Raw genomic sequence first — 67,746 nt, 5'->3', positions numbered from 1 at the left:
TGATTTTGTGGCAATAGAGATCGAGTGTCAGCAGGACTCGTAAATGCTGCTTTTCTTGGTCACCATCTTCCCGGAAGTCTGGTAGAATGCCTTTAGATTCAATCCCTAGTGAAATAAATAAATAAACAAATAAATAAATAAATATTGTGAATGCAACTCAGTGGTAGAGTGCCCCTGGGTTCAGTCACCAGTGCCCCCACCCCCAAATATGGCTCCTGTTTATCCAGCATCCTCACTTCTACCTCTCTGCTTACCCTCTTTCCTCCTATATAGAAAGACCCAAATTTTAGTCGTGTGTGTGTGTGTGTGTGTGTGTGTGTGTGTGTGTGTTTGTACATGTATGTGTGTGTGAGAGAGATTGAGAGAGAGAGAGACAGACAGACAGAGACAAAGAGAGACTGGGGATTGAACCCAGGAATGCTCTATCTTTGAACCACACCCCAGCCCTTTTTTATTATTTATTTTGAAACCAGGTCTTACTAAATTGCTGAGGCTGAGCTTGAACCAAGAATCCTCCTGTCTTAACCTCCCAAGTTTTGGGATTACAAGTGTGTGCCTCCACACTAGGCTAATTTTAGTCTTGCTTTTTTTTTTTTTTTTAATGCTGTCTTTTAGCAGTATCTCACCTAAAATAGTCACTTAATAAGTGCTGGTTGAGAATGAATAAGCTCATGTTTCAGAGTCCTTCTTCTCCACCATGACCTCCTCCTTTATCCTAGGGCAGATTAAGCAAGGGGCTCTCGTGAGGATGTCCTTGCACTGTGGATGCCCCTTGGCCATATTTTTGTTCAATCTCCCACCCACCAGCTTCTACCACCAACTGGCCCAGTGTCCAAGGAGCACCACCAGGGGGCAGGTGTGATCAGCTGTGACCTGGCTTGAGGTTTCTTATTCCTAGAGACCTCTGGATTCATCCTTTTGATGTCTCATAGAACACTTGTCTTTGATTGCCTCTTTAAGATGTGGTGCTCATTGCCCCAGTGCCTGAGTATTGGCTGTGTGCTGGGGTCTAGCCCTAGCAAGAGTCGGGGGTCCGCGAGCGGTGGAGTGAGGAGTCGGCGAAGTATGGCGGAGAAACAGCATACAGACGCAATGGAGAGTGAAGCTGTTTTATTTACTTTTTATATTTTTTACTTTTGGTTTTGGCAAGCATTTTATATATTTTTGGCTATATTTTATTTTATAGTTTTTTAAGAATTAATCCATCAGCAAGTATATAAAGAACTAATACATCAAGGCAAGGTGACAGACGGCCAGTTTTTTTTTTTTTAAGGGAACATTTTTAAAATAAGCAATTATGGAAAAGATCAGAAGTTTATTATTAACTACTAATATAATATTAAAATAATATTTTATGCTAAGCATTATACTCTCTGATTAATATATATCATTGTTTTTAATCAATAGGCACTACTAAAGAGAGGAACATTTCATACTTTCCCATGTCCCAAGGCTGTGCTTGGGTACCCATCTATTCTGCGGCCGTCCACGCACCCATTGTATAACAAAAAAAGGGGGTAGGGTTACTGGGGGGTCAATAGCCGCTCTACCCTAGCCTCCTCTGATTAAACATGCTGGCCTTTTAGAATTCATGACGGTGGGAACAACTTGTCCTGGCTCTGTTTTAGGCGTATTGTTAATATTTGTTTGGAAAAGCCTGGGGAGGATCGGTTGCCGTTAAGGCTTGTTCTGCTTGTTATTGTCTGAGTCTTTATAGAATTCTTGTTAGATTGGTCATTTGGAAATTTAAGTGCAACCCATATATAAATATCAAAAATTAATAACATAAGTCTCAAATATTTTTTTGGTAACAAGGCCAATTTCAAAAAATCCCTAAATCCCCATGCCTAATATTATTCCCCAGAAGGAGATGCCGTGCGCCTGTTCCAGGGCATGTCTGCCTGCAGCGTTCCTGCTAAAACGAGCCTTGCTCGGTTTTAGACCGGGAAAAGGCGCGGCAGCTGTGGCTAGAGCCCTACTAAGTGCTGTTCTCACTCACTTGAGTAGGATACATTCCAGGACTGTTACTGGATACCTGAAACCATATCCTATATATACCATGTTTTTCCTGTACATGCATAGCTATGATGATATTTAATTTATAAATTAGTCAAAAAAGGAGATGATAACAATAACAACAGAATTATAGTATACTGTAATAAAAATTATGTGGGTGTGAGCTCTCTCAAAATATCTCATTGTACTATACTTATTCATTTTCTTGTGTGTTTGGAAACTTGGGGATCGAACCAGGGTCACTCTACTTTTGAGCCACATCTCTAGACTTTTTTTAAAAAATTTTGAAACAGGGTCTCACTAAGTTACCCTGTGTTGGCTTCAAAACTATAATCTTTCTTTCTTTCTTTCTTTCTTTCTTTCTTTCTTTCTTTCTTTCTTTCTTTCTTTCTTTCTTTCGTGGTACTGGGGTTCCTGGAAGCCCTTCTTCTTCCGGGCTACACTCCCAGACCTATTTTATATTTTTATTTGGAAACAGGGTCTCTTAAGCCAGCGCGGCTGGCTTCAGACCTGCGCGATCCTCCTGTCTCCGCCTCCCAATCGCGGGGATTACAAGACTATGCCACCACGCCCGGCAAAACTGTAATCTTTCTGGTTCAGTTTCCCAAGCACTGGGATACAGATGTGTGCCGCCCTGTCCAGCTAATTAATGAGATGATACAATGTCTACAAAAAAGATGAAGTGATGTACTACTAGGCTACTCCTTTCCTCCCTCCCTTCCTTCCTTCCTCCTTTTTTTCCTTCCTTCCATTTTCTTTCTGTACTGGAGATTGAACCCAGGGCCATTCTACCTCTGAGCTAGATGCGTAGCCTGCTTTCTTTCTTTCTTTCTTTCTTTCTTTCTTTCTTTCTAGTCCTGGGGATGGAACCCAGGGGCATTCTACCTCTGAGCTACACCCCCAGACCTATTTTTTTATTCTTTATTTTAAAAAAGGGTCTCACTGAGTTGCAAAGGGCCTCACTAAGTAGCTGAGGCTGGCCGCGAACTGTGATCCCCCTGTCTCAGCCTCCCAAATGCTGGGATTACAAATGTGCACCACCACCCCAGGCTAGCCCTATATATATATATATATTTTTTCATTTTGGAACAAGATCTTACTAAATCACCAAGGGCCTCATTAAGTTGCTGAGTCTGAGCTGGGTGTGCCGGCACACACTGTAATGCCAGTGTTTGGGAAGCTGAGACAGGAGGATCACAGATTCTCAGTCAGCCTCAGCAACACAAGGCCCTCTGCAACTTAGTGGGACCATGTTTCACTAAGTGTTTGGGAGGCTGAGACAGGAGGATCACAGTTCACGGACAGCTGCAGCTACTTAGTGAGGCCCTTTGCAACTCAGTGATCCTGTTTCAAAACCTAGGAGTAGGGGCATAGCTCAGAGATAGAACACTCTTGGGCTCAATCCCTAGTATCACAAATAAAACAAGTTGCTGAGGCTGGGCTTGACCCTGCGATCTGCCTGTTTCATCCTTCGTAGTACTGTGATGGCAGGCATGCACCACCACGCCCAGCTCACTGTTGATCTTCTTTTTCTTTTTTCTTTTTTTTGGTGGTACTGGGGTTCCTGGAAGCCCTTCTACCTCCAGGCTACACTCCCAGGCCTATTTTTACATTTTTATTTGGAAATAGGGTCTCCTAAGCCAGCGCACGCGGCTGGCTTTGAACCTGCGCGATCCTCCTGTCTCTGCCTCCCAAGCGCGGGGATTACAAGCGTGCGCTACCACGCCCGGCACTGTTGATCTTCTAATGATATGCCAGAAGGAGGATCATCGAGCCAGGCATGGTAACGCAGGCTTGTAATCCCAGCATTTGGGAGGCTGAGACCGGAGGATCGCGGTTCTCGGACAGCCTCAGCTACTTAGTGAGGCCCTCCGTAACTTAGTGAGACCCTGTTTCAAAAAATAAAGAATAAAAATAGGGCAGGGGCTGTAGCTTGGAGGTTGAATGCCCCTGGGTTTCATCCCCAGACCCCCCCCCCCAAAAAAAAAGGAGTTGCACTCTTCTGTTGAGAATTCTGTTGCACTCTTGTATTGTGATACCACAATAGTCACTCTGATAACTGAGGTGCTACTAAGTGACCGACTAATGGGCAGGTACATAGATGCACGGATACACTGGAGCAGGGTGTGGAATACACTGGAACAGGGCAGGGAGTTGTGATAATTCATTATGACACTCAGAATGGTACACAGTTTAAAACATATGAGCCAGGCGGGGCGTGGTGGTGCACGCTTGTAATCCCCGCACTTGGGAGGCTGAGACAGGAGGATCACACAGGTTTGAAGCCAGCCTCAGATACTTAGTGAGGCTCTCAGCAACTTAGTGAGATGCTGTTTCCAAATAAAATAGAAAATAGGTCTGGGAGTATAGCCCAAAGGTATAAAGCTTCTGGGTTCTATTCTCAGCACCACCAAAAACTAAAAAACAAAAACAAAACAAAACAAACTAACAAAACAAGACAACAACAACAAAAACTATGAGCCAAGCATGGTGGCTTATGCCTGTAATCCCAGTACTTGGGAAGCCGAGATAGGAAAATTGTAGGGTAGAGGTCAGTGCCTGGTAATTTAGCAAGACTCTGTTTCAAAAAAAAAAAATAAATAAATAGAAGGGCTGGAGGCCTGGCATGGTGGTACACCACGTAATTCCAGATCACAGGTCTGAGGCCAGCCTCAGTAATTTAGCAAGACTCTCAGCAATCTAGCAAGACTGTGTTTCAAAAAATGTATGTATATATATATATATATATATATATATATATATATATATATATATATATATATATATATATATGGCTGGGCATGGTGGCACACCTCTGTAATCCTAGTACTTTGGAGAAAGTAATAGAATGTCCCCCTATCCCTCATGGAAACAAGACAGTAGTGTTGGGAGTGGGGCTTGGTTGCTAAGGAGCATGGCCTTGGGATTATATAGGGTCCTTTCCTCCCCCTGATCTCTCCCCTGGCTTCAGTGATATGAACTCTTGTTTCTTCTCCTCTCCCCTCTCTCCTCTCTCTTTGCTTGCTTCCTTGAGCTCCTCAGATCTCGCCTAACATGGATTGAGCCTCTCAATCTCCCAAAATGGTGAGCTAATAAGTCTTCTTTCCTCTAAGCTGTGTGATCAGTCATTTTGGATTATGGCAGCGTGAATATTGACTGAGACGGAGGCTGAGACAGAAGGATTGCAGGGTTAAGGCCAGCCTCAATAACTTAGTAAAGCCCTTAGCAATTTAGCAAGACCCTGTTTCAAAATAAAAAAATAAAATAGCTGGGGTGTAGCTCAGAGGTAGAGTGCCCCTGAGTTCAATCCCAGTACCCAAACAAACAAACAAATAATTTTTTAAAAGGACTGAGGGCATAGTTTTGAGGTAGAATGCTTCTGTGTTCAATCCCCAGCAAACACACACACGCACACACGCACACACGTACCATATATGTGCTATCTATCTATCTATCTATCTATCTATCTATCTATAGATAAGTATACCCAACTCAACCTGGATATAGCAGCAGCTCACAAATCTGATTCTAATTCCATATTGCTCTCCTCTGAACACACAAACTGCCAAAGAGATCTTTTCAAATATAAACCCAATCACGTCCTGTCTCTATTGACAGCCCTCCAGTACCTTCTCACTGCTTTCAGGATCAGGCTCACGGTGAGGCCCATCTAGTCTCTGCTGACGGCTCCAGCCTCGCCTGTCACCATCCTTCGCACCTTCCATTCTGAGCTCTGGCCACACCGGCCGGTTTTCAAGCTTCATGAACACGTTTCTACCTGATTTTGCCCCCGAGCCTTTGTGTATGTCATTCTGGGGCTCTGGCTTTGGAAGCCCCACTCTTTCCACATTTCCAGACATGGTCGTTTTTATTCACTTGACCAGTCTTGGTTTAATGTAACTGTCCTTAGACAACCTGTCCCTGCAACAGTACTCTTGCTGCTCCCCACAGCTCTGTGTATTGAAAAATTAAGTCTTCATGAAATAAAATCTCATTGTCTTGTCCTTCTCTTTCATAGCACCCATCTTTGCACCTATGGTCCCAGCTCCTTGGAGGGTGCTGAGGTGTGAGGATGGCTTCAGCCCAAGAACTAATCCTACTTCTTTCTTTCTTTTTTGTTGTTACTAGGGATTGGACCCAGGAACATTCTACCCCTCAGGTCCAACCCCTATTTAAAAACAGGTTCTTGCAGGAGGCCTCACTAATTTGCTGAGGCTGGCTTCAAACCTGCAATCTTCCTGTCTCAGCCTCCCAAGTACTAGGGTGATGCCTGGCTTGAGCTCCTATTTTTTCTTCTTTCCTTCCTTCCTTCCTTCCTTCCTTCCTTCCTTCCTTCCTTTTCTTCCTTTTCTTCCTTCTCTTTCTTTCTTTCTCTTTCTTTCTTTTTTTTGTGGTACTGGGGATTGAGCCCAGGGGCATTCTATCTCCAAGCTATACCTCTAACCCTGTTTTTTATTTTTATGTTGAAACAGAGTCTCTCTAGGTTGATGAGAGTTTCACTATTTATTGAGGCTGTCCTTGAACCTGCAATCCTCATGTCTCAGCCTTCCAAGTCCTGGGATTATGCTACCATACTGGGCTAGAAATTCTCCTTCCTTCCTTCCTTCCTTCCTTCCTTCCTTCCTTCCTTCCTTCCTTCCTTTCCTTCTTTCTTTTGTGGTACTGGGGATTGAACCCAGGGGCATTCTACCTCCGAGCTATAACCAAGCCCTATTTTTTTTATTCTTTATTTTGAAACAGGGTCTCACTAAGTTGCAGAGGGCCTCACCAAGTAGCTGAGCCTGGCCGCAAACCTGTGATCCTCTTGTCTCAGGTTCCCAAGCACTGGGATTACAAGCATGCACTACCACACCTGGTGAGATTCTCTTCCTAAAAAATAAAAAGAGGGCTTAATTTTAGGTTAGCCCATCTCTAACACATGTAGGGCCTGGGGCAAGAGTACAGATAGAGGCCCAAAACTTGTGTTTAAATATTTATAAGGTGTAACTCAAGATAATAAACTGGTGCCAGGCGTGGTGTGGCTCACGCTTATAATCCCCGCGCTTGGGAGGCTGAGACAGGAGGATCACACAGGTTTGAAGCCAGCCTCAGCTACTTAGTGAGGTTCTCAGCAATTTAGTGAGACTCTGTTTCCAAATAAAATATAAAATGGTCTGGGAGTATAGCCCGGAGGCAGAAAGCCCCTGGGTTCCACCCTCAGTGCCCTCCCACAAAGATAATAAACTGGTAAATAGACTGCTTTATTTTATTTTTATTTTTGTGGTGCTGGGGAGTAAATTCAGGAGTGCTCTACCACTGAGCTAAATCCCCAGCACTTTTATTTTGTATTTTGAGACAGGGTATTTTAAGTTTCCTAGGTAGGCCTCGAACTTGTGATCCTCCTGCCTCAGTCTCCCAAGTGCCTGGGATTTCAGGCATGTACCACCTGCCCAGTTAATATGTTTTTTTTTTAAGTGATGCTAGGTATTGAACCCAGAGGCATTCTACCTCTGAGTTACATCCCCAGCCCTATGTTTTATTTTATTTTTTATTTGGAAACAGGGTCTTACTATGTTGCAGAGGGGCTCAAGAGGTTGCTGAGGCTGGCCGTGAGCCTGTGATCCTTCCGTCTCAGCCTCCCAAGTACTGGAATTACAGATGTGCGCCACCGTGCCTCGCCCAGGATAGGTGTTTGATAAATATTTGTCGAGTAAATGTGGGAGGTAGGAAAAAAGGACCTTGAGGGTTTGGATCCATTACTGAAGGTCTAGACAACAGAGGCCTGAAGTAGGTGAGATCCCTGGTCTTCCAGGTTGAGCGTATGCGCAGAGCGGAGGAGGTGGGACAGCATCCCGGGAGCCTGACTGTGTTATGGCCTCTTCTTCCTCCTCCTTTCCTACAACCCCTTCAGCTCCTTTGCCTGCCTGGTCCTCGTGCCCTGTGGCCCAGCATCCCTCTGTCCACATCCCTCCATCGTGTACCCTTTGGCCGCTGCTCTTCTCTGCAACCTGTCTTTCTGTTCCTCTTTCTCCTATCACTTTTGCCCTGATCTACCTCTCCTGTTGTCTCTAACACCCTCCTAGAGCCTCTCCCAGGGGCTTCCTCCTTTTCTTTTAGTTCCCTGTGGCCATTTGCTCCTGTCTTCCATCTGCCCCCATGCTCTGTCTCCTTTAATCCAAATCCCTGACTCGTTCTCCCTCTCTCCCAGGACTTCTTTAACTGGTCCCCTGACCTCCTTCCTGCCTTCTGTTGCTCCTGGTATCTACCCTGCCTTCGTCTTTGTACCCCTGTTTCCCTGTCCTCAGATGTCCTTGAGCCTCTCATCCTCAGTATCTATTTCCCAGCTTTCTCCACCTCCTTGGGATGGGCCGTACCTCCCGGGTCCCCTGGCTGGCACAGCCTCTCCTTTCTGTGTCCTTGGTCCTTTCCTTGGGCCCGGCCTCAGCCTAGCCCTCACTGCCCTGTCTCCTCTCCCTGGTTAACAGTGCCTGGTCTGAGCCCCGAGCGGCTCAACTCGCCTGAGCTTGTTTAGTCTAACTCCTTCAGCCCCTTAGCAGCTTAGCCTCCACCTCGCCTCTGAGTGCTCCAGTAAACAAGAGGATCAGGGCAGACCTGACAGCTGCCCGGTGGGGGCGAGTGTCTGGCCAGGCCAGGGCATGCATGAGACTTTCTATTTTTTTATTATATAGAAAGGGTTGCATTCAACTCTTTCTATTTTTTTCTTCTGTCTGGGAAATTTCAGGGTCTCTTTCCTGGATGTCCACCTAAGAGCTACAATCCATGGACATGTGTGTGGGGGGTGGTGGGGGTGGAAAGAGTTCCCTGTCTCCATGATCCATATTCTCATTTTTTGGCTGGTTCCCGGGCCCTGAGCTTTTTTTCTTCTTCTGATGCGTGTTCTGGCCTGGCCAGACATTTGCAGAGAGTCTCACAAGTTGCTGAGATTGTCTGCAAATCTGCGATCCTCCTGTGTTGCATTCCAAGCGCTGGGATTATAAGCGTGTACCATGTTCGGCTCATTTTTCTTTTTTGCAGTGTTGGGGATGTAAACCAGGGCATTCTACCTGTGATCTACACGCTCAGTCCTAATTTTTATTCTTTATTTTGAAACAGGTCTCACTAAGTTTGGGAAGGCCTCACTAAGTACCCGAAGCTGGCCTTGAACCTGCGATCCTCCTATCTCAGCCTTCCAAGTACTGGGATTACAAGTGTGTGCCACCATACTGGGTTCCACTAATTTTTTAATTTTATTTTTATTTGGAAATGGTATCAGAGTTGCTAATTTGTTGAGGCTGGCTTTGAACCTGTTACTCTCCTGTCCCAGCCTCCCGAGTACTAGGATTACCATACTTGGCCTAACATGGATCTTAAATGTCTCCCAAAGGCCCATGTGATTGATGAAGGCTTAGTCCCCACCGTGGTGCTCTTGGGAGGTGGTGGGAACTTTAAGAGGTGGGGCCCAGTGGGAAGACTTCACTTTTTGTGGTACTGGGTGTGGAACCCAGGGGCTTTTCTACCTACGAGCTATACTCCCAGACCTATTTTATATGTATTTGGAAACAGGGTTTGCTGAGAGCCTCACTAAGTAGCTGAGGCTGGCTTTGAACCTGTGCGATCTTCCCGTCTCAGCCTCCCAAGAGCTGGGATTACAAGTGTGCACCACCACGCCCGGCTAAGTGGGAAGACTTCTGATCACCGGGATGTGCTCCTGGAGGGGTCAGGGCGACCCCAGCCCCTTTGGCTTCCTCTCTTTTTCTGATCCCAGCTCTAAGGTAAGCAGCTTGCTTTACCACATGCTTCCCACCATGATGTGCGGCTTTGCTACGGATTCAAAACAACAAGGCCAACGATTGTAGCCTAGACCCGCCAAAACTGTGAGTTGAAACAACTTTTTCTCTTGCTAAGTTGATGACAACCTCAGGTATCTGTTATAGAAAAAGAAATCTGAGCCGGACATGGTGGCGCACACCTGTAATCCCAGTACTTGGGAGGCTGAGACAGGAGGATCGCAGATTCGAGGACAGCCTCAGCAAGTAGTGAGACATCAACCTAGTGGGACCCTGTCTCCAAATAAAAATAAAATAGGGCTGGGGTGTGGTTCAGAGATAGAATGCCCTTGGGTTCAATCCCTAGTACTACAAAAAATAATAATAAAAATAAAATCTGACTAACACAGCATGGTAGAAGAACCCCCTAAGCCGGGTGTGGTGGTGTACACTCGTAGTTCCAATACCTGGGAGACAGAGACAGGAAGATCACAGGCTTATGGCCAGCCTCAGCTACTTAGTGAGGCCCTCTGCTAAGTAGTGAAACTTTATTTAAAAAATAAGGAAAAAGCCAGGTGTGGTGGCACATGCTTGTAATCCCAATACTTGGGAGGCTGAGACAGGAGGATCGTGCCTTCTGTAACTTAGCAAGACCCTGTTTCAAAATAAAGTATAAAAAATAGGGCTGGGGGTTTAGCTTGGAGATAGAATGCCCTTGGTTTCCATCCCCAGTACCACAATAAATAAATAAATAAATAAAAATAAATAAGTAAATAAAATAAAAAATAGGGTTAAGGTGTAGCTTGGAGGTAGAATGCTCCTGGCTTCAGTCCCCAGTACCACAAACAACAAAAGAAGATCCCCTCACCATGCTCTCACACACACACGGAGTGAAGCAGGGTTGTAGGTATCGCTGGAGCTATGGTTCTCAGACTTCATTGTGTCAGAACTTCTGGGAGGGTCTGTTAAAACAGATCTGGGTCCCACCCTCACAATTTTCTGATTTGATCGGTTTAAAATAAAGTTAGAGAATCTCTCTCTCTCTCTCTCTCTCTCTCTCTCTCTCTCTCTCTCTCTCTCTCTGACTGGGTCTTGCTTGCTATATTCCCCAGGCCAGTCTTGAACTCCTGGATTCAAGTGATCTTCCTGCCTCAGCCTCCCAGGTGTCAGGACTACAGGCGTGCACCACTGGCCCAACTTGATTTTGTATCCCTAACAAGTTCCCAGGCGATGCTGGTGCTCCTGGCCTGGGGACAACTTTAAGAACCATTGTCTTAATAATCTCCATCTCCCCAGCTTTTCCCTAACAACTAAGGCTGGGCCAGTTAAATTTTTTTTTTTTTTGGTGGTATTGGGGTTCCTGGAAGCCCATCTACCTCCGGGCTACACTCCCAGACCTATTTTTACATTTTTATTTTGGAAACAGGGTCTCCTAAGCCAGCGCGCGCGGCTGGCTTCGAACCTGCACGATCCTCCTGTCTCTGCCTCCCAAGCGCGGGGATTACAAGCGTGCGCCACCACGCCCGGCCAAGGGCCAGTTAATTTTTATGACTGAGGACCCTTGGGGCTGACGGAAACCCAGGTTTCTGTCTGTGTTGGGAAAGAGAATGCATCAACCCAATGAAAGTGTATGGGTGTCCTTAGAAGGTAGGGAATAGCCTCTAACTCCTGGAGTTCTATTCTAATACAGACCCTGTTTAAACAGCTTCGGACAGGTTTAAACACCTCCTTGGCTAATTCCTAGTATCTCTGTTCCAACTCCTACTGGGGGATGATAGCTCTAAGAGGTGTTAGGGGATTAGGCTGAAAATATAGGTCACCCCCAAGCCATCTGGGAACCACATGAATGGGAGAGAAGCAGAGAGAGGGCAGAGACACACAGGAGAGTGGTGAGAGGAAGCCGAGGGCGTTTGAGGGCAGTTACAAAAGTATATCTGACAGGCTGGTGGTGATTAGATTTCAGTGTCCTTTGGTGGCCCGGAAGGAAGGAGCAGAATTCTCTGTTCTTTCTTCTGCGTCTTCTCCCAGCTGGGCTGCCTGTCTGGGGCTGAGTTATGAAGAATGGGAGAGGCCAAGTCCTGGAGATTCCTTGTGGGAAAAGTTGCTTGTCTTTCTGGTGTGATGCCTATGAGGGGCCATCAGGGTGGAGGTAGGGCAGGGAGCAGAAAGGTGAAGATATTTGAAAAGAGGAAACAGACAACAGGCCAGATGGGAGTGGGTCTGGGAGAGCCTGTACTTCCCACCCACATTGATGAGGGGCTGGGGAAGGAGCCGTGCTGGGAGCTGTGTGACCTCGTTCCCCAGGCTTTGAGTGGCTGTGGGCGGTGTTCATGTGGAGGCGTGGTGGTTGGGGTCAATGCGGCTTTCTGTACTGGGGGACCAAGTGCACACGAGTGGGACCATGAGTGAGCGGTTTTGCTAGGAAAGATGCACTTGTCCTCTCTGTCTATTCCTCCCACCCCCCCCCCAGGCCAATGAGATATGCAAATGATCTCCTCACCTGATTGGCTGAGGCTTGGGGACCACAGATGAGCTCAGGGAGCTGACCTTTTAAGAGTGCCCTTTGGGCTCTGTGCCCACAGCCCCCTAGTCCTGAGCACGGAGGCACCTGGCCCTACTCCATGGGGCTTCCAGTCTCTGGGGAAGCTGTGCCTGTCTGGCTCTGACACTGACCACATCTTCTCTGCCATCCCTAAAGTGAGTATGTCCGGGGCCTACCTGGGTCTAGGCCTCTCACCCATAGCTCCCTCCTCCAACACCTGCTGTCTGCTCTCTAGAATCCTCCTCACACTTCTGGACCTTTTCTCCCTCCCTCCCTGGCTGACATCACATCAGAAAGATAATCACATTCCCTCATGCAGGTCTTTGCACATCCAGTTCTCTCTGGACAGCTGTGTGGGTGTCTCACCAACTCCTTCCTGCCGGGATCACTTCCTCCAATTGTGTCTTTGTTTCCAACCCCTCTGTGCTCTCAAGGGTGAGGAAGGGCTTCACAGAGAGCAGAGCAGCGCTTTCCCGGGACAGGAAGAGAGAGGCCTTCTTCTCCCACTTCTCTGGGCCTGGCCTGGGGGTCTGAGCTGCGGTTTGGGGCTTCAGAGGGAGCCAAGCTGAAGCCCTGGGGATGAGCACTCCCTGCTCTGCCCCCTCTGGGGATCAGGGTGAGGCTGTCAGGATTGGGAGCTGGGCTTCAAGTGGGACTTCCAGTCTTGGGAGGATGGCTGAGGTCAGATTCCTCAGGTGGACGTGTATGTTCTGTGTCGTTCACAGACAGATAGGAGAGAGAGTTCCTTGGTGTCGGAAGTTTGGGACACTCTGTGTTGAAGTTGAGCAGATGGTTTGCCGAAGGACTGCTCAGATTAATATGCTCTTATGCTTTGTGACTCTGCAAGAGGCAGGGATAGGAGGCAGCCTTTCTAAAATTATCTGAGCACAGACCTCTTGGTTATTTCTCAGAATTAGTGTTCAGAACACTCTTTGGGAAATGTTACAGAGTCAAACTGCTCTCATCGAACAGAAGAGGAAGTGGGTCGGAAAGGTGAAGGCGTGCTCTGCTCAGCGAAGAAGGAAAATTAATTTTGGTGGGTTCACCCGTGGAGAGATTGTCTTTGAGGACAGATGTTGGCCATTCAGTTCTGATCCTTCTAGCACAGGTTCTAGGACCTTTCTTTTTCCCTTAGAAAGTTTTCTCCATCCTATAAAACCGATTCATTGATTAGTTTATGGAATAAATGAGTTGAGGGTCTTCGATGTGCAAGACACTGCTGTCCTGAGTGCTTTGGGAGATAGATAAAAGAGAGAGAAGGAGAGAGAGAGAGAGAGGGAGAGATAATAGCGCAGTATCCTTTTATCTTTTTTTCTCAAAATGGTGACTATCAGTATATCTTAATATTCACAGCACACATGTATGTCTTCCTATTGTCCTGAAATACACACACACTCAGTCACAGTTAATTAAGCACAACTTTTTCATTGCTTGGGGATGGAACGGTGCCCCTTGAGATGACAGAGCCTCTTGGTATGTTGCAGCACCAGGTAGGTTTGGGAGCACTGCCACAGTATCCTTGTGTTTCACAGCTGAAGACCTGGCGGAGGGAAAGGGCAACATAGCCTCTTACCCCACAGGTGCCTCTGTTTGTCCCTGTCAGGAACCCTGGCCACCTGAAAGGTTCCTCCCAACCTGGAGGTGACTACTGGGGAATGGGATTGCACGCTTACTCGAGCCCTCCAGAACTCGGGCTTCTGGGCACTTGGGCTTTGGAGGAAGAGGACTTTTGGTGAAGGGGGATGGCAGGTAGCCTCCCAGGGCTTCAGACATCTCTTCTTTCTTCCAGGTGCACCCTTCCCAGCCCAGCCCCAGAATGGCACTGCCCCCCAGCCCCCTGGCCATGGAATATGTCAATGACTTTGACTTGATGAAGTTTGAGGTGAAGCGGGAGCCCTCTGAGGGGCGATCTGCTGCCCCCACAGCCTCACTGGGCTCTACACCTTACAGCTCAGTGCCTCCTTCACCCACCTTCAGTGACCCGGGCGTGGTGGGGGCCGCTGAGGGCCCCCGGCCAGGCCTGGAGGAGCTGTACTGGCTGGCTACCCTGCAGCAGCAGCTGGGGGCTGGGGAGGCACTGGGGCTGAGTCCTGACGAGGCCGTAGAGCTGCTGCAGGGTCAGGGCTCGGTGCCTGTTGAGGGACCCCATGGCTACTACCCAGGCAGCCCAGAAGAGACAGGAGTCCAGCATGCCCAGGTGAGTGAGCGACGGCAGCCCTCCAGAAGGGGAGTTCCGGGAGAGGGTTAGAGGCTGGGGAAAGAGAGGGCAGAAAGGAGGAAGAACCCTTGAAAAACCCACCCCTCAAAAAAAAAATAAATAAAAAAACAGAGAAATGAGTAGGCTGAATCGTGAGGAACGGGAAGAAGGAAGAGGCGAAGAGACCCAGGGTGAAGGGCTGAGAATTACAGAGCGTTGGGGAGCAAGTCAATGTGTGGAAGTAAACCGTGTGGAGTGGAGCTGGGGTAGGCTGCGTCGAGGTTGGCCTTTCCAAGGCTTCCTGCTTCCCCAGCGCCCAACCTGCTCAGGAAGGATTGCCACTCATCCTATTAATTATAGACACAGACGGGGGCGTTGAGGGCATTAGGACGTAATCCAAATCCTCTGAGGGTCACTGGGTTGCGGCCTTCAGGACAGGGAAACGTGGCAGGTCTGCGGGGGTGGGGTCTGTCTGGGCGGGGTGCGGAGGAACAGACCCGGGCCCGCACCCGGATGCGGCTGACAGCCGAGGGGGCGTGGCGCGCGGTGCGCTATTGGCTCGCCTGACCGTGGGGGGCGGGGCCTGAGCGGCGGGGGCGTGCCTAAGGGCGAGAGTGCCCGGTGGTCAGGGCCAGTGGGGGGCTGGGGGCGGGGGGAGGGTGTACCGGGACCTCAGGTGGGATCTAAAGTGAGATGGTCCTGTTAGAAGAGAAGAGTGGGCAGCCAGGTAGAGGTGGGAGCCGGGGCGGAGCTTTGCCTGGCGCAGGATGGGGCCCCCTGCCCACCCCGTCCTTGGCTCTTCCTTCTCAGCTGGCCGAGCGGTTTTCAGACGCCGCGCTGGTGTCGATGTCTGTGCGGGAGCTGAACCGGCAGCTGCGGGGCTGCGGGCGCGACGAGGCGCTGCGGCTGAAGCAGAGGCGCCGCACGCTGAAGAACCGCGGCTACGCGCAGGCCTGCCGCTCCAAGCGGCTGCAGCAGCGGCGCGGGCTGGAGGCCGAGCGCGCCCGCCTGGCCGCCCAGCTGGACGCGCTGCGGGCCGAGGTGGCCCGCCTGGCTCGCGAGCGCGACCTCTACAAGGCTCGCTGTGACCGGCTGACCTCGAGCGGCCCGGGATCCGGGGACCACACCCACCTCTTCCTCTGACGCGGGGTGTGGCTGTGGATGAGGGGGGCAGCACCCGGTGGGCGGCGCACCACTCCATCGCCACCAGCGCCTTCGGGTCCCATTTGTGATCACACGAATATCCCCAAACTTTCTGGATCCTCAAGGTATGCCTGAGGTTAGATGCTGGCTATTTTCTGGGAGAAGGAACCCCTCCTCTCATGAAGGCCATGCTCAGAAACCCAGCCCATGTGACTAGCACACTGAGCGCTGCAGGGGCCTGTGCCAGGCACTGAGGGTGGCACGGTGAATGGGGAGAGGGAGTGGTGCAGCCTCCCCCCACCCCGTTTAGTTCTTAATTCAAGGTTTTCAACTTGTAGTGCATTCAGACTGTAATTAGCAATGAGGCTGTATTTTCGCTCTAAGGCTGTAACCTCCCCATTTTAGGGCAATTGCATTTTCAGGATTTCAATTCTCAACAACAGCAAGACAGAGTAGGAACTCTACCTAAGATGCTTTTCTCTGTTCAACGCAGTGGCCCTTCAGGGCTCAGAGCAACGCAGACTTGAGGAGAGAGCCCTGGGGAAGGGTTGGAGTTGGTTAGGCGAGCCCTTGGCGCTAGTCCCAGCTCCGCCACGGGATCCCTCTGCTCCCTGGGTCTCAGTTACTTCATCTAATCCTCCTTTGGATTGGATGACTTTTGACACCTTTTCAGTTCTGGGGACCGCGGCTCCCCTGAGGGATTCCAACGGTCTCTCCAAAGGCCCTCGGGGATGACCTCCTGTCCTGCCTGGGAGCCCCGGATGCAGCCCAGGCAGTGGATGAGTAGCCCAGGTGGGGAAGCAAGGCTTCTCGGGAGCCCTGGCACTGTACCTCTGCCCCCTCATGACCTGCAGAGGGTGACCCTGCTGCCTCCTGCTTCCCCGAGGAGGGTGGAGGTGAAACTTCCCAGGATGACAAAGAGGCGAGAGAATGCAGCTTTTGTGAATTAAACTTGAAGTCCAGGCGCAACTCTAATGCTATTGGCTAAATGTTCTTGCAATTTAAGAAGTGTTCATTCTCTTTCCCTGCTTCAGGCTACTGTTTTGTATGTCTGTGTGTGCCAGAAAGGTGTGGGGGTGCTCCTGGAGCTGAGTGGCACATCTCAGTTCTGGAGGGCCAATGAAAACGGGGTGGAGGTGTGGGGATTGGTCCAGATGTAGCCTCTCCCGCCCACCACTGCCACCGTGACAGACCAGTGGAGGGGCTGGGCTTGCTTGTGGCTATCCTCTAGTCTCAGTTGCCATGGTAACCCAGTTCTCAGGTTCAGTGACCTAAGGGGAAGGCAGGTGGGGCCTCTGGGCAGAGCAGAGGTGTTAAGCCTGGGAGCAGCCACCTCACCAGTCACTGTTGCCTGTCCTCTAAGGGGCATAATAAATGGGAGAAGTGGTTGGGTGTGGGGGAAGTGGCTCCCATATGTCTCCCTTCCTTTCTGCCCCCTCCATCCGCCCCCTCCCAGCTGTCTCTTTTCTTTCCATCACAGTTCTTGCTCTCTCCTCTCCCTCCTCTAGCCCAGCTCATCCCTCCTCCACTCAAGCCTGCAACAGGAGTCCTCTCTTCCATCCCCTGGATTTTCTCTCCTCTCTCCCATCTCTACAGTCCTCTCTGACTCTGGATCCCGTCTCCGAGGGCTCATGGCATCCTCAGCCTCTCCTCTTTCATCCTCTTCCGCACTTATTGAAGGGGGCTGGGGCAGAGAGGGTCCCTGAGGAGCTCAGCTCCTCCCTTACCCTGAGTTTCACCTGTGTTCTTTCCTGCTCTCTGGAGCTGCAACCCAGACCCCCTGCATCTCTTGCAAATCTTTCTTAGCTGCATGGTGCACTGGGGCAGAAATACCCACTCACAGACACCTGTGTATATAGTCGGGCCACATATGCATATACTCGAGTCTCATGATGATACACTTGGGTCACATGACCTCAAACAGAGGTTGCACACGGTGGTGATGAAGAGCATGGGTGTTTTAGTCAGATAGGCCTGGGCTCAAGTTCCAGTTCTACCAGTACTTTTCTGACCAGGAGTGAGTTAAAATCGAGCCTCACTCACTTTGTCAGAAAAATGGGGAAAATAATGCTACTCATCCAGTGAAAATAGGGAGCAAAGTTTGACACGTGCTAAATAATAATCTCTGGCATCTTTGCTGATGTTATCATCAGGCGCGCACAGCTAGACTTCCTGAACCACTGAGGCCATTCACAGAGGGTCAGGGATGTGCGGTGCATGAATGCACACACCCGGGAAAATCAGGCTGTGTAGCCCCTGTATGTTCCTAATTCACTAGCCCGCCTGCAGCCCTCCCTCAGCCCCCTCCCTCACACCTCTTCTTGACCCACCCCACAGCTGTGTGGGGGCAGGGGTTCAACCCCTTAGGGACTCAGCTGTAAGAGAACACCAGCCTTCCCCTTTGACAGCCTCTTATTACCCCCCATCTCCTGTAATTAACCCCCACAGTGTATGGACCCCCGGGGCTTGGGAGGTGAGGGTGGGGGCTCCTTAGAGCTCTCTGGCGCATGACTGGGCTAACACTGCAGAGACACCGCCTGCCTGGGGAACTCTGGCTCAGATTTTGAAAGGTGCCAGCCTTCATTTCCTGTGGCGTGTGTGGGTGCTGCAGACTGCCCAATGGGCATCTGAGGTGTGATGGGCAGAGACTGAAGTGCCAGGAGTGGTTCCCTTTATTAACAGCCAGAAAGTCAGGATCAGGGAAGGAGGTCACCGAGGGGCCACAGACTTGAGGGGTGGGGCTTGGAGAGATGGGGGCAGGGCCCACCACTCACTTCTGGGAACCAGGGGGCACAGCTGGTCCACTAGAAAGAGGCACTGGTCACTGAGTCACAAGGGTCCGAACAGGCACCTGGAAAGGGGGAGGAGGGAGTCACAAGCTTCTCTGCACTCTGTCGTGGCAGTACAGGTGTAGTGGAGAAGCCCCCGCTTGCACCCCCTTTGCATGCACCCCTTTGGCCCCCCAGGACTCACTGAGAGGCAGAGGGAGTCAGTCTGGTGGGAGGCAGTCACGGGCTAGGGCTGGGGGTCGTGGCCGGAGTGCAGGGCCTGGGAGCTCCGGGGCTGATGCCCTGGCTGGCGTAGTACTCCACCACCTGCCTGGGTACCTCAGCCAGCACGCACTTGGCCAGCGCAGAGGGGGCGGCCTGGCGGGGCGGCAGAGACCTTCAGAGGTGGGGAGGGGGCGGCCGGGCGGGGGGGCGGGGCTTCCTGGAGCAGAGGTTGGCGGGGTCAGGTGGGGAGGGGCGGGGCTGCCAGAGCTGTTAGATTCAGGGGCGGGGGACCTGAGGAGTCCTTCCGCAGGGCGGGGGTGGGGGGGCGACACTGAGCACTCACGTCCTTGAAATCCCGGAAGGGCACGAACTGCACGATGTCGCGGGCTGCGGGCACCCCTCGGGGGCAACGCAAGGGGCCGTCATCGCCGTCCAGCAGCCGCATATCAGAGAAGTCGGCATTGCCCACACCCACGATGATAATGGACATGGGCAGGCGGGAGGCGCGCACGATGGCGGTGCGGGTCTCGGCCATGTCGCTCACCACGCCGTCTGTGAGCACCAGCAGCACGGAGTACTTCTGAGGGCAGCAGAGGGGGAGGAAGGGGCGCCTCGTGGGGAGGAGCTGACGGCTGCACCAAGCCCAGGCCCCGGCACCACCCGGGGCACCCGGGGCAGCCGCTAGTCTGCTGCGCTCACCGTGGCCTGGCCGGTGCTCTGCTCGCGCTCGGCTGGCCCTGCCACGCGGTTGATGATGGGCGCCACGTTGGTGGGGCCATAGAGCTGGATCTGGGGCAAGCAACGGCGGTAGGACATGATGACTCCCGAGATCTCTGTGGCCAAAGAGAAGAGGCAAGGTAGCAGAGAGCAGCAGGGAACCCTTCCTGACACCCCTTAAGGCCCGGAGGTGCTCCTGGTTTTAGGACAGCCACAGTAGTTCCTCACTAAGAAGAGGAAGAGGTGGACATCCCGGGGCTGGGAGCCCTGCGTGGGCAGATGCTGGCCATGGGGCTGCAAGTCTCATGGAAAGCAGACGGGTCTTGGATGGGTGGAGGGGACAGGGAGCTGGGCCATGGGAGTGGAGCCTGCTGCCATGTGGGATGCACAGATGTGCGCAGGAAGCGCGGGGGCAGGGGAGGTGGGCTGCTGGGACCCACCCAGCTTACCTTCACATTCAGGATTTTCTGGGTCAAAGTTGATGGCAAAGTCATGGGACACCTGAGAGGGTAAGGTGAGCACAATGAGGGGAGGACTCTCCTGCCCATCTGACTCCCCCTGTCTCCTCCATTCCCTCACACCCTGCCTACCTCGAAGTTGGGCGGGATTCGAGCCCCAAAGCCAAAAGCTGGGAACCGCTTGTCACTGGAGAGAAGAAAAGGCAGTGGGCTCCCGGGGCAAGGCCGACCTTCCTCTTCCTCCCAGCCTTCTCTTACCTGTCGTAGTCCTGGCAGATGCCTCCCACGGCACGCAGGGCCTGCAGGTAGTGGTTGGGCTGGCGGGGGCTGAGGCAGTGGAGGGACTGGCTGCTCCTCGGGTCCCCATTGGAGGCGGTGAAGTCGATGGCCACCTGGTGGGGCGAGGGTGGGGAAGGAGAGCCAGTGGAAAGGCTGGGCCAGAGCTAGGTAGGGCAGCAGGGAGGACTTGGATAAGCCCCATGGCGGAGCAGGCTGCAGCACGAGCTGACTGTGCTGAGGCTCCAGAAAGCCCGGGGCAGGGGTTCCTCTCCTTTAGTTCACCTTGGGCTTAGCCCCCTCTTGCTGTGCTAATCCCCTGGGTCTTTACCGTGAAGCTGATCTGGCAGCCACCCATGATGTAATCCAGGAAGGTGTGCACCTTCTCCACCTGTCAGGAGGGAGAGAGGAAATGAGGGATGGGGTGATCCCTTGGGGGGGGGAAACTTGGATAGCGCTTCTGTAGGGAAAGTGGGGAGCTAGAGTTTTTGAGGCTGCAGTTGGGGGTCGAGGGGGCAAGGGTGTGCAGTTCCCGGGAGTAGAGAAACTGGTCTTTGAAACAAGGAAGGGTTGAATCTGAGATTAAGGTAGGGGTGGGGATGAGGGTGGGGGCAACTCTCGATCAAGAACTGGGATTTACCGTGCACTGAGCCAGCACTACCGTCCCCGAGCTCTTGTAATGCTTCTTCTTGTCCCGATACTTGGGGTTGATACAGTCCCACTGCATCTAGATACCCCACAGGTGCAGGGTCATAAGTCCATCAGGTGGTCCTCCCGCTGCCTTCAAGCAGAGCCTCCCGAGCAAGACCCCCACGGCCCATCCTTCCATTGAGCCTTTCCACGCTCTCCACCTCCCGTCACCTGCAGTGGTCCCTTCGGCGTCACCCTGAGGATGTTCCCAGGGACCCAGGTGGGATACTGGGGGCGGGGTCTCTGGTACCTCTTGACCAGGGTTTGCTGTCCCTTCCTGCATCTCCTGGAAAGTGCTAGTGAACTCGCCGATGAAGTCGTGCTTCCCACTGGAGTCATAGTCATACACCAGGAACTGAGAAGTGGGGCAGAAGTGGGGTCAGGCTTAGGGTTGCCAGGGGTTTCTAGGGTGGCTGGGGGACTTGAGGTGGTAGGGGCCTCACAGCCTCTAGGCCCAAACAGATGCCTTTAACCTTCCCGGAGAGGCCAGCTGCTGAACTTGGATCTGGCGGGGAACTTGGCCTCTGTAAAAGGCGACTGTTATTTATCCTAGCATGAGAGGTGCTCATCGCCCAGGGTGGGCAGCAGGAGGAGGCTGGATGCTCTGAGTAAGCTGTGCTTTGGGGTCTCACCTTGAGGGGTCGGTGGGCATCGCAGCTGCACAGAGAGTGCAGGGACAGGCGGAACGGCTCCCAGGTGGGGTTCAGGTTGTTTTTGATCACCTTGGGGAGGCACAGGGAGCAGGTCACCTCCGGTCTAGGTTTCCTCACTCTGCTCTCCCCTCTCCGTCCCCACAGCCCTGGGCACCAACCTCAGTCCTCCAGACCAGCTGGTCACTCTCGTCCCCATTGGTCTTATAGATCTCCATGAAAGGGTCAGACTTGCTAAACAGGTCCTGGGGATGCAGGGGAAAGGGTCTGGTGAGGTCTGCAAGGAGGGCTGGGGTGGGGGGAATACTGGAAAGGGAACAGACGTGGGACCCACAGATCTGGATCCAGTGGGAGGCCTAGGGCTCCCTAAGAAGGGACTTGGGGGCCTGGACTCTGGGGTTCCAACCTTGTTGTCCAGCTTGTGGGCTCTGAAGGTCAGTTGCACATAGTCATTGGTACCCGATACCTCCTCAGCCACAATCTGCAAGGGAGACACAAGTGGCAGGACTCCCCTCCCTCACCTCGAGGGCCGCCCTACACCCTTCCCTTAGGGCATGATGTCACCATGGATGTCCACGCAAGGGCTCTGAGTGCGTGGCCCAAGGATTAGCACAGGCGGCCTGCCTACCGTGATAGTGGACTTGCCCGCGGTCTTCCCATTCTTCAGCAGTAACGGCTTAGTGACCTTGGTTTGTGACACAATCTGGGGACGGAGGTGGAGGCACACTCAGCTGTAATGTCCCCACTTGCCTCGGCCAGGGTTTGAAGGGTGGAAGAATAAGTGTTCTCTGAGTGTACACAAGGTTGGCCCTTTGACTGGACTAGGGCTGGGCTCAATTTCTAGGCCCTGGGTTCAAGTCTCAGTACCAAATAACAACAACCAACAACAACAGAAAAACAAAACAACCCCCCCAAACCAACAAATCATAGCACCCCACAAAAAACCCCAAATCAAGGCCAGAACAAAGCAACAACAAAACTCAAAACAAAAAAAGAGGGAGGCACTATACCATTCCCCTTCTACCATCTTTAGATGGCGAAACTAAGACCCAGAGACGTTAGGTATCTTGCCTAAGGCTGCACAGCCAGTGAATGGCAGAAATTGGATCCAAGCCCCCTCTGAGCTAGCTCCCGAGCTCATGCAGCCTCTTATTTTAGCTTCCAGAGGTAGAAGCTGATTGGGGGCGGGGGTAGAGTGAACAGGGTTGCAGACCTGGCCCAAGGTACACTCCATAGAGCCAAGGAAGGTGTCGTTGCGGGGGCTGGTGGCTCCATCCTCAGCATCAAACACGTGGAATTGCAGGGGCTGCTTCTCTTCAAAAAAGTACTCAAGGGCCAGCACCCGGGAGAAGACGGGGCTGGAACAGGAGCGAAGCACCTCCGTACGTTCCACCTGCGTGCGGCAGGGAGGGTGAGGGCCTGCTGGGAACCGAGGTTACTTTCCCTGACCTGGACTCTCCTGGGCACGAGGCTCGCCTTTGGCTTCAGCAGCCAGCTCTTTTCTTTCTAGGGTGCTGCCGGCTCTGGGAGCCGGGCTCTCCTAAGGCCTTTGGGAGCGCTCCCCCTGCCTCTGGGGTAATCTCAGGAGCCTCTGGGACTCAGTGAGCTCTCGACTGTGAAATGGTTTGGGTTTGCAATGATGGCATACCCGTCTCCAGGGTTACCCAAGTGGCCTGGAGAAGGCCCTCTGGAGTCCTCACACTCTCCTGAGAAGCTTTCATCGCCCCAACCCCCCTCCTCCTTCCCGGGCTGGACTTGGGAGGTTAGCTGAGGAAAAACCCAGCCGCCCTCACCTCCACCCACTGCTCATCAGAGTAGAGCTTGAGCAGCACGCAGGGGTGCGGCTTGGTGAGGGTGTCTCCTCGGTCCAGGAGGCCGTGGCAGGACACCCGCAGCTCCACCCGAGAGGCTCCCAGCGTCATGGCTGGGGGCTCGGGCACCCATCCCATCTCGGGGTCCGACATGGCACCGTGGGGACGGAAGAGATGGCTTGGACACTGGAAAGAGAAGCAGAGGAGGAGGTCTGGCCTCCAGGACCTTGCCCTCCTCCCTGACCATCTTATGCATTTTCTGATACCCTGCCTACAGCTTTGCTTCCCCAGAGCTCTGCACAGGCCAGGACCAGGGTCTGGTACTCCTGCTCAGGAGGCCAGTGTTTCCATCAGCCCTGCCAGCCTAGGTGTGCGTGAATAGGCTGGAGGGCCCGGCGACTGGGATGCGAGGTGGGGTTCCTGGCAGTCTCGGCTCCCAGGCCATCGATTGATCCCCGTTGTCTGCTGGCTCAGCACCTTCTGCTATTTCCCGGCTGGTGTGTGAGCCAGCGCTGCACTCAGTCCTGGCATGAGGGAGCTGAAGTGGGGCGAGGGGCGGGGCAGGGGACGGGGAGGCCCCTGGAGGTCTGAAGAGGATGGGCCTTGGGGATGGAGTCTGCTGTGGGCAGGAGACAGTTGGAAGGTGCCCTCTCCCCTCCCTACGCCCACCCGCCTTCTGGCTGGCTGATGGGAAGCGGGTGGTGGGCTTCGGAGTGGAGTCAGGACCAGGGTGCTATGGGAAGCCCCTGGGGCTCCTGGCAGGGGCTCCCACTATGACAAGCCTCGCATCCCTCCCCACCTCCCCTGTTCTCACACTTACTAGCAACACTGGTGCTGTCTCTTAGCGACAAGGTTTTGGGGGAGCCTCAGCCCCCTCCATGCCAGCCGTGGGATGCGTGCGCGCCACCCTCCCCCAGCGGTGCTACCAAGCCTCAGGCAGCAGCAGGCAAGGGGACGCCGGCCCGAGTCCAGGGCCGGTCAGTCTATCTATGTCTGTTCAGAACTCAGAGTGAGGCTGTCCGGTCCCGTGCCCTGCTTCCCCGAGTGAGTGTGCACTGGTGTATCTGAGTGCCCCACCCTCTGTGTCTGTCCCCTCCTGTGGTGTGTCTGTCTCCAGTCTCCAGGAGGGTGGTGTGATAGTCCTTGTACCTCCCCAGAACTGGGACCCTTCCCTGGCTGAGGACCACCTCTTCACCATGCGCGTCTTCCCGGGACTGTGAGGGGGGGTCTGGGCGGTGGCTTCCCCCTCTAGTCATCAGTCTCTCAGTTCTTGTGGGTCTCCTGACATAGGCAGGGTGTTGTGATGGTGAGGGGATCAGGCAGGGCTGGGGACCTCTCTGAGGTCGAGAGGAAAGGTCAATATGGAGATCGGGTCAGGCTGGGCCTGGCTGGGGCTGGGGGGGGGAGGCAGGGTGGGCTCACCTGGGCTCTCGTAGGGGCCTCCTCTCTCCCGGCTCACCGGCTCACCGGCCCTGGCCCGGACTCCTTTGCTGCTCCAGCCGCTGGCGCCGGCTCCAGCTCCGGCTCTGCTGCTATTTATGGGGCCTGGATTGGGAGGGATGGGGGGGCCGCAGCACCAGCTCCCCCCGCACAGACCGGTTGGGAGGGAGAAGAGGGGAGAGGCAGGGCCACTGCCTGAGAGAAGCCACAGAACCGGGGGAGGAGGGCGGGCTGGGGGCGGCTCAGAGGCAGGACCCCCGCAGACACAGTGACATACATCTCCCCTTCACACACACCCACACCCGGCATCACAGAGATGCACACACTGCCGTGGTGCATGCACACACACGCATCCACACAGAGATATGATGATGACACACGCACCCACTACTCGCAGACTCACACATATCTTGACACACACAGGCGCCAGTACGTAAACTCACTGTGACACCATGACAGTTACAGCCCCACCAATACACACTGGGAAACACACCAGTCTCACAATGCTTTTGACAGCGCTACACTTGTTAAGGATATTTGCAGTCACCAGGCTGCACTCGTCACACATACATTCACTTGCACCAGCCCGGAATACACAATGTTGATCTTCACGTGCTCCTTAAAAACCATCACGTGCCACGCTGAACCTCACGGCTTTGAGAATGAGGTCCAGTTCCCCAGCCACCTTTTTATAAGGAGATACAGGAAATGGATGCGATTGCTTAGGACGCACAGACTCGTCCTTGTCACGAGGCCCCGGAGGGCAGGGCTGCACAGTAGGGACAGGTGCTGAAGGACCGAGTACCAACGTAGCTTCCTGGTGCCACCACGTGCCCAGCCCCCAGATTCAACCCATGTGGCCATATCCCCGGGGGAGTGACCGTGCCATGCACAGATCTTAAGGAAACAGACATTACTCATTCTTAGGGAGACCAGGGGAAGTGAGTAATTGCCTAGGGAGCTACAAGCCAAGCACAAAGGCTTTGGGCACATGATGATCTGGGAGGAGAGAGCAAGTGCATTCACCGGGACACCTTCGCTCTCTGTCCCTTCAGTGCTCATTTTTTCAAGTAGCAACCACCGATTAACCAGCTCCTGGATGCCAGGCATTGTACCAGGTACTAGGGCTAACCAGGTGATTAAGACATAGCCCCCGCCGGGCGTGGTGGCACACGCTTGTAATCCCCGCGCTTGGGAGGCAGAGACAGGAGGATCGTGCAGGTTTGAAGCCAGCCACGTGTGCTGGCTTAGGAGACCCTGTTTCCAAATAAAAATGTAAAAATAGGTCTGGGAGTGTAGCCCGGAGGTAGAAAGGCTTCCAGGAACCCCAGTACCACCAAAAAAAAAAAAAAAAAAAAAAAAAAAGACATAGCCCCTGGCTCCAGGGAACGTGGAAATATTTGAACCAGAGACACATGTGCAGAGATGATAAGCCTGTATGAAATGCAGTTAAGTGTGATGGATGCAAAATAAACAAGACTTGCTCAGGATGCAGTGGGGGCTTAGTGAGGGAGGGTTTGACTGGGATGAGTGGGGGAGGCTTCAGGAAGCGCATCATAGAGGAAGAGGCTGTGAAGGCCCTAGATGCCAGGGAATTGCATTTAGAATATTAAAGGAAATGATTAATTTAATTATTGATCCACATTTTGTTTATGTATAAGCTACTCTCCTTTTTTTTTTTTTTTTGGTACTGGGGATTGAACCTACTTCTACTTCCAAGCTACATCCCCAGCCCTTTTTTGTTTGTTTGTTTGGTTTTGAGACAGTGTCTCACTTGGTTGCTGAGAGACTCACTAAGTTGCTGAGGCTGGCCTTGAACCTTCCAACCTCCTGTCTCAGTCTCTCAGGTACTGGTATTATAGGCGTGAGCCACCATGTCTAGCTGCCACTTTACTTTTGAGATTTTTGAATATCGAGGGTGTCCACAGGATGACACAACAATCTGTAATACTGTCAGTTGAGTGTGTGTGTGTGTGTGTGTTCACACACACACACACACACACACACACACACACACACACACACACTGTGCTCTAATCTCTCTCGGGTACACTGGAGTCTCTCAATCCCATCCCAAAGCTGGACACAGTTGACTTCTGTCACTTCGTTTTCTACAGCCCTGCCCCTGCCCATAACACCCACCCTAGCTTGGGGATTGGTCTTCGGAGCCTGGAGCAGCTCTGTTCTTCTCCCTGCTCTCAGCTTCAGCCCCACACCTGTGGGGTGCTCCTCACTTTCTTTCACTGTGGCCAAGCCCTGGGTGCTGGTGGGAAGGGAGCAGATGGTGGGGTGGGAGTGGGGACAGTGAATGGGGAGGACAGCAGAGACTGGAGGCAGACAGTGATTTTTTTTTTAATACTATACAAGTGAGGAGAAGCCCCTGGGGATAGAGGGACAGAGATCCATCCTCCCAGAGGAGGAGACAGGCCCACCCTGAAGCTCTGCAGTGCGAGGCATGGAGGCAGGCATCCAGAGCCTCCCTCTCTCCAGGCTGCTCTGCCCTCTTCTTCCCCACCTCTGGCTCCCCTACGCTTGGTCCTGCTGTCCTGCCCCTGTAAGACAGGGGCTGGCGGGGTCTGGGGGAGCAGGGATGGGCAGGTCTGAGTCCTTGTGAGGCACATGTCGAGAGGAAGGCCGGGGAGGTTGTCACAGCGGCTGTCAGTCCGTTCCTGGCTCACTAGTTCCTGCTGGGGACAAATCCAGGGAACCCTGTTTCCTGGGTAGGGGCTTGAGGGGTACTGTGTGGGACAGACAGATGGGTGGCAAGGGGTCCCGCCCTCACACCACTGGCACCTGCAGGGTCAGGGGGCCGTCTTCTATCAGGCTCCAGTTTGTCACAGGACTGTGCCCGCCGTGTCCTCTTGGGCTTCAGGGGGGCAGGCCGACGGCCTGGGTCAGGGGGCCCTGAAATGACAGTCATAGCAAGCCTGGCACGTGAGGGGGCTCACAGGCTGGGTGCTCACCCAGGCTGTGACTCCTGCCTGTGGCTTACTCCAGGCTGTTAGGGGGATCCAGCAAGGCCCCGGAGTCCCCTGAACCCCTCCCGCAGCCAGGTGGCAGACCTGGGACCTCAGGCTCCTCTTGGTCTTGCTGTGAGCCCAGCCTCGGCCGGGGCTTGCTGACTCCTGGGGCTGTACTTCCAGCCTCGGACTCCTCCTTGCCCCCTGGCACCTGGGGGGGCCGGCGGCCCCTGGGCACAGCCACCGGCTTCGGGGGCCGTGGAGCTAAAGGGGGATCCTGCGGCTGGCAGAGGAAGATGCTGTGTCAGTTTCTTGCCCCATCAAAACACACCCTCCTCACCCACCTTGTTAGCCCTTACCTTGGCATTCCTAGTTGGAACAGTCCTCTCTGGGAATAAGGCCCCTTCCTTCTCTTCCTCTCCATCTTGGGAGGCTGGGCTGGGGCTCTGGCAGCTGTGGTTGGGGGCGCTCTCCTCAGCTGGGAAATGGGAGACAGAAGCTACAGGAAAAGGCGGCTTGCAGAGCCCTCCCGTCTCCTCCTCCCACGAAGCCTCTGCAGGCCCATTTGCTCCATCTCTGCCTTCGATGTCCTCTTCTATTGCACATTTCCTTAGCCCTCGGTCCCTAGAATTACCCCGAGGCCATCACCTTGGAGGGGGCTCTGGCCTGGATATCTACTCTACAGAGCAGGGTCCAGCCCCTTTCCTGCTGGGGCAGAGCCAGGATACAAGGCCTGTCCATCCAGGGCTGCAGTGCCCCGGGGCCCTGCCAATGCCGCAGCCTGGCATTCCCAGAACTGTTTGCCAGTCTGCTTGAGATGATGAGAACCTCAAGTACCCTGGCACACTTGTCTCCTGCCCTGTGAATTTCAGCAACACAAGCCTGTGGATGGGACCCCTGGGAGGTGTTTGCGTGTGTCTCTGGGAGGTGTGCACGCATCGGCACATCTGACGATTCTGGTCCTGAATGGAGGATGCATCTTTGCTTTGCATGCTCAGCCTAATCTGTGTGAGGGATGGGATATCAGTGAAGATGGCTCCAGGGCCGGGCTGATCTCAGAGGGCAGGGAAGCAAGCCGGCACTGCCAGGCCCAAGCTGGCAGGCTCTGCACTGCAGGGGGAAAGGAGAGGGCAGGAAGGGGAGCAGCAGCCCCAGCAGGCCAGCCTGTTCTTGATTCCTTCCTCCTAGATGCACAAGCCTGGGCTGGGAGTGAGGAAGGGGAGGGGTGTTTTTTTTTTTTTTTGTCTACAGGGAGATTTTGTTCACGTTAATATCATCGTGAGTCATATTCCAGGCTTTTGGGAACTTAAAGTGATGCTGAGCGGAGCAACTTTCCTCTTAGTGGCTCCTAAAGCAGAAGATGCTCTGAACCTGGCAGGAGGGAAACATCATACCTGAAATAATAATCCTCCTCCTTTTGTTCCTCTAGTCATGAAGCCATAAGATAAACGACCTGTTTAAGGTCATGGGTGGCTGAGTAGGACCTGGGGCTAATATCAAGCTCTTGCCTGTTCTTGGGGCAGCTTTCTGAGAAACCTGAGGATAGATTAACAAGCTATTTTTATCGAATGCTGAAATGTTTGAAATGGGCCTGGAACGACCGGCACTTGCTGGCAGTCAGGCTTCTGCACCTGGCTAAGGTGCAGAACAAGGACTTCTCTAGAGAGGGCGCCACTATGATCAGAGGTGGCACCTGCCCCACAGTTCTCAGAAACCCTTGCAAAGCACGCCCTCATCTGCTAACCTTGGGGAAGCCGCTTTGGCTCTGTGGAACCTTGTTTAGGACTGGGCTGTTGGTTTATTTTGTCTGTAGCTTTGGAAATTCGTTTTAGCATTTCTTTTTTCTTTTCTTTCTTTTTTTTTTTTTTTTGTGTGTGTGTGTGGTACTGGGGAATGAACCCAGGGGCTTTCTACCTCTGAGCGATACGTTCAGCCCTATATTTTATTCTTTATTTTTAAACAGGGTCTCACTAAGTTTCAGAGGGCCTCCCTAATAAGTAGCTGAGGCTTTCTGTGAATCCTCCTGTCTCAGGCTCCCAAGTACTGGATTACAAGTGTGACCACCACACCCGGCTATCCTTCAGTGTTTCCACTGTGTTGACTTCTTGCTGCTCTGTGTTGGTGGTAAATTACCCAGCACAGGGGCCAGGCTTGCTTCTGTAGACACCCCTGGGCCTTCGGCTGCTGCCTGGGAAGAGGCTTTCCATACCTATGTGCCATGTGGCTTCTGCCCGGCGCATGGCGCTGAAGCTTGGCTTGGTGCTTTGGGGGGGTGGTGGGGGCTTCCAGGCTCCAGGCCCTAGAATGAAGGGAGGGGATGGGAAAGAGGAAGGAGAAAGGGGGAAAGGCAAATTAGGAGGGGATTCTGAGAGAGATAAAGGAAGAGAGGGAGGGCAGCCATTCTCACCTGCATCATCTGAAGAGCGCCGTTTCTGCCAAGCCTGGGTGCTGTCTTCCAGATCTGGACCTGCACCCTGCAATGATAGCTGAGTCAGGGCATGAGAAAGACACCTCCTGGGGGCTGCAGCTGACAAAGGGCTTCTGTTCTGGCGTCTCATGTCATTTTGATGTCACTGGTTCCCGGATACCTGGACCATGTTTCTCAAAGAGTGGCACTTATGCCACCCTTGGGGGATAAGAAATGGTTTACCCAAAGCTGGGCATGGTGGTGCAGACTTGTAATCTCAGTCCATGGGAGACTGAGACAGGATGGTCCAGGTTTGAGGCCAGCCCCAGCTACTTAGGAGGCCCTCTGGAACTTAGTGAGACCCTGTTTCAAAATAAAGAATAAAAAAATTGGGTTGGGGGTATAGCTTGGAGGTAGAATGCCCCTGGGTTCAATCTCCAGTACTAAAACCAAAACCAAACCCAAAACAAACAAACAAAAAAAGAAATAGTTTACCCAAACAATCACATTGCGGTCTTAATAGTTTTATATTTATTTTATGTAGAGTAGAAAAATGACTCATACAAAATATCTGTGATTTGAAAGATGATAATGCTTTTGTCTAGACTAAGTTTTTTTTAAAAAGGTGATTTGATTCAATTTAAAAAATTATGTCAATTTTAATTCAGATGGCACACAAATAAGGTACAAATCAGTCATAAAAGGTTATAATGAAGCCAAATATAGTGGTGCATGCCTGTAATCCTAAATACTTGGGAGGCTGAGACAGGAGGATTGCAGGTCCAAGGTCAGCCTCGGCAATTTAGCAAGCCCCTCAGCAACTTAGTGAGTTTCTATTTCAAAATAAAAAGGGCTGGGTGTATAGCTCAGATGTAGAATGCCCTTGGGTTCAATCCCTAGTACCACAAAAATAAAAACCTCAAACAAAACAAACACACACCCACACACACAAAAAAACCCAAAGGCTGTAATCTATCCAGCCACCAAAATTTGGGAAACAGAGCATTAGAGGTGAGTATTTCTGTGACACCCCCCATTTTATAAGCTCCAAGAGGTTAAGCACGGAGTCCTGCGTTCTGTGTATAGAAGGGCAAACGGTGGCCTACACCTTCTAATGCCAAAGCACCTACTTACTCCACTGAGCCGCCAGGGACGAGGAAGCAAGAAGTGGGGTGATGGGCAGGGACTCACAGGACCTTCATTTTGCCGTGCCAGGCCCCCTCACCTCTCGTTTCCCATCGAAGCTCCAACCCTTGGCTCTTCCCAACCCTGGAAGGGCCACACCATGGACCCTTGACTGCTGTGCTGTTCCAGGGGCTGGGTCCCCCTCCCCTGGCTCCGATCCTTCGGTGCCCTGGAACAAGTCTCCTGTTTACAAGCAGCTCCAGATGGAGAAGGGGCTGCACAAGTAGCAGGGGAGCCAAGGGAAGCCCCTGGAAAAGTTCTACCCAGACCCTGGGAGGAGTCCTTCTGATGCCTTCAGTTGCATACAGCACTCCCAGCATGCTCTGGGCCATCAGGTTTGACTCCACTCTCAGGAGGGGGGAATTGGAATGGCCTGCATTGCCCAGCATTTTCCCATTAAGGTTGGGGTAGGGTCGGGGAACGGGCTATGCGTGGGACAGGAGAAAGGGAGGACACAGCACCCCCCTGCCTCACTTACCATCTTCCTGCGGAAGGAAGGCCCCCGGCCTCCCCCAAATATAGGGAGGTGGCTGCTCTCTTCCTCTGGGCTCCAGCAGGGAGAGGAGTTATTGCCCAGGCTTGGGGGGTCTGGGCTGGGAGGGCTCTCCTGAGTCGGGGGTGGGGGCGGGGGCGGAGGGAGGAGGAGTCCAGCAGTGGGGGACCCGGGGCCCCTGTCCCCCTTGAAGCTCCGGGGCCGCCGAAAGTGAAACAGGCCTCGGCGCCTCTTCTTCTGGAGTGGAGGCAGCGGTGCCTCCGAGAGGCCTGGCCGCACGGTCCTCAGAGTCCGGGGGTAGCTGGACAGAAGTGGGGTGGGTTAGTGGCCAGTGCCGTGCAGAGCCTAGAGTGCTATGGGTGTTGGTCTGTCCTGGGTCTAACCAAGGTTTTCTTCCCACTTTCATCTGGTCTTTCCTGCCACACTGTACCCCTTCCCACAGAGTTCTGGGAGGGGGGTGTTCTCACCTTCCTCATCACAAACCTCTAGTAGCTTCTTTCTCTCAGACAGGGTTTATCCTTCCAGCTCCCTCCCTCCCCTCCAGCCCTGCCAACTCCTTCTTTCAGCTCCTCAGTGACCTGCTCCCCTGGACAGACCGGGGCAGTCTGTACAGGACAGTGATGGAGACCACTCCCTCAGGGCCTCGTACCACCAGTGGAGCCACCCCCGGGCCTGTCACCCTGCCCAGGAGGCTCATGTTGGCTCCATCCTTTCTGGTCATCTTGAGGAGATTCAGAGCCATGTAGTTAAAAGAGGGGGAGGGGGAGAATGTGGGGAAATGTCCTGAGAGACTAGCTTGGGGCCAATGTTGTTGGAGAGACTTTCACAGGAGCAGGGAGGCCATGCAGCCCTTCTGGGGCCTTGAGGCCGGCTGAAAAGGGGAATGTATTTAGGCACCACACCTGGAACTTTCATCCATGACCCTTCGGCTGAAAAAATCCTCCAGCCCCTCATCTAGGCGGCTGGCCATGCCATTCTCCTGCCGAGTCCCAGGTACTGGCAGCTGCTGGGAGAAAAGTCCTGTGGGATAGCTCATCTGGGTTAGGAAGTCCCACCTCCCACCCGGGGACTCAAGGGCCTTCTCCTTTGGACCTGATCCCACAGGAATTTAGACTTCAGTTCACTGAGCATTTCCTAAGGTTGGTGGCTCTTGGCTTTATCTGTCACCAAAATAAGAATGTCACTGCTTAGAACAGAGATTTCTTTCTATTTTGAGATGGCGTCTAGCCATGCTGCCTGGACTGGTGTTGAACTCATGTTCAAGAGATCCTTCTGCCTCAGTCTGCTGAGTAGCTGGAACTACAGGCCTGTGATACCATGCTTGACTAGACAGATTTCTTACGTGCAATAAGGTCTAGCTCTCATCCAAACTGGATGGTCAACTGCTTGATGGCTTGCCTGGGCTCCTGCCCAATCCCGCAAAGTTAGTGTCTCTGGCATCTGGGGCCTAATGCTAGAACCTCTTGCCCTGGCATTGCTAAGGGAAGTCCATTCTCTCGCAAGGCTTTCGGGACTCACGCTGGGCCGACCAGGTCCTGGCGGGGTGGTCCTGGGCGGCCGGGGCCTCCCTTGTGTTTGATGCCTTAGTTTATAGCCATGGGTTGGCAGCTCGGATAGACCTTCCCAGGAGCCACTAGTTGTGGGCTGGTTGCCCCCGAGGCCTGAGAACCAGCCAGGGGGGATCCCCAGGCTCCCCAGTTGGCTTTCCATGTCCTGAGGACTCCCACCTGTGGGCACAGCATTATTAGCGGGACTAGCAGGAGGAGCAGGGAGAAAGCAGGGTGGAGAGGCAGAGAAAAAAGCAAGGGGAAAGAGGGCCCAGGGGAGGGGTGGAGCCTGGAAACGCTGGAATGGAGGCTGGGGACTCACTGATGAAGGCGGATACCGGCCGGATCTTGCGGCAGCGTTTCTGCTTTTTGATGGCCATGGTGTCCTGCAGAAATGAAGACAAAGCATGGGGCCAGGGTCCAAGTCCCAAACCCTCACTCGGAGCCTCCCACTCCTCACAAAGCCCGGTTTTGGAGTCTTTCCTGCCTCCCTCTCCTCAGGTTCTGGGCAAGGGCAGAGGGGGCTGGAGCAGGGCTCAGGGAGGCCAGCCACAGTGCAGCGGAGGCTGGGGACAGTCGAGTGCAGATTCAAGGGCAGGGCCCAGGTTAGGGAGGAGGGGGAAGTGTGTGGGCCTCACGATGTTGGTCCCAAGCTCATCATCTGTGGTCTCCTCATGGTCGTGGTTCCGGCCTCGGCCTCTGGAGGACAGATCCTGCCCTTGGCCCAGCCCTCCTGGTGGATCTGACAGCGTCCTTAGCTGGGTCAAGTGCCGGGCCTGGGGAAGGACAGGTATGAACAGGATTCCAGGGCAGCTGTGCCCTCCCAGGGCTGTGAGAGGGAGGGGATGGTGCTCATGTTTGAGCCTGGCTGGGCTCCAAAGTCTTACCAGGCTCTTGTGGGAGTGGTACAGCTCCTGCAGGATCTCGTCCACTATAGAGTTGGTCAAGTAGGTGACAACCGAAAGCTTCACCTCACTGTGGGCACAGGTGGGGCTGCTCAGCCACCCCCGCTGGCCTCAGAGCCTTAGTCCCTCCCTCTCCAAGTGCCTGAGAAGTGGGCAGGCTGCCTGGCTGCTCACAGGGAACATGGCTGCAGTAGGAGGCACCTCAGATGCACCGCAGTCAGGTCTCCACAAACACATGCCCAGCCCCACCCACTGGTCTCCCCAGCCTAGGTGTGTGGGGCAAAGAGGAGCTGGAGGAGGAGGAGGAGCAAGGAGGCTGGAGGTGAGGAACCTCAGTGGAACACAGCTTTGTGAATTAGGTTCAGAGTAAACCTTGCTAGTCTAACAGCAGAAACGAGCACTTCCCAGGCCTGGCTGTTTCATGGGTGTGTGTACTAATTTTCCTTTGCTTTGTGAGTGGTGGCACCTAGGTCCCACTGAAAGGACTCCAGGGGCAATGAAGACTGGGAGGGAGAGAGAATGTGACCCCCGTGCCTGACTTGGACGGCTTTTGTTTGCCCATGTCTTCTGTTCCTGGGAGGCCAGTCTTGGTGTATGAACTTGGGTATGTGTTGCATACACCTGTTTGTGCACCGCTCTGGCTCCTAAACCCCAGCTCAGCACTTAGATTTCTAGGGCAGAGACCAGTCAAATCCTAAACAGCAAGGCTGCATTTGGTTAAAGATTTATCCCTTGTAATGGAGATCATGCCATTCATTATTCATTGCTGATCTCTCCCAGGTCCCTAAGTGCTCTGGGTCAAATCCAGCTCACCCCCAGCCCCATGCTCTGCCTTACTCCAGCTTGTTCTGAATGTCCTGTCCGGCCTGCTCCAGCAGCGCTCCTCGGATGAAATTTCGGGGTACGGTGACGCGCTCAGCCACATTGCTCAGCATCTTGTTGTGCCCTTCAGCTACTCTCATGGCCACAGGGCATAACTCCTGCGTCAGGCTGACCATGGACTCCAGGATCACCTGGCGTGGGGGAGAGGGAGCCAGAGCCCCAGGGAGGGCAGGGTCAGGGCTGCCACTGTGGCAGAACAAACTTAAGCTTATCCAGCCCCATAATGAGACCAAGGGACCTGCCTAAGGTCGCAGAGCTGTTTGTATCAGAGACTTGGACATGCGGGCTTCCCTACTTCTTGGTTAATGTTCCTTCTACCCTACCATATGGACAAGGGGACTCAGTCCAAGGATCAGGATCCAGAAAGGGGGAGATCAAAGTTCAGGGTCTAAGGTCAAGGCTAGCATAAAAAACCCCAAGCCCCTATGGTGGCAGCACTGATACAAGGTGAATGGGTGGTTTCAACTGTGCATTTCTTTCTTGCCCTCCTGCTTGTCCTTGGTTTAGGTCCTGCCTTGGTCAACACCAGGCTCTCACTGTGGCCTCCTCCCTCCCCCAGGACTTGCCTGCAGCTCCTTGTCCACAGCCTTGGACACCTCGCTGGCTACTGACTCCAGCCTCTGCCGCACAGGCCCGTCATTGGCTAATACATGACCCAGCTCGTAGAGGCTGGGAAACAGCTAGGGAAGGAAGGGGTTAGGTTCAGAGGCCAGAATCAGGCCCTACTTAGTCCTTGGGGGCCCCTCAGCCAGGAGGAAAGAGGCATGGGGCAGTGCCTGGACACTCTTGGGTTAGCATGGTTGGGCTCCTTGGGTTCTGCAGATTGTCAGGGAAGGGTGGGGTTGCAGAGGGCTCACCGCCCGGGAGTTTTTGGCATCCTTGATGAGGTCTCGGGCATAGAGCAGCTCATCCTGCACGGGCTCCAAGGGGCACAGCCTCAGCGCCCGCACCTCCTCTTGCACTCGTCCACACAGACGCTGCAGCATCTGGAGCACAGCGGCAGGAGTGTCAGGGATCCCAGGTCAGACCTAACGGGCCCGCTGTTGGATGGCCCGGTCTTTCTTCTTGGAATGCCCTTCTTGAATGCCTAGTTGAACTCCCAGAGTCCTATGCACCCCTGGTCTAGGGCTGCCTGTTATTTTTCCACATCTATTTGGGGCCCACATTCTGAATGTCCTGCCATGCTCAGTCAAGTCACGGGTACCACATGATGCTTCTTCATGCCTGCCGTGTGCACTACCCCGTCACACCTGCATGCCCCATGCACGCCCCACGTGCCCCGGAGGGAAACGTTTACTTGCTCGGCGCTGCTGGTCACCAGGCCCTGCTGCAGCCTGAAGGCCTGCTCCTGGGGGCACGTCTGGGAATGGTTGTTCCTTACCAGGCACCACTGGATCTGGAGATGATGGAGCAGGGAGGGTCAGGGCTGGGGCTGGGGGCTGCCCTCTGCTCCTTGCTGCTCCACCCTGCTTGGGATGGCACCCTCCACCTTCTGCCAGACGTCCTCTGTGCGCTCGGGGGCACTGCGGTAGGCTTGGGAGATGTCGCTCACCGGAAAGGACATGAAGCGCAGCGTGTGGTTGCTGTAGAATACAGTTAGCACAGCTGGGTGGGGCGAGGGGTGAGCCAGGGAGGCCTCTGCTCCCCAAAGCCACCCCTGCTCATCATTTCTCTGTTCTATGACCCTTCCTTACATTTTCGTGAAAATGGGTCAGGAGCCTGGGGTGGGGCTGGGGTAGTTCAGGCCTGGTCCTGGCATGGGGAGGCTGGAGGCTGGGATCAGGATGGGCCTTGATCTACTTACCTCTCCAGGGCTCTTGCAATATCCAGGAAGCCCAGGGCAGATGTATTGTTCCGGTCCCACAGGATAGTTCTGGGGGAGGGTGGACACTGGTTGTCACCTCTTCCTCTGGGTCTCTATTAGGGGCCAGGGACTCAGCCCTCCCTGGGCCCTCCCTCCTTCCGTTTCTGGGTAATAAAACTGACTCAGACGGTGCTGGGACTGGGGTTTCCTAAAGCTGCAGAACAGGACATTGAGATAGGTAGGGAGAGGGTGTGTGTGTGTGTGTGTGTGTGTGTGTGTGTGTGTGTGTGTAGGTTTTGGGGATCTGGGCCAGAGGGTCCCAGCGTGGGCCTCACCTGAGGGAGGAGTTTATCTGCAGGGCCTTCGACAGCATCTTGGCCCCGATGTCCTCCATGCCGTTGCCGCTCAGATCCACCTTGGCCAGGCAGGTGTTGCTGCCCAGGGCGTTGATGAGGATGCTGGTGCGAAGCTTCAGCCTGGAGTCTGCCACCGACAGTGACTGCAGGGACTGAGTGGCAAGCCGGCGTTGGGCCCAGTCCCCACAGCCCCCTGCCACTGCAGGCCCCCAAGGCCCAGTCACTCACACAGTCCTCCTCCTGGATCAGGTGCACCAGCTTGTGGAGGATCTCCTCCAGGGTCCTGCGGGGAGTCGGGGCTCAGAGTGGCAGGGGCGGGGCCAGGGGCATGCTATTGGAGGAGGAGCGAAGGGGTGGGAGGGGCCTCACTTGGCCTTGACATTGAAGTTCTTGCCCAGGAACAGGTGCTTGAGGGACTTGTTCTTGCCGAGTGCGGGCACCAGGGTCAAGAGGTCCGAGTCGAACCCTGGTCAGTAGATGGATGGGACAGGCTTGGCCTTGCGGCCTGAGGCTTACTGGGGTCTCCCCAGGGCTTCTTCCCTGCTCAAAAGGTGCTCCTACTCACCATTGTCTGACAGATCTAGGCTGCCTACACAGGTAACAGCCCCTAGCTGCTCCTGCAAGGCCTGGGCTCCCGCTGAACGGAGCTGCAGAGATAGGGTAGAAGAGAGAGGGCTGTGTTGAGGTGGGAGGTGAGGTGGAGGAAAAGGGCACCTTTAAATCCTGAGAGATCAGAGTAGCTAGGTCAGAACTCAAGGTCAAGATCAGGGAGTAAAAGCTCTCCCAAGGCCAGATCTTGGGAGTAAAATCAGGGTGGTCATTTTTTCACACCCCATCTCTCCTTTCCCCTGGCTCTCCTCAGCCGGCAAGGTGGATACTCCTAAGACAGCTTGCTCCTGCCCTCTGCTGGGAAAGCCTGGTATCTCCCACCCACAGCTTTGAGGGAAGAGATCCTGGAGTCAGAACCTGAATGAATGGCTTAGACCACAGTCTAAGGTCAGGGGCAAGCTGCAGCCAGGGTCTGACTTTGGTTGGAGCAATGAACACTGGGGTGGTGGCTCACCTCACAGCTGCTGAGGTCCAGATGCAGATCACTGAGGTGACTGTTGAGGGAGAGGCCCTGAAGCAGCGCCCTGTGGAGGAAGGTCAGCAGGCCCATATTTACCCCTCCCCTGCGCCCCATGGCTCCCTTGGACGCCCCCAACCTGCACCCACCCGACCTGAGGGCTTCCAGGGGCAGCCTCGTGGACGACAGGTTGACGTGGCTCAGGGTGTAGGCGCTGCTGAAGAACTGCTTGAAGGCTGGTGGGGCCTCCCGGCCCTTCCTGTGGAGACTCCTGAGGTCAGGGAGGGGCATGGCCACGGCCTGCCCGTCCCCCCACCCTGCCGGTCCCCACCTGTGGGAGCAGGTGTTGCGAGCCAGGTTGAGGTAGGTGAGGTGGGAACAGCAGCCGTGGAGCAGGGCACCCAGAAGCTGTGGCAAGCGACATGGTGGGTGTCAGGGGGGCTGCGGGGTGCTTGTAGGTGGGCCAAGGACTCCCTCCTACCTCCTGGTCCAGGTCCAGGCTCTTCCCTCTGGGTGAGCCTCACTGTGGAGACCCACCCAGCTCTGGGGGCCTCAGTTTTGTCCTCTGTGGGAAGTCAGTGTACTGCCTGCCTGGCTTCCAGGGGTGCAGAGAGGCTCCCGGACAGGGGATGTGTAAAGCCGGGCCACTACAGGCTAATTTCCTGTGCTCAGTTAGGGGAAGATCCGTTCCCACTAGCAGAGGCAGCCCTAGGCTAGGTGCACAGCTGCGGAATGGAGCGAGGGCTGGCTTTTAGCATAGCCGGTACAACCTCGTGACCAGGTACGAGCTTCTGCGAAATCTATAGTCATCCTGGCAGCTTGCTACTTCTGTATTTATGGAAGGGGCCAGGGGTTTAAGACAGAGATGCATCTGACCTCCCCAGATCTCCTCAGCCTGGCTCTCCCGGTCACTAGCCCCTCACCAAGTCAACAGCGCAGTCAGTCCCTGATAGGTCCAGGTGCACCAGGGCGTTGGGCTGGGCCAGGAAGCTGTAGAGGGCCTGGGGAAGGAAGGACAGAGAGGCTGCTAGGGAAGAGGTGACAGAGCCCACCCCCAGCGGCCACAGGGTGGAAGACTCCCAGGCCTTGAGTGCTGAGCATGCTTCTGCAGGGGTGGAGGCTAGACACTCACATTGGCCTCATCTGTGGCGAGCAGCCCGGGGTTCTTGCTCAAGTCCAGGTATCGAAGGGAGCTGGCAAAAGCCGGGTTGGCCCCAAAGGTCTGGCCCAGCGCCTGGAGCCCTGAGCACAGCGGGCACTGGGCTGGGTTGGCCCCCATCCCCACCTCTTCCCCACTCCCTGAATGTGGCTCCCTTTTTCTCCCTTAATCCCTGGGGTGGCGTGTGAGTGTCTGGGGACATGTCTGGGGCACAGCATCGCAGGCAGCACTGGGAGAGGGTCAGAGGTCAGGGGTCCTGGTATGAGTACCTCGAGGGGAAATGGCAGTCTTGGCCAGGCACAGCTTGGTGAGACCAGTGGGGAAGCAGAGGAGCTGCTGGCTCAGACTGAGGAAACCTGGGGGTGCAGAGAACATGGGCCCTTAGAAGCTGGGCAGTGGGTGCAGGTGGCTCAGAGTCGATGGGGGCTCGAGTGGAGTGTGGGCCTGGGGCTGAGGATGGGAGTGCTGGGGCAGGGGCTGCCATCAGGCCCCTGTTCAGACCCGGGTTGGGCTCTGGGCCAGGACAGAGGTCTGCATTGTGGTGGGGATAGGGTTCAGGGCTGGGGCTCACCCTTGTCTTCGATGGGGTTGTGGGACAGAGTGAGGGCATGCAGCACACAGCTCCCGTTCTCCCCAAACACCCCGGCCAGCTTCTGGACAAAGTCCCTTCAGGGAAGGGGAAGAAGGATTTGTCCTGAGCTGAGCCCCAGGTCCCAGTCCCCTCTTCCTCCATCTCCCTGCCTGGCTGGGACCAGAGTGATTAGAGGCCCCACGGGGTGGGGGAGGCAGCTCAGGGTCCACCAGTGACCTCGTCTCCTCTCTGGAGTACCAGGGGGCATCCTGCGCCTTAGAAGTCGTGCTGAGGCAAAGCCCAGCTTTGGGTCCTCAGAACTGTAGCGGCCCACCCTGGCAGCTGATGGAGAGGGGATGGGGCATGGAGCACGGGGAGGCTGAGGGCTGAGTCCCGGCCCACCCTGGCAGCTGATGGAGAGGGGATGGGGCATGGAGCACGGGGAGGCTGAGGGCTGAGTCCCAGCATGACCACTGGCTTGCTTCATGCTCTCTTGGGCCTCAGCTTCCTCTGTGTAAAGTGAGAAGCATAGTCCAGGGTCTCATGCTCTGGGTCCTGGAGCACTGACTACATGACAGGGGCACCGCTACCCACGGAGGAGGCTGGCCTCACGTCTTAAGCCCAGCGTTGTCCAGCACCAGCTCTTCCAGGCTCCCTGACTTGCTCAGGGTATGTAGCACCTGTTCTAGCACTTCTGAGCCCTGAGGACAGAGGGGTCCTGAGATCAGGAGCCAAGAAGGACACTCCTCTGCCCTCCCCCATCCCCTCCTAGTTCCTACCAGCCGCAGGTCTTTGCAGTAGAGTTTAGTGAACCACTGGTTGTAGGCCAGGGCTGCCACCATAAGTGCCAAGTCTCTGTGGGGACATTGAAGGGGAAAGGAGGTGGTAAGCAGGTGGCTGGGGTGGGACAGAAGAAATCGGGGACAGGGTGGTTGGACTGGGAAAGCTAGATGGGTAAATGGTAGTGAGGGAGGGGGCAGGGAGGGGGCAGGGGCTGCGGGTGGGACCAGAAGGGAGATCCCAGGGAAGGCCAGGGTGGGCCCAAGCTGGGGATTTGGGCTGAATCTCTGCCCCATCTGCTTACCGGCTCTCTAAGTGACTGAAATCCAGGAGATTGAACTCGCGGTTGTCCTCAGCATGGTAGATGGTGTCCACATCCTTGGGGAGGTGGAACTGGCTCACACCTGCTCCCTGCCCTGCCCTCTGCCCCTCCCCCCAGGCCCCACCCATTCCCTGCTAGGTCCCTGCCCAACGCACCCACTGAACCTCCTCACGGCAATGCAGCCCATTGTAGTCACACAGGGCAGCGTAGGTCTCCGAGAAGCCACCTGTGGGGCAGGAAATGGGCTGGTTTCATGAGGGGCAAGGGGATGGGAATAGGCTTGGGTTTCTAGGAAAGATCAAGGTCACTGTGCATGCCACTGTCCTAGGTCCCTGCTACACCATGAACCTCCTGAGGTCCAGGAACTGTGGAATCCTCAAGGCAGACAGAGGCCTCTCAGGCAAACCTCCATGCACAAGGGCTCTAGACACGGGACAGGTGGTCTAGGTCCCACATTCTTCTTGTTTGCCCCTGCTCACCACACACGCTGTGAGTGGTAGATGTGGAAGTCTCAGAGTTGGGAGATGTGTCTCGGGGCCCCTCTGGGGTGTCTGCATTTCCACGTCGGATCAAACACCTGGAGGGTGAACAAATCATCCCAGAAACGGGCAGAAAGAGGCTCTCAATATAGCTTCTGGGTCCCCAGGAAAAAGCAAGAGGAGGATGTAAGCCCTCCTCTTGTGTCCCAGGAGCCCAAATCCAGGGGAAGAAGCCTCCTTCCTGTCTAAGCCCAAGAGAGGCTTGCCACTCACCCAGGGCCAGGGCAGACCTTGGAGAGGGCAGAGCTCACATGGCGCGTCACCTGGTCCACACTCTCAGCTGATGGCAGCCGCATGCTCACCATGCCACGCTCAGTCTCCACCAGGATCTGGTGGTAGGGGAAGAGACAGTGGCAGAGCCTCAGGTATTGGGTCCCTCCTCCAGCGGACCTACTAGCAGGGCTGAACGCTGGCGCTCACCTGGTTCTGACTGAGCGTGTTGAAAGCGCGGATCTCCAGGACATTGAAGGAGCTCTCCACCTGGAGGGATGGGAATGCTCAGCCCCTGGTTAAGGGCCTGGTGGCCAGGCTCAGGAGAGAGAATGCCAGGTGTTCTTCCCCGCCTCAGCCCAACTAACCTTGGCAGGGACTTTAAGGGGGAAAAGGTGGAGGCGCCAGGAGGTCAGGGCCTGGAGAGAAGAGAAGAGTGTCAACAGTTCACGGCAGCCGCCTGGGGTCAGGCGCCCCTGCCCCCTTTTTGCGCTCTCAGTTCTGTTCTGGGAGCATTTTCTCTCCTGTCCTAACCTGGGCTCCTGGACATCAACCTAGTCCATCCCTGCCCCCTCCCCCAGGCCCTGACTCCTCAGCCTCCTCCCACCTCTGTCTCTCCTGTATAGCCCAGTTGCCCTTGCCCTCCGACCTCCAAGACCGATGCCCTCACCAGCACTCGGTCCTCAAACTTCTTGGGTTTTGTCTCTAGTTTCACACGATGCTGCTGGAGAACAGCCCCTTGGCTCAGGCATCTTCGGATGCTGTCTGCAGGTGGGTGGGGGCCTGCTCAGAGCTCCCCTCACCCTGGCCACCCCCACTCCCCTGGGGCTGTCCAGATAGAGGCAGGGGCAGGGGCAGACGAGAGGAGAGAGAAACAGGGACAGAGGAGTATGGGACAGAGACTTTTTCTTCTTGGGTGACTTTTCCTATTGGAAAGGGAGTGGGATGTGGAGAAAATGCTGGCTCCTGGTGTCCTGAGAGTCAGGGGACAGTTGCTGAGTGACACTTACTGTGGGAGGGTGTGTCTTACACCTCTGAGGTGTGAAGGATTTCTCCAGCCCATGCACTGCTGCAGCCATGACACATACACAGTGAGTCAGTGTGTGGAGGTGTGGGGGTGTCCCTAGACTGTATCCTAGGTGGTCTGGGTATGAGAGTCTGCCTTTACTATGGTGTGTGTGTGTGTGTGTGTGTGTGTGTGTGTGTGTGTGAGCACACATGCGTGTGTGCCTTCTGACAATGCCAAGGAACCTGAGTGGCACTGGTGGGGACAGAGAAGTGTGAATGAGTCTGCTGGCTTGCTGCTGCTAAAGGGAAACAGTGCCAGACAGTTCCTCTGTGTGTGTATGTGGGGGGTGCTGGTGGCAGGGGGAAGAATTTAGTGTTTAAATGAGCCCCATACCCATCTGCTGGCAGAACCATCCGGTATCCCATAGTGTGTGTGCATGTGTGTGACGGGGGTGCAGTTTCTGTAAAGGTGTGTGTATACACATCTCCTGGTCGTGCTCCTGTGCGTGTGTAGGTGTGAGAAATCACCACAGCGCAGCGTGCCTCTGAGTATCCTTGAGCGTCCTGCGTGGGCTAGCCTGTGCTCCTGCCTCTGGGGGTCAGGGCTGTGGCAGTGCTGGGGTGGGGGGCTTGGTTTGGGGAGAGTCTGAGAACCACGAAAGCGGGAGTGGCCTTCAGGTGTGGGTGGTGGGCAGTGGGAAGAGGACAGGCTGGGACCGGGGCTGTGGGAGGTGAGCTGCAGGGTTTCGGCTCTTGGTTTTAGCTCCAATCCTGACTCCCTTCGTTGCCCCACTAGCCTGGGCGCTGCCCGGCTCCTAGGGGGCTCCCCAGGGCCAGTTCCGGGGCGGGGCCGAGAGGAGGGAGGGTGTTGAGACACGCAGCGGTCAGGACCAGGGGCAGCTCCCATCGCCTGGTGGGGCGGGCCTGGCCCCGCCCGGCGGGGGTGGGGGAAAGCAGGGGACTCTCTGGAGCGAAGACTGGACGCCTCGCGGAGGGGTGGGTCAGGAACCTTGAGCGTCAGCTCCCGGGAGCCAAGGGAACTGCACCTGTCGCCGAAGAGCGGGACGGGCGGCTCCAGGACAGGAAGGTCCTGATAGGGTGAGGCGAGGGGGGCAGAGGAGGATGCTCCGGGGACAGCGATGCTGGAGCCGGGGTACAGGTGTAGGGGCTGCCTCGGAGCGAGGATACGTGAGGGGCGGGAGGCGCCGGGCTGAGGTGTACCGCGCGCAGGAGAGCACTGGGTCTGGGATGCTCGCGGACGGGGCGTCCCGGAGCCCGAGGCAGCCGCTTACCTTGCAGCTCGCGGGTGAGCTCCACGCTGGCCTTGGCCATGGCGGCCGCTGCTGCTGCTGCTGCTGCAGAGGAGCCGCCGCCGCCGGGGAGCCGCGGCACATGCTAGTCCCGGCTCCGGCAGGGCCCGGGCGCTGAGCGCTGCAGCAGCGGCGGAGCCCGCTCCTGTCAGGGACGGCTGCGCGAGCGCTCCTCCCCCCGCCTCGGAGCGGCGGGTCCCCCGCCCCGCCCGGAGAGGAGCCCGAGCGAGCATGCGCGCTGCGCCGCCAGCCGCGTGAGACCCCGCGCGCGCTCGCCGACCCCTCCCGCGGGCTACCTCGTGAGAGCCTCGCTGCGCGGCGCTGCTGTCCGGGGTATCTCCGGGGGCGGGGGGCAGCCTTCCGGCTTCCCGAGACACCCACTCACCCGGCGGCGAGGGTAGAGCCCCCAATTTCTTTGTTCAGGGCCTGGGTACCCCTCCCCGGGTCACCCTTGCAGGGCCCCTCCCTTTCCCCCTCAGCTCAGGACCCGTCCAGCTCGTCCTTGCTGACCCTGGAGGGAACTCCAAACCAAGGGCGATGCTGGGAGAGGACCTGGCCAGATTTGGGGGAGTTCGCGCTTATTTCCTGCTAGCCCGCCCAGCCTCGGGGATCCCCGTGGCGTCCTTGGCACCATCCCTCGGGTGTGAGGCTGAGAGTAGCACCTGGGAGTTCCCGAGCCACCTCCTCCCAGCTGGCAGCTCTGCAGACACCTCCACCCTTCGGCGTCGCGCTCTGGTCCTGGAGCCAGGGAAGACAGCTGGGGGGACGCGGAGACCCAGCCTGCCCGGTCCTCTGCTCTCTGCTCAGCTACCATACCTAAGCGCCTCACGCAGAAACCAACACGCGGATTCAGAGCAAGAAGATCTGCATTTTATTTGCACCTCATTTGCAAGTTGTTAATTTCCAACCATACACCTTCCACTCCTTGTGCCTTCTTTCCCATGGCCCCTCAAATTCCCCAGAGGCCCAGGATTTTTTTTTTTTTTTTTTTAATTTTGCCAGGGTAGACGCAGCCTTCTCAGCCAAGGCCACAGCAATAGTGGGGATCCTCATCGGATCACACCTTGGCCGCAGGGAAGGCTGGACTTTATCGCAGGGCAGAACTGGTTTTGCGGGGTAAGCAGTAGGATGGGCATAGTTCAAAAGGCCAGCAAATGAGTGCTGGATGCCCCCAGTGTTGGAGCCAACTTCTGCTCTGGTGGGCTGCCTACAGGTCCTCAGAGGCGGGATGGAGCTCCTCCCCCTACCACCACTGTCTCCCCAGTGATGTAGCTGGCGTCTTCAGAGCACAAGAAAGACACGATTCCTGCACAGTCCTCTGGCTGGCCCAGCCTGGGGAACAGGAGAAATAAGGAAGGGAGTAAAAATCAGACAGGCCAGGCCCCCTTACCTGGCCTACAGGGAATTAGCTTTTCTTACCCAAGAATTTTCAGATGACTTCTCGGGAGCAGTGCACAAGCTTTCTGCTTATTAAGTAGGGTTATCACGAGGATAAGCTATTATAATTTAGTATAAGCATAAATCCTATACTCTGCAAAAACCAGTACACATTATATTCAAATAATATAGGGATAATGCTCTGTTTTTTACAGCACTCAAGACACCAAAATCCAAATTTGTACCGATAAAATGGCAGGCAGTTATTTCATATTTCAGAAGAATTTGTCTCACTATTCAAGTGTCAGGGAGTCTGTGTGACAATAAATGATGCATTTAAAATAATTCCATTTGTACAGGTTGAATGCACAAAAGACCTCAGGAAACCATTTTTGTCCTTTTAAGGTTTGGGGTTGTTTTGTAAGAACATGCTAATTATCATTGTATTAGTACACATTATTGACTGTTCCATATTTTAGATAGTGAAGATTTCAAGTGACTGCCACAGAATGCTCCAGAGGTGGGTAGAGCGAGTAACTTGCATCTAGAAGGCCTGGATTAGTAGTTCTCCAATCTAGCAGCAAATTTTGCAATCATTTGGGAGTCTTGAACCAAACCAAACCAACCCCCTCCCCATATACCAAAAAAAGAAAAGAAAAGAAGGAAAGGATGTGGTTACAGGTTGTACCATGGATCAGTTAGAGAAGAATCTCTGGAGTTGGGCCTGAGCACCTGCAGTTTAAAAAGCTCCCCAGGTGATCCTTATGTGCGTCCAGGATGGAGATGCCTAGAGCCATGTCATTCACTGGGGTTCTAGGATGACAACACTTATTTATTATTATTATTATTTTGGTGGTACTGGGGTTCCTGGAAGCCCTTCTACCTCCGGGCTACACTCCCAGATCTATTTTTTAAAATATATTTTTATTTGGAAACAGGGTCTCTTAAGCCAGCGCGGCTGGCTTGGAACCTGCACGATCCTCCTGTCTCCGCCTCCCAAGCGCGGGGATTACAAGCGTGCGCCACCACGCCCGGCTAATGACAACACTTATTAATGAGTTGTGAACTAGGCCTCAAGAGCTCATGTCTGACATCAAAATGGCACTGGGAGGACTTGAGGGAGTCTGGGATGTTTGGACCAGGAAAGAGGTGGTAGGTACTGCTGGCATCTGCCCTTGAGGGAACAAGGCAAGAGTGCCAGAATCCAGAAGGTAGGGAGAGGCAGGGTACTTAAGAGGAAAGGGAACCCAGCAAAGGTATCTGAATAGTTCACCCAGAGCACTGGGGAAGAGAGTATCTTTCCTTGGCAAAGGATTTGGGGGCTGTGTAAAGCTCTTTGTTTCTGTTTACTTGGATTTTAAGGCCATCAAGCTGAGCTTGGAAACATAACTATGCTAGAGGAACTAAAGCGTGGTTTTGGTTTTGGTCCCTGGTCTCCATGGATGCTCAGAGATGGAGGTAGTCAGCAAAGAGCAGAGAGGGGGCAGGTCTGTCCCAGAGCTCTGCTTCACTGAAACCCTGACGCTAATTTTTTTTGTAATACGGGGGATAGAACCCAGGGGCATTCTATCTCTGAGCTACACCCCAGCCCTATTTTTTAATTCTTTTTCGTTTTTTTTTTTTATGGTGGTGGTACTGGGGAAGAAACCCTTCTACCTCCGGGCTACACTCCCAGACCTAGTTTATATTTTTTATTTGGAAACAGGGTCTCTTAAACCAGCAAGGCTGGCTGCGAACCTGCGGGATCCTCCTGTCTCCGCCTCCCAAGCACTGGGATTACAAGCGTGCGCCACCATGCCCAGCTATTCTTTATTTTTTGAAACAGGGTCTCACTTAGTTGCAAAGGGCCTCAATAAGTAGGAGCTGAGGCTGTCTTCGAACTGCGACCCTCCTGTCTCAGCCTCCCAAATGCTGGGATTACAAGTGTGTGCCATACTATGCCTGGCTGATGCCTCTGCTTTTTGCAATGGAAGCAGCTTCTTTGGGCATACCACTGCAGTGATTGTGTTTATGAACTTGTGAAGGCCTGGAGACAGTATTACCTGTGGGGCTGAGGCAGTAAGCTGTGGGCTGTGTGAGGGACAGACTCTTCCGTCTTCATCCCTCCCACTCCTCCCCTGTGATGGCTTACCGTCTAATATTCATGCGCTCTTTTATGCTGTCCTCTCTTGCCTTATCTTCCCACAACTGCGAAAAGAAGGGAAATCTCTTAGTGCAAGAAGAGGAAACTGAGGAACTATTAGGGGAAGAAACTGTTTGTCCCCATACCTATTGAGAGGCAAGATGGACAGACGGCCCTTTTCACTTCCTCTTGCTTCTTGGTTCCCAGCTCCCTCACACTGCCCTCGTCTGTTTCATTCTAAGAGTCAGTGAGACATTTTGCTGGTCTCCCCAGTTCTCATCCACTTCAGGAGAGATGGAACACTGTGGATGCAATCTGACTCCCTCGTCTCTGCCCTACATCTTGGGATAGGACTGTGTGAGACAGGGCAGCTGGTATGAAGAGGGGTTTTGGGAAAGCCTGGGGACGGAGAATGGAAGTGGGTGGGAACTCAGGACTCAGGTGCTGGGCTCTCCCATCCAAAGAGGTGGATGCCCTTCAAGGGGCCCCAGGGTGATGCAGAGCTCCCCTTCCTCACCACTTTGCTGAAATTAGTCTTGATGAGTCCGGGTGCCAGACAGTTCACTCTAATGTTTTTGGAGGCCAGCTCTAACGCCAGGTTCTTGGAAAGGCCCAACAAGGCGGTTTTACTAACATTGTAAGGGCCCAGATACTGAGGAAAGAAGAGAATGGGTTAGTCTGTTGATTATTGCTGGACATCAAAGGCAGGGGTCAGCCAGGCATGGTGGGGCACGCTTATAATCCCCGCGCTTGGGAGGCAGAGACAGGAGGATCGTGCTGGTTCGAAGCCAGCCGTGCTGGCTTAAGAGACCCTGTTTCCAAAAATAAAAAAGTATAAAATAGGTCTGGGAGTGTAGCCCGGAGGTAGAAGGGCTTCCAGGAACCCCAGTACCACCAAAGAAAAAAGAAAAAGGCAGGGGTCAATAGGACACCTCCTATATAGGATGGTCACAGTTAGGGATCTGTCCTGTGTCCTCACAGGTTAGGATTGGAGGAGGCAAAACACCTATTTTATGGGAAGGGACCTGATGGTGCCATTCCAGGAGGGGACACAGACTTCTCTGGGCAACTGAAGGGGTGGAAAGATGTGGGAAGGAGGGTGGAATGGAAGTTAAGTGGCAAAGGGGTTCTTACAGGAAATGGAGAGAAGGCTGCTATGGAACCCACAATCACCACTGAGCCGCCCCTGGGGGGGAAAAAAGAAAGCTGACCCTCTTTCCAGTAGAGACCATGACCCTCACCCACGTGGGTCCCACTCACCCCGCTCTCTTGCAACACCAGCCCTGCTCAGCCCGCGCCCTCTCAATCTCCATACCCCCGTTTCTCCATCTCTGGCACCACTGCCTTGGTCATCATGGCTGTGGCCTTCACGTTAATGTCCAGGATCTGCAGTCGAGAGAAGGGGAAAGGCATTGGGAATGGCATTGGAAGGCACAGAGGTGAGTTACACATGCCCCCGGGATCTGCCGGTTACAGCTGGTCTGTTGGTTAGAGGCTTCAGGGATAATTTGCTGGGACCTGACAAGGGGGAGCCTGGGGCTCAGGCACAGACATTTCTCATCAGCTCGTTCAGCTAGACAGTGACACACTCGGCTCAGGTGAAGGATGGAGCCTGGTTCACCTCTCCTAACCAGCCAAGAGGAATTTGGCCCAGAATGAGCCAACTGTCAGGGATGTTTTGAATTTGAGCAGGGTTTCCCATGTTTCTTCAAAGCAGGGAAGAGCCTGGAATTGGCGTACCTCCTGGACCCGCCCCAGAGTGGCCACTGCTTCTCAGGGAGGCCGTGGCCTGGCTGGGGCACCTGGGATGGTTCTAGCAGTCTTCTAGTTTCTGAGCTTAAGGGAGTGGGGTGCTCTTGGCCCTCCAAGACGGACTGCCTAACTGGACGTTTATCAGAAAGTAGAATCATGAGGAGGCACTTTTTTTGAGAAATGAGGCCATAGCCTACAATCAAAATCTCCATGTTTCAAATTCAAAACAAATGTATAAGCCGGGTGTGGTGGTGGCATACTTCTAATCCAGTACTTGGGAGGCTGAGACAGGAGGATCACAGGTTCACAGCCCAGCCTCAGCTACTTAGTGAGGCCCTCTGCAACTTAGTGAGACTCTGTTTAAAAATGAAGGATAAAAAATAGGGCTGTGGATGTAGCTCGGAGGCAGAATGTCCCTGAGTTCCATCTCTGGTACCACAAACAAACAACAAATGACTTTTACATTATCCTAAACACTGCAGGGTTATTCCCGCCCCATGCTCCTATGCCAACTTCTTATTCTGAAAAATTTCAACCTTACAAGTTGATATAGAAGTGCAGTGGTACTTAGCTATCTCTCACCTAGATTCACCTATTTTCACATTTTGCCCCACTTTCCCTCTCTATGTAGCTGTACAGTTTTTTTTTTTTAACTGAACCATTGAAGGTAAGTTGCAGGCATGACAATGCTCTATCCCTAAATAATTTAGCATATATCTCCAAAGAGTAAGAACATTCTCTCACACAACCACAGTTCATTATCAAACCCAAGAAATGTAACAATGATAATAATATTATCTACTATATTGTCCATAAAAATCTTTCCCCAATTTTCCTTCAAATTTGCTTCTTAAAAAACTTCAAAGTACAATCAAGGATCAATCATTGCATTTAGGTTTGATGTACTATGATATTAAAAAAATTAAACTAAAAAGAAAAAATTACTTGATTAAAAGCTGATTTTTGTGTGGTTTCTATTTAGACTGCACGAAAGCTATTTCTTTAAAGGATATCAGTCAGGAACTGGGTCACTGAAGGATGTTTTGGCACTTTGGTCTTTATGTGTGTGCAACACTGATAAAGAAATTATAATATTTTAATATCCTTGTACTTTATTTAATTTTTATGGTACTAGGGATTGATCCCAGGGGCATTCTCCCTCTGAGCCAACCCCTAGCCCTATTTTATTTTGAAACAGGTTCTTATTAAGTTGTGGAGGGCGTCACTAAGTTTCTAAGGCTGGCCTTGACCATGTACTCCTCCTGTGTCAGTCTCCCAAGTACTGGGATTACAGTGTATGCCACCACATCCGGCTTTTCTTACACTTTAGTGCTAAGAAATTGTTGACATTCGAGTAAAAAGCAAAACCATAGGAGATCATAAGAAATTTAGCATTTCCAAATCATGTGGGAATATTAACCTTAGTAAATGAAGACAAATATTTTAATTAAAGGTTTATAATTAAAAGATAGAGGTATGAGAAATATGTTATGAGTACAATATAATCATGCACATTCACATTAAAACCAATAATCTCGCACTTAAATTTAGACATCTGGATCTCAAATTTTCTTAATATTGCAGCTAAGAAGTGTTTTCCAAAGGCTGTATGTTATAAAGTAGCAACTTGGCTGGGTGTGGTGGCCCACACATGCTTGTAATCCCAGTATTAGGCAGACTGAGACAGGAGGATCCCAGGTTAGAGGCCAGCCTCAGCAAGTAGTGAAACTTTCATCAACCTAGCAAGACTCTGTTGCCAAATAAGAAATAAAATCGGGCTGGGAGTGTAGCTTGAAGGTAGAATGCCCCTGGGTTCAATCCTAGTCTCACACACACACACACACACACACACACACACACACACACACACCCCACACAAGCAGCAACTTTGGTCACTTCACCAGAATTGGTGTTTCAACTTAACCAGAAGCTATTAATATTTCCCAATGAACAAAAAAGCATTCTTTTTTTTTGGCAGCTGAAAGGAGACGGGTGGGTGTGTACACTTAAGTGTATTAGTTGTTGGCCCATTAGCTGCCACGTCTGTCCTGGAAATAAACCAGGAAGAGGAGCATGAGTAAGCATGCTGGGGAGAGAGCGGGGAAGGGAAGCAGGTGGCTAGCACAGGGCAACTAGGGGAAGACAGGCTAGAGAGAGGGATGTGGAGAGAGCTTAGAGCAGAGTGCTTGCCCACAAGGACAAAGCCCTGGGTTCAGTGCCCAGCACTGCAAAAAACAAACAAGCAAAACACCCAAATCAGAAAGGAAAGAGGCAAGCAGAACAGAGGAAGCCACCCACCTGCCCTGTCCCAGGAGCACGCCAGGCGCGTGGCATGTCACATTCCCATAGATTCTAAGAGCAGGCTGTGTGTGGATGTTTTCCAGCCCCCCCCCCCACTTTGACCTGCTCTCACCTTGTCCCACACTTCCTCAGTGACATCCATTAGGTTTCCAAAGAAGGGGTTCACAGCAGCATTGGAGACCAGAATATCAACACCCCCGTGAAGCTTCACAGCCTGCAGGGTGGAGGAAGGTCTGGGTCAGGGCTGCAGGTAAGCAAGGGAGGTGAGTTTATCAGTGTGAATAAGAAATTTCTTCTTAGGAACAGTTGTCAAAATAACACCTTTGAGCCAGGCGTGGTGGCGCACGCTTGTAATCCCAGCATTTGGGAGGCTGAGACAGGAGGATCATGGTTCGCAGACAGCCTCAGCTACTTAGTGAGGCCCTCCGCAACTCAGTGAGACCCTGTTTCAAAATAAAGAATAAAAAATTGGGCAGGGAATGTAGCTCGGGGGTCGAATGCCTCTGGGTTCCATCCCCAGACCCACAACAACAAAAAATAACACCTCTTTTTCTTGAAACATTTCTCTCCAAAGTTATCCTAAGCTCTGATGCTAACCGTGTAAGGCTGTCTCATTTCTTTCGCAGTCTTTCCAGTCTACGTCTTCTAAGGGTATCTGATCCCTTTCTTCTCTTTTATTCTTTTTTTTTTTTTTGCAGGTCTGGGGATGGCGCCCAGAGGCATTTGACCTCCGAGCTACACCCCCTGCCCAATTTTTTATTCTTTATTTTGAAACAGGGTCTCACTGAGTTGTGGAGGGCCTCACTAAGTAGCTGAGGCTGTCTGTAAACCGCGATCCTTAGGTCTCAGCCTCCCAAATGCTGGGATTACAAGCGTGTGCCACCATGCCCGGCTTTTTATTCTCTTTTTGGGGAGCTCTTTTATTCTCATGTCCTCAACTCTAGCCTTAGAATCTATTTCTCGGCTCCCTCCCTCTTCACAGAGTCCCAGCCCCATTTCCCCAAGTGCTCACTGTCCAGTGTCCCTGAAGGAATCACCGTAACCTAAGTCAACCTGTCCACACTTACCTGAGTGGAGAAACTGGCTTAAGCAGACCTATGGAAAGTGCCCACTGACGGGGTCTTGCTCGTCTAACCCAGTCTCCTCACTGAAGGGGATAAAACTTATGTCCAAGGTCATATTGAGGTATGATAGAAGAAATAAAAAAGTAGGCAGAAAAGAAACAAAAAAGGGGGGGGGGTTAGACCTTTGCATACCTTTTTGCCCCAAATTTCTGGGAAGTCTGTCAATTTAGAGTTACCACAAATTGACCCACTTATGAGAATAACTTTGTGCATGGTTAATTAACCTATGCAATAAGTAAATTAAACAAAGAAATATATAATATTAAAAATTATAATCTAGAGTACTTACCAACATTATCTACTACTCAGATAGTGGAGATCATGTCAACCTAAGTATCCTGAGAATTGTCACAACCACGGGCTGTCTTGTGACCCCAGACTCATGTCGTTTTCATATACCTTCACACGCCCACTCCTCACCAAATTTCCTTTAAAAGAAGAGCCTGAGAAGCCCCAAAGCCTCTGACATTCTTAAGTGTCCCCCACCCCCGTCTCCACTGTATCTGTATTATTATTATTATTATTATTATTATTTGTGGTACTGGGGATGGAACCCAGGGGCTCTGTACCTCCGAGCGACACCACCAGCCCTATTTTTTATTTTTATTTTTGAAACAGGGTCTCATTGAGTTGTGAATGGCCTCGCTAAGTAGCTGAGGCTGTCCGTGAACCCCGATCCTCCAGTCTCAGCCTCCTGAATGCTGGGATTACAAGCGTGCGCCATCATGCCCGGCTGTATTCTTTGCTTTCCTAAATAAATCTTTGTGTCTCTAACAGACACATCCTTAAATTCATTTCTGCAACATTTGTTAAGAACCCCACTCATCCCGAGTTGAGGTTCCCTCTCCAGGAACTCTTCAGACCTCGTTTAGTGGCAATATAACTCTGCAGTGATGCACTGGGACCTGCTAAGGACAGGAGGCCCGCCCCTTCTGTGTTAGAAGAGGCGAGGGCACACAGCTAGGTAATGGTGGCAGAACTGAGGTCAGTCTTCCACTTTGAAGCACAGAGCTAGCTCAGAGGGGCCCTCGGAAAGTGAGCTGGGGTCCTGATGAAATGAAGCTGGTTGCCTAAGAGAGCCATCATGGTGAAGACACAGCTTGGATTTAAAGCGGTTTCTCACTCAGCTTGGGTCTCATTTTCTCTCATCCTTCTTTTGGCCGGGAGGCATGGAGGATTCAAGACAGAACTGAGGTTTACACTGGGAAAGCCAAGAAGGGAGGCATCTCACCTCCTGAATAAGTTGTAAGTAGGTGGTGAAGGCGTGTGCTAGAGTAATGAATGGCCAAGGGGAATCTGCCAACAAGGGGTTTCAATACTAAACCACCCTGAAGCCAGACTTTGCATTGGCCCAGAACTAGCAATTTTGTTGCCTTGGGCAAGTAGCACTAAATGGGCCCTCAATCAACTTTGTGCCTCAGATTTGGCACATGAGGGGTGTTATTAACAACCTACACCATCTGCTGGTTTCTCCTTTTAACGAATTACTCTTGCTAACTAGGTGCTAAGCTCAGTTGTTTCTTCACTTGCTAAAGGAATGACTGCGTTGTCAACATGCAAAAAATTTAAAGTCACATAATCTTTTAAAACCAGTACCAACACTTGTGCTCTCTAAATTTCAGCACTGTGTCTCAAGGTCCCAGTCTCCTGCCTCGGCTCTGCATGAGCCTCACCGATGGACTTGTGACAGGAAAGTGATGTGCTGTGTTCTGCGTGTATGTCTGGGGTCTGGAGTGGGGAGAGGATGGTGGATTGCGCTCAAATCACCTGGACAGCTTTTCTATTTCCCCCGTGCATCCCGTCTCCCTCCCCTCGCAGGCCTGTCAACACAGAGAGGGGGAGAAGGCCAGGTCTGGATTGAAGTGAGACAGAACCATAAAGGATGAACGAGAAAGTTACCCACGGCCACCTTGGTGTCTTCTAAGTCTTGCTCTACATGTGATCACTAAAGTGCTTAGGAGTTGTCTGTGTTCTAACAGGTATTTTTCTCTCTAAAAGAGTATAATCAAGTGCAGAAGCTGTTAATCTGGGTTCTGCTCACCACCACTCCATGGAGAAGCTTCTGGGTGTAATTAGAAGGCCACTCCCCAGGCCCATCGCTTTTCTCATCGCAGGCAACAGCTGGCAATGGGCAGAACATGTCTCAAATTGTTGGCAATTATCCTCTCGTCCTCCATTCCAAAGCTCCCTGGAAGTGAGTTTTGACTCATCCCTCCTATTTCTCATTTCTTGACAAGTGGTTGGAAAGATGTCTTTTGGTTCCCACCGAGCATCTCTCGGGAGATCACTCTGGGGCACTGCTTTAGACCTGAATGGACAGCAGCTTCCTCACTAATGTCCTTGGCTCAGGATCGTCCGTTTCTCCCTCCTAGAACTGCCAGATAAGCCTTCCTTAATAACCATTTTCATCTTGCTCAGGGCCTTACATGGCTTCTTATTTCCTACGCAGACATCCAGACTCCTTTCGGAGGCTATGAAGGCCCTCCTCCGGCCTTCCCATGTGGCTCACTTCCCGAGGTCCTCCTGTGCCCACGCTCTGTGCTGGGGACGGGCAGGGTTCCCTCTCCTCGCAGTCCCTCCTTGGCTGTCTGCTCACTTCGCAGGGTCACCTGGAGCCCATCCCTGCTCTATCTGTCCACTCCCGCTCACTCCTAAGGGTCTGGTTCAAGTCCCATTTCTGCGCCAGGGCTGCAGGACCTGCTAAGTGGGCCCAATTGGTGCCTGAGGATGTTTTCACAGTAGGATCTTTACATTAAATTGCTCAAGGACCCGCTTTTCGACTATTGACACTGCAAAACCAAAAATAAAATTGCTACATACGTTTCAAATGGCTGGTCACTAATTTGGCCTAGGCTCCTAAATGGCTCCCTCTACCCTCAGGATCAAGGCTTTTACCTTGGGCTCTGCCCAGCAGCCTGTCAGGCAAAGTGACCTTCTTAGACTCACAAACAGCCCCTTGCAATGCACATTTGAGTATTTGCCAAATGGCTCCTTAAAAAATGGAAATACCTTATTCTGTCCACAATGCTACCATCTACTTTTATTTAAGGTCCTCTCCTAAGATTACCCAAATTATTTCTGCCAAGCTGCTAATTCAATACTCTACTCTCCCTTGGGGGTAGGTTCTACCATCATTCACTCTGGGAAATAAAGCACGTGCCCTGGATATTGGAGGGAGAGGAGTCTGGATTGTTCGTATATTCTGTATGGCTGGTGTCAAGTGCCAACTTCGACACTGGCTTGGATACTTTGAGACTAAAGTCCATAAGGGTACCGAAGGCCCGGCCTTATGTTAACGAGGAAGTGCCTGGTTGTCTGTAGGCAGCCAAAGAGTGAAGGCAGCGCGGCGGGTCTGGGCTGAATCACAGCTCTTTCCCTACTGGCTGTGGGGTCCTGGGAAGTGGCTCCTGCTATTTAACCAGTCTCTGTAAACAGGAGGAATAGTTCCTGCCTTGCTTGGGCTGTTGTCAGGTTTATAGAAAAACTGTGTAAGTCTCTGAATGCAGTAGATGGTACAAAGTGGGTGATGAGACATGGCAGGCGGCCTCTCATAAGTTCTCAGGGACTCTATAAGCTGAAGATTGGGGGACTGTTTATTATCTCAGAGTGGAAACATGTATTTTGTGAATGTGTCTGCATCTACCTTTCTTATCTGCCCAATTACACTGGAAATTACTAGAGAACCAGGCCAGCTGTGTGGGGGCTTTTTTTTTGGCGGGGGGTAGGGGACGTTGCTCAAAGGAAGATACAGGGTTGAAACTTGAAATGAGAGAGAGAGAGAGAGAGAGAGAGAGAGAGAGAGAGAGAGAGAGAGAGATGGAGAGAGGCATCAGAGAGATATTGAATCCAGGGGCCATTCTTCTTCTGAGCTATACCCCAACCCTATTTATTTATTTATTTATTTATTTATTTATTTATTTATTGTGGTACTGGGGTTCCTGGAAACCCTTCTACTTCCGGGCTACACTCCCAGACCTATTTTATACTTTTATTTGGAAATAGGGTCTCTTAAGCCAGTGCGGCTGGCTTCGAACCTGCGCGATCCTCCTGTGTCTGCTTCCCAAGCGTGGGGATTACAAGCGTGCACCACCACGCCCGGCTTTATTTTTGATTTTGAAACAGGGTCTCAATAAGATGCTAAGGGCCTTGCTAAGTTGCTGAGCCTGGCCTTGAATCTGCAATCCTCCTGTCTCGGCCTCCCAAGTACTGGTATTACAGGCGTGTGCCACCATGCCCCGCTTAGTGGTTTTTGATTCTCTGGGATGGGACTGTTCTCAGACTTTGGGATATGGATATTATAGAAAGGCACACACCTTTCTATGTGTGCACGTGGACTGGTGTATGTATGCAGAAGGCACTGCTCTGGTCTGGTTAGTAGTGCGTGTTGTAGTTCACCAACGCTGTCTAGGAAAGCAGAGATGGAGGCTCAGGCTGGCTCCCTTCTGCCGCCTCTTGGCTCTGGGCCCTTCTCCTTGCTGCTCACCGTGGCCACCAGCCGCTCCCGGTCCTCGGCCTTCCCCACGTGGCACACGGTGCCCGTCACGCTCAGTCCCTCCCCCTGCAGTGCGGCCACAGCCCGGTCCACGTTCTGCTGCTTGCGGCTGCTGACGACCACGTGCGCCCCATCCTGGGCCAGGCGCCGGGCGATGGCGAGGCCGATCCTGCGGGCAGAGACGGACAGACTGTGAAGGCCCCTGCAGTGTTAGAGGCTGAGCGCTTGGGCTCTGGAGTCAGACTGCCTGGGTTTGGATTCTAGTTCTTTCTCAATATGACCTCCATGTGTCTCTATTAAATATAATATAAGCTTAGTGGCACATTCATTACCATGCAGATGGACATAGTTTATCTGTTAAGACCTTGTCAGCTGTGGTTCCCAGGAACAGTCTCAGTTTCTGCCCCACCCCTGGAGACAGGCCCCATGCCCAGTGGAAAAATGAGCTGTGTGCAGCAGCGGCCTCAACCGTAGTTTAAGGATCTTACTGGAAAGTGCCTTTGTCTCCAAATATCTCCCTCACTAGGCAACATCATATCCAAAATTCTCTCCTTAGTTATGTTTTGGGGTGGACGAGAAAGGATGGTTAAAAATTCAACTATTCCCCTGGAGCAAGGGTTACACGCTTTACAATGGCCAGCCATCAGCATTTGTATTTTTGCTTTCTGAGGAATTACATCGAGTAAAGTCCTGTTGGAATGAGGGCTAGGATGGATGAGGATGGCGTGTGATGAGGATGGATGAGGATGGCTTACCGGGCAGGGTAAGCCACAACACACTGACCTAAACAAAAATCTGGACCCATGAGTCCTGTGTCCTGTCTAGGCAAAGGGTGAGGATGCTTTGGAAGACCTGTCAAGTGCCCAAATGAGGTGTCTGGAACAACTCTGTAGAGGGGGATAGTGGGAGAGGAGTTTTGAAATCTGGACTCTTGGGTTTCTGGTTTCCGGTCTTCCCAGGCTCTAGGTGGAGCTGTTGGTTGGGGCAGCTGGCTCACTCGGGGCTGTGTACGCGGGCTGCACCCGGCCGCGTAGTGACACGGGCTGGGCGGCGGTGGAGAGGTCGGGGTCAGGGATCCGGAGGGGCCTCCGTCCAACCACGTGGTTTCTTTTTCACTGGGGCAGGACCCCGGCTGCGTGTGGGGCCTAAAGACGGGGTCTGGGAGGCAAAGGAGGAGGCCAGTACCACTGTCAGGCAGTAGGGGCTCAGTCCCAGCCTGGGCACTCACCCTTCGGTGGAGGCTGTCACGAGGGCCACCTTATTCGCGAGCGGGTTCTGGCGGGTCGCCCCGGAGCTGGCCATCCTCACCGCCTTCCACGTCCGAGCACAGCCTCCGAGCAGCAGTCCTGCCTTCCGCATGGCTCAGGCCAGCGGGGCTGGTACCGCCTGGCGCTGGGAGGTGACTGCTCAGTAGGGCAAAGGGCAGGACGGGGCGGGCCGCGTGTCCGCTCCTGTCCCGGCGGCTCAGCTAGGGACCCCGGCACCCCGGAGCGGGCTGTGGCGGCGGGCGCCCCCTGCCGGCGCACGGCCGCAGCGCTCCGCGGTCCTCCTCTTCACCAGGCCCAAGCTAGGTGTTTCCCTTAGGGCCGGCTCTCTCTTCTTTTGGTAGTGGTGGGGAAGGCTTTGTGTTGATTTCTTTGCAAAAAAAAAAGTCTGGGTCTACGTAGTTGAGAGCCCACAGGAGTGCAAATGTTTTGAGATTGCCTGTGGAGGTGACGCCTGTGGTTCCCCAGGGAGCCCACCAGTAAAGGGGGTAGGGCCCAGGAGAGAGAAAGGAAGTAGCTGGCAAGGCTTGGCACTGCCCCTCCTTCTGGCTCAAAGTCTCCATCTTCACAGGCCCTGGAGGGCAGATTCTGTCACTGTGGTAACCAGTGTGCCAGGATAGAGCTTCCGACTCCATCCCAGAGGACCTCCCAATTTACAGGGTTAAGTAAGGTGTAGGGAGGGTGCTGGAGGGTGCCCCGACCAGAGGTGGCAGTGCAGAGTGTCAAGTGCCCCCCCCAACCATGCCCCCAGGTCTTAGCGTCTATCCCCATGCCATAAATATTTGCTGAATGTAAAAGTGCTTTATGAACTGCAAACTGCTAAACACATAGTAATTATTGCCACCCCATAGTAATGATGATTGCTGTCACGGCCCAGACTCTTCCTCTGCGAACGAGGATGTGGAGTAGATGATGAATAAAGTCCTCATGAGCTATAAATTCTGTGTCCAAGACTTTAGCCTCCATTTCTGCCAAGTGGGCTGAAATGATCTCCCTCCTGGGTTTCTGGGAGGCTCAATAAATCTGGATGGCCTATGGTCTACTCCAGAAAGGCCCCAAAGAACCCCGGTGCAAGCGTCTGCATTGGTTTTAGCCCAGTGGCCCCCGCATGCCAGGCTGAGAAGCAATGCTGGGCCATGGCAACACCTTCACTTGTTGAGGAAAAAGGAGAAAAATAAAACAATACAGTGAGTTTCATAAAGCTAAACACAGTTAACCAACAGATAGTCCTGTATTCTGGAATGTTCTGGAATGTGCTTTGGTTCAGTGGGTCAGGTTGTCATGTCCCTTTTTTTTTTTTTTTTTTTTGGTGTTAGCCTTTTCTTTCCAAAAAGACGAAGAAACAGATGGGTAGGTTTAGAAAAGTGCTGCTAGCTAATGAAGCCACCAGTTTGTCAACCTTATGTTGACAAACCTTCAATTGGAGGCAAGAGAATCTTGGTGTGTGAAATTCAGTTCCGGGGATCACTATTTAATAGAATTCATACTGGCTAAAGGCTCATTTAGTCTATGTGTAGGTCAGCTGAGCGACTGAAAAAGAAAGGATTTCAGCATTCTGAAGGGGGCGGAGGGGTGGCAAGTGTTAGAACAGGCATGCGCTGGACCCGATTGCTCAGCTGAGAAGTTACAGAGGTGGTACTCAGCACATCCCGGTGAGATAAGAGAGGCTAGGTCTAATTTTCCCCACATCGGGGGGAAAACTGACTCTCTGACTGGCGCCCCTCAGTCTGAGCCTCATGAATTATTGACAGGGGCTAGAGAGCGCCGCGCTCTTTCCCCCTTCGCCGTTCGGAGCTAATGCACTGTGGGAACCTTTCCCAGCTCTGCACCTGTGTGGGGCTGCAGGCGAGTGGGCAGGACTGCAGCGGGGGTTCTCAGGGCTTTGCTCAAAGGGCTAGCCTGCGGGGCATGCCTGACGACTCCCCAACTCCTCCCCAGAGCGAGACAGCGGGACCCAGGGACTGAGCAGGGGGTGCGGCGGGGTAGCTGAGAGAAACCACATTTCAAAGAGCAGAGGATTCTGGCCCAGGAGCTCTGTGAGCAGCGCGTGGCCCCCTCCCCATTTGGCCTCCAGCCCCATTGCTTTTGGAAGAGCGCAGGGGGCATTAGGGAGGGGGGGGTCTGTGAACATAATAAGGCAGAGTGTGTGTGTGTGTGTGTGTGTGTGTGTGTGTGTGTGTGTGTGCCTGGTTTCTGCTTCGCACCAAGCTGGTTTGTTGGAGATGGGGATAGGAAGTCTTTGGGGGAAATATATGTGTGTGTAGGAGTATTTCTTTGAGGTGGGAACTTTAATAGGTGATAAGATTATTCTTGTTTGAAGGTGGCACCATCTGCCTGACTTGAGGAAATGCCTCTGTGATTGAGGTCTACATCACCATCTTCTTCACAGATTGACTGAGGTCCGGAAGGAATTCACCTGGGATGGAGTTTAAGCTCCACCCTAGTTAGGGCATGAGAGATTCGTGAATGACAGCAGTCTGGACTGGGCAGTGTGGAAGGGTGTGGGGTCAGGACGGTGCAAAGAAGGGAAAGTAAGAAGAATGTTAACAGTATGATTGTTTTTTTCCCTTGCAGCATTGCGGATTAAACCCAGGGGCATTCTACCTCTAAGCTACGTGCCAGACCTATTTTATTCTTTATTTAGAAACAGGGTCTCACTAAGTTTCAAAGGGCCTCACAACTTGCGGAGGCCGGCTGTGAACCCGCAATCCTCCCATCTCAGCTTCCCAAGTATTGCGATTACAAGTATGTACCACCACTCCTGGCTAACAGCACGATTTTTTTTTTTTTTGGAGGACTTATGAAGTGCTGGCAAGTATTGGGTGCGCTATAAATAAAATTTTTTGAATATTTAAAATCTATTGAAGCCGGGCGTGGTGGCGCATGCTTATAATCCCCGCGCTTGGGAGGCTGAGACAGGAGGATCGCACAAGTTTGAAACCAGCCTCAGCTACTGAGTGAGGCTCTCGGCAGCTTAGTGAGACCCTGTTTCCAAATAAAATATAAAAAAGGTCTGGGAGTATAGCCCAGAGGTAGAAAGCCTCTGGGTTCCAACCCCAGTACCACCAAAAAAAAAAAAAAAAAAAAAAATCTACTGAAGTGGGTATTTTCTTTTCTTTTGCATTTTTATTTTCATATGTGAAATTAGAACAAGTCATGACAACCTGACCCATTGTCAATGTTGTATAGCTACATTTCATTTTTCTGGCATTGTTGGAGTTTTCATAGAAATTAATTTTCTCTGAATTAGAATTTTGCTTTCAGGATAAAAATTATGTTTTAATCATTAAATTATCTGAATTAGCCGGGCGTGGTGGCGCACGCTTGTAATCCTTGCGCTTGGGAGGATCGCGCAGGTTCGAAGCCAGACGCGCTGGTTTAAGAGACCCTGTTTCCAAATAAAAATATAAAATAGGTCTGGGAGTGTAGCCCGGAGGTAGAAGGGCTTCCAGGAACCCAAGTACCACATACACACAAAAAAATTATCTGAATTATCTGTTCTTTTTTTAAAAATACCTTTTTTTGTGTGTGTATGTGTGTGTGGTACTGGGCATGGAACCCAGGGGTATTCTACCTCTGAGCGACATCCCCAGCCCTATATTTTAGTCTTTTTATTTTTATTTTTTTAATTTTTTAATTTTTTTTGCGGGTCTAGGAATGGAACCCAGGGGCATTCGACCTCTGAGCTACACTCCCTGCCCTATTTTTTATTCTTTATTTTGAAACAGGGTCTTACTAAGTTGGAGAGAGCCTTACTGAGTAGCTGAGGCTGTCCGCGAACGGTGATCCTCTGGTCTCAACCTCCTGAATGCTGAGATTACAAGTGTGCGCCACCACACCCAGCTTTAGTCTTTTTATTTTTTAAACAGGGGCTTGCTGAGTTGTGAAGGGCCTCACTAAGTAGCTAAGGCTGTCTGCGAATCGTGATCCTCCAGTTTCTGCGTCTCGAATGCTGGGATTACAAGTGTGTGCCACCACGCCTGGCTCCCCTATTTTTTATTCCTTATTTTGAAACAAGGTCTCACTGAGTTGCAAAGGGCCTCACTAAGTAGCTGAGGCTGTCCTCAAGCATGGTCCTCCTGTCTTAGCCTCTCAAATTGATGGGATTAGAAGCGTGAGCCATCATGCCTGGCTAAATACCTGTTTTAAAAATTACAACACATTCTCATGATTTTAAAAAGGAATAGAAAGTTATGTGAAAAGTAAAAAACAACTCTTTCCAGCCAGGTGTGGTGACACATGCCTGCAATTCTGGTACTTGGGAGGCTAAGACAGGAGGATCTCAGGCTCAAGGCCAGCCTCAGGAACTGAGGCGACACCCTCGCTAATTAGTGAGACTGTGTTTTAACTAACTAACTAACTAACTAACTAACTAACTGGACTGGGTGTATCTTGAAGTTAGAATACCCCTGGGTTCAAGCCCCAGTACCAAAAAAAGTAACTCTTTCCTATACTTTGTTTACTTGTATGCCTCTAGAAGTTTCTTATAGGGTGTGTGTGTGTGTGTGTGTGTGTGTGTGTGTGTGTGTGTGTGTGTGTGTTGCTGGGGATTGAACCCAAGGGCATACTACCTCCGACCTACACCCCCAACCCTTTTAATTTTTTATTTTGAAGCAAGGTCTAGCTAGGCTGCTGAGGCCCTTGCTAGGTTGCCGAGGCTCTTCTCGGTTCTGCAGTCTTCTTGTTTCAGCTTCCCAAGTACTTGGGTTACAGGTGTGCATATTGGTTTTCAAGTTGCATCTTTCTTGTCTTCTCTTTTCCTTTCTATCTTCCACTTCTTAAAGTATATGCTTGGGGAATATACAAGTGGTACCTTATTCTTTCTCTTTCCCTATTTATTTTATTTTTAAAAATTTTTTATTGGTGCATTATATTCATACATCATATTGGGGTAAAAAACTGGTGTGGACATACATGTACACACCACCCTACCCAATTCCCACCCCATTCCCTCCCTCCCTTGCTTGGCTTAGTGGTTGACTTCGATATGTTTAAGCACATTGTGTGTTTTAGAGATTTTCCTCTTCCCCCTTCCTTTCTCCTCCTTTAGGTTGTCTTGTTTGCTCTTCCATAGGATTTCCTTTTTCATCTAGAGTTCCTCCTATGACCCACTTCTCCCTAACTCTTACATATTAGGGAAAGCATCTGATTTCTTATTTTTTGTGACTGACTAATCTCACTTAGCATAATGTCCTCCAGTTCCATCCATTTCCCTGAAAATGATGTAATTGAGTTTTTTTAATGGATGAGTAAAATTCCATTGTGTACATATCCCACAGTTTTGTAATCCATTGATTTGTTGATGGACATCTTGGCTGGTTCCATAGTTTGGTTATGGTGAATTGTGCAGCTATGAACATAGATACACATGCATTAGTTTGGTAGTTTGGTTTCCTATATTTTGGGTAGATACCCAGAAGTGGTATTGCTGGATCAAATCTCTTTCTCTATTTAAAATAGCCACACATACGTCGGGCATGGTGGCGCACCTCTGTAATCCCTGTGCTTGGGAGGTGGAGACAGGAGGATCGCGCAGGTTCAAAGCCATCCTCGCTGGCTTAAGAGACCCTGTTTCCAAATTGAAAGTATAAAGTAGGTCTGGGAGTGTAGCCCGGAGGCAGAAGGTTTTCCAAGAACCCCAGTACCACCAAAAAAATAAAAAAATAAAATAGCCACACAGTATTCCATTGTGTGTACTACCCTACTGACGAACATCGAACATTGCAGTGGCTTTCCGTGTTTTGCTATCTCAGAACAATGCTACAACGAACAACTTTGTATCAATACACATTTTGCGTTTGGTGTTAATAATTTGCACTCTGGATCAAGTGCTTAAATCCATGGCAATGGTCAAATGACCTTCAGAAGGACTTAACTAGTTTTGATGGAACTGTTTTTCTTAAATGAATGCATCTGCTGCTCTACCCCCTTATTCATAGTGCGTATAATGGTTTAAGCTTTGGTTGGTGGCTTCAGTTCAGTGATACCTGGCAACATACCCTCATGGTGGCGGTGAGCCCGTAGGCGCTGGTGGCCCCAGCAGAGCTTCTGCGCGCAGGCTTGAGGGATGATCATTGAGAATGTGGGCGCAGCGCTGCCAGAGCTGGAGATTTTAAAACAGAAGCTAGAAATTTGGATGTTAATAGGAAATATTTGATCTTTAAATGTTGGCAACCAATGTACTTAAAACCCTCCAAAAAATAAAACAGTGAATGGATGTGTAGGTGCCAGAGACCAACACCGTCTCTGCCTATTTAAGTGTGATGGATTATTAATTTTGTGAGATATTGCTCTATCTTGAATTTCATAGCTCTGTTGTATAGCTCGTTCAGTGTCTGGTTTTTCAATTTGTTCCCTGATTGTCCTGTATTTAGTCTACTGTTCATGAACACAATTTAGAAGCCATCGATCTAGTCTGTGTGGGTTCTCTTTAGGAACTCTGTATAGCAGCCAGCTGAAGGCTTTTGCAAAATGGGTATGGGCTTCTCTTTTCCCTCGTGCCCAGGATTGCTTTTTTTTTTTTTTTTTTTGCCCCACTATGTAGCTGAGGTTGGTCTTGAATTTGCGATTCTTCGTCTCCGCCTCCCAAGCACTGGGATTACAGGTCTGTGCCACCATGCCCAGCTCTGGATTGCTTTTGTTGGCTGTGTTTGGGAAGAGGTAGTGGGGGCGGGGGCGGTCAGTGTGGTCTCATGCAATTTTGTGGTCTATTTTCAAGTAGCAGGTTACTCTGTCTTGGCCTCGGTGCTCTATGCTGCTGGCCACTTATGGGAACTCTAGGATTAGGGTTTCCACGTGGTTGCTAAGTTACAGGCTTGGGGCAGGGGTGAGATGGGAACCGCCTCCCCTGTCTAGCTGTTTTCTCCTTCATTCCTACCAAAATCAGACATTCACTGGAGATTTGAAGATAGAGTGAATTATAACGTAGAGGGACAAATCCCAAATTACCCAGTAGGATGCCTAATGTAACTTCCTGCTGGGTCCCTTACGGGCACAACCAAATTCCTAGCCTTGTTTTCAATCGTGTTTTTCCCTGTCCCCCCTCTGAGGGGATCCCTGTGGCAGGTATGGGGAGATGTGATAACAGCTCAGATCTTCTTCCTAGGCAGGACCCACGGCCCTGGTGGGGAAGCCGGGTTAGCTCTGAGCATCCAGCCAACAGTTGATTCTCTCGAGTCCACTGCAGCTTTTGAAGGGAGGCCTTGCTCTTCTTAGGGTGGCCCTGGCCAGTCAGTGGGCAGGACAGGTGCAGGGACCTCGCCTTTTCTGTCTCACACGGGGCTTCTCTGGAGGCCATCTCTGCTTTGGAAGCCCTAGGCCGGCTGGCATGTCAATAGAGCTTCTCAGATGCGCATAGTGGGGCTGACACTTCTCCCTCTCAAACCGATTCCTCCCTTTTTCTCTCTCAGGTGTTATCTCAGACAAACCCTTTGGACCCCTGCCTCCCTCCAACCAGGCAGGGGTCTGCTAGGCTGAGGACATTGGTCTCTTTTCTTCAGAAGTGTTACAATGCAAAACCTTACTCCAGCCGGGCGTGGTGGCACGCTTGTAATCCCGCACTTGGGAGGCAGAGACAGGAGGATCGCGCAGGTTCGAAGCCAGCCGCGCGCGCTGGCTTAGGAGACCCTGTTTCCAAATAAAAAATATAAAACTAGGTCTGGGAGTGTATCCCGGAGGTAGAAGGGCTTCCAGGAACCCCAGTACCACCCCCCCAAAAAAAAAACAACAAAAAAAACTTTACTCCTAACACGCGGGGTTACTGCCTGTCTTCTCCCCTGAATCATAGCTTCAGGGCGCTCTGAGAAGGAATCCACTGTCACCATAGCTTCTGCTGGTTTGAGGGGCTTTAGTGGAAACTTGCAGGGCTTTGGCGTGGAAGGCCAGCACAGTCGCATGCGCCCAGTGCCGGAGCTGCACTTGAGTTTCATGGAGATTGCTCTGCCACGGTGAGATGAACTGTCTCCTCGTTCCTGCTGAGGCATTCCATTTTTCTGTGAGGAATTTCTGGGCTAACTGACTCCCCCTTCTAAGAACGAATAGAATTCTGGGGGACAATGTGATCTGAATTTACATTAAGAAAGAGAACCATTTTCCTAGAGGTGGCTAGCCTGCCCTCTCTGGAGATAACATTTGGCATTACTATGCAAAGTAGTTTCAATTCCCATCTCCTACTTTTAGAATAGTGTAAGGGATGTATGGTACAAATAAATAAGCCTTTTGCCAAAGGACAAGGCTTACTTCTGAGCTCTCTCTCAGATCAAATTCTTCAGAAGAACCGTGTATTCTTCTTAATCTCTGCAAAGGAGAGATCCCCGAGAGGTGGAGAAGCCGGGTGGATGTGGCCTTCCTGTTACATATTCTCTGCCCACGTCTTTAAGTTTATGACACAGAAATTATTCTTACTGTGTGTGTGTGTGTGTGTGTGTGTGTGTGTGTATGGGTGTGTGTGTGTGGTACTGGGGATTGAACCCAAGGGAATTGTACCTCTGAGCTATACCTTCAGGCCTTCTTACTTTTTTGTTTTGAAACCGGGTCTTTCTAGGCTGCTGAGGCTGACGTTGAACCTGCCATCCTCCTGTCTCAGCCTCCCAAGCACTGGGATAACAGGGATGGGCCACCATGCCTGGCTTTTCTTATTTTTTGACACTTTGTAAAAACACTGTAAAAACACCAGCATGCTTTCTGCTCCCTGAGTTTAAAAAACACAACTCTCTGTTTTGAAGTAATTATAGACTCACAGGAAGTGGCAAAAGTAGTACATAGAATCCCTGTGGATTCTAGTACACGGAACCTCTCTAGTACACGGAACCTCTCTAGTACACGGAATCTCTCTAGTACACGGAACCTCTCTAGTACACGGAACCTCTCTAGTACACGGAACCTCTCTAGTACACGGAACCTCTATTTACAGAGTAGTCCATAGAAACCCTTCCCCCATCCTGCTCCAGGGGTGACAATTCATCACAGAGACATCTTTAGTATAATATCAAGATCCAGAAATAAGCATTAATGTTAATACTGTTAACTGGACTACCATACTCAGTCCTCAGTATTTTCACATGCGTGCGTGCATGCGTGTGTGCATGTGTATGTGTGTATGTGTGTGCGTGCGTGCGCTTCTTGGTATATCT

General features: G+C 52.4%; 4 protein-coding genes across 10 annotated transcripts; 1 reads left to right on the top strand and 3 right to left on the bottom strand.

The window, feature by feature from the left end:
- Window positions 1-14,101: 14,101 nt before the first annotated feature.
- On the top strand, window positions 14,102-15,643 carry NRL (neural retina leucine zipper; the record flags this gene model as incomplete). 2 transcript variants are annotated; one of them, XM_080708293.1, is made up of 2 exons in its annotated part: window positions 14,102-14,500; window positions 15,311-15,643. In XM_080708293.1, 2 exons carry the CDS (start codon window positions 14,120-14,122, stop codon window positions 15,641-15,643), a joined length of 714 nt encoding a protein of 237 aa, XP_080564419.1. The 2 variants fall into 2 exon arrangements, with proteins under 2 accessions (XP_080564419.1, XP_080564418.1); XM_080708292.1 differs by having other exon boundaries at window positions 14,120-14,185.
- A 3,008-nt stretch (window positions 15,644-18,651) lies between these two features.
- On the bottom strand, window positions 18,652-24,781 carry CPNE6 (copine 6; the record flags this gene model as incomplete). 2 transcript variants are annotated; one of them, XM_080708233.1, is made up of 16 exons in its annotated part: window positions 18,652-18,789; window positions 18,980-19,216; window positions 19,336-19,469; window positions 19,803-19,854; window positions 19,944-19,998; window positions 20,070-20,203; window positions 20,419-20,478; window positions 20,728-20,814; window positions 21,028-21,132; window positions 21,410-21,499; window positions 21,589-21,672; window positions 21,834-21,908; window positions 22,056-22,130; window positions 22,641-22,820; window positions 23,221-23,424; window positions 24,698-24,781. In XM_080708233.1, the coding sequence occupies 15 exons, from the start codon at window positions 23,389-23,391 to the stop codon at window positions 18,652-18,654; spliced, it is 1,677 nt and encodes a 558-aa protein (XP_080564359.1). The 2 variants fall into 2 exon arrangements, with proteins under 2 accessions (XP_080564359.1, XP_080564358.1); XM_080708232.1 differs by lacking the exon at window positions 24,698-24,781 and having other exon boundaries at window positions 18,980-19,213; window positions 23,221-23,391.
- Window positions 24,782-27,336: 2,555 nt separating this feature from the next.
- Window positions 27,337-44,204, bottom strand: CARMIL3 (capping protein regulator and myosin 1 linker 3; the record flags this gene model as incomplete). The annotated part of the gene is made up of 40 exons (XM_080707105.1): window positions 27,337-27,362; window positions 27,472-27,582; window positions 27,741-27,921; window positions 27,998-28,116; window positions 29,848-29,937; window positions 30,046-30,112; window positions 31,271-31,399; window positions 31,709-32,024; window positions 32,626-32,726; window positions 33,242-33,450; window positions 33,593-33,656; window positions 33,909-34,046; window positions 34,158-34,245; window positions 35,013-35,188; window positions 35,624-35,737; window positions 35,915-36,043; window positions 36,355-36,453; window positions 36,547-36,640; window positions 36,862-36,930; window positions 37,197-37,369; window positions 37,446-37,500; window positions 37,587-37,683; window positions 37,783-37,864; window positions 38,281-38,350; window positions 38,438-38,542; window positions 38,615-38,691; window positions 39,207-39,284; window positions 39,416-39,525; window positions 39,712-39,798; window positions 40,014-40,108; window positions 40,626-40,714; window positions 40,793-40,868; window positions 41,098-41,171; window positions 41,271-41,341; window positions 41,595-41,692; window positions 41,868-41,983; window positions 42,075-42,134; window positions 42,233-42,283; window positions 42,535-42,629; window positions 44,165-44,204. The coding sequence occupies 40 exons, from the start codon at window positions 44,202-44,204 to the stop codon at window positions 27,337-27,339; spliced, it is 4,119 nt and encodes a 1,372-aa protein (XP_080563231.1).
- A 1,195-nt stretch (window positions 44,205-45,399) lies between these two features.
- LOC308271317 (dehydrogenase/reductase SDR family member 4) lies at window positions 45,400-58,709 on the bottom strand (the record flags this gene model as incomplete). Of its 5 annotated transcripts, XM_080707599.1 has the most annotated exons (8): window positions 45,400-45,514; window positions 47,691-47,746; window positions 48,199-48,333; window positions 48,816-48,867; window positions 48,997-49,067; window positions 51,847-51,948; window positions 57,342-57,519; window positions 58,579-58,709. In XM_080707599.1, 8 exons carry the CDS (start codon window positions 58,707-58,709, stop codon window positions 45,400-45,402), a joined length of 840 nt encoding a protein of 279 aa, XP_080563725.1. The 5 variants fall into 5 exon arrangements, with proteins under 5 accessions (XP_080563725.1, XP_080563726.1, XP_080563727.1 ...); XM_080707600.1 differs by lacking the exon at window positions 51,847-51,948; XM_080707601.1 differs by lacking the exons at window positions 48,199-48,333; window positions 51,847-51,948.
- Between the last annotated feature and the right edge of the window lie 9,037 nt (window positions 58,710-67,746).

Source organism: Muscardinus avellanarius (assembly GCF_963383645.1).
Source record: "Muscardinus avellanarius genome assembly, chromosome: 12".
Lineage (NCBI taxonomy): Eukaryota > Metazoa > Chordata > Mammalia > Rodentia > Gliridae > Muscardinus > Muscardinus avellanarius.
The sequence above is the reverse complement of the archived record's forward strand: the minus strand, read 5'-3'. Positions and strand labels throughout refer to the sequence as shown.